The 70,387-nt window shown below is 37.4% G+C and overlaps 7 protein-coding genes, 1 long non-coding RNA gene, 2 other non-coding genes and 1 pseudogene across 11 annotated transcripts; 8 read left to right on the forward strand and 3 right to left on the reverse strand.

Annotated features, from left to right (window-relative positions):
• Nucleotides 1-2,674: 2,674 nt before the first annotated feature.
• Nucleotides 2,675-4,031, forward strand: LOC103985941 (growth-regulating factor 10-like; annotated as a pseudogene).
• Nucleotides 4,032-9,253: 5,222 nt separating this feature from the next.
• Nucleotides 9,254-11,177, forward strand: LOC103985940 (guard cell S-type anion channel SLAC1-like). Its single transcript, XM_009403794.3, has 3 exons — nt 9,254-9,787; nt 9,877-10,682; nt 10,772-11,177. The coding sequence occupies exons 1-3, from the start codon at nt 9,254-9,256 to the stop codon at nt 11,139-11,141; spliced, it is 1,710 nt and encodes a 569-aa protein (XP_009402069.2). The 3' UTR covers nt 11,142-11,177.
• A 334-nt stretch (nt 11,178-11,511) lies between these two features.
• LOC103985694 (uncharacterized) lies at nt 11,512-16,686 on the reverse strand. Its single transcript, XM_009403480.3, has 4 exons — nt 16,120-16,686; nt 15,170-15,406; nt 14,867-15,084; nt 11,512-11,941 (listed from the first exon to the last, which is right to left on the reverse strand). The coding sequence occupies exons 1-4, from the start codon at nt 16,345-16,347 to the stop codon at nt 11,767-11,769; spliced, it is 858 nt and encodes a 285-aa protein (XP_009401755.2). The 5' UTR covers nt 16,348-16,686; the 3' UTR covers nt 11,512-11,766.
• Nucleotides 16,687-17,994: 1,308 nt separating this feature from the next.
• Nucleotides 17,995-22,508, reverse strand: LOC135638493 (bZIP transcription factor 29-like). The gene is made up of 4 exons (XM_065151609.1): nt 21,374-22,508; nt 21,166-21,298; nt 20,954-21,038; nt 17,995-18,435 (listed from the first exon to the last, which is right to left on the reverse strand). The coding sequence occupies exons 1-4, from the start codon at nt 22,426-22,428 to the stop codon at nt 18,221-18,223; spliced, it is 1,488 nt and encodes a 495-aa protein (XP_065007681.1). The 5' UTR covers nt 22,429-22,508; the 3' UTR covers nt 17,995-18,220.
• Nucleotides 22,509-23,179: 671 nt separating this feature from the next.
• LOC103985692 (ribosome production factor 2 homolog) lies at nt 23,180-25,706 on the reverse strand. 2 transcript variants are annotated; one of them, XM_009403476.3, is made up of 7 exons: nt 25,605-25,706; nt 25,385-25,459; nt 25,091-25,294; nt 24,241-24,486; nt 23,921-24,163; nt 23,636-23,701; nt 23,180-23,558 (listed from the first exon to the last, which is right to left on the reverse strand). In XM_009403476.3, the coding sequence occupies exons 2-7, from the start codon at nt 25,451-25,453 to the stop codon at nt 23,439-23,441; spliced, it is 948 nt and encodes a 315-aa protein (XP_009401751.2). In that variant the 5' UTR covers nt 25,454-25,459; nt 25,605-25,706; the 3' UTR covers nt 23,180-23,438. The 2 variants fall into 2 exon arrangements, with proteins under 2 accessions (XP_009401751.2, XP_009401752.2); XM_009403477.3 differs by having other exon boundaries at nt 25,385-25,462; nt 25,605-25,668.
• Nucleotides 25,707-25,915: 209 nt separating this feature from the next.
• On the forward strand, nt 25,916-26,226 carry LOC135638596 (uncharacterized). Its single transcript, XR_010496663.1, has 2 exons — nt 25,916-26,053; nt 26,172-26,226. It is a non-coding gene; the product is annotated as an uncharacterized LOC135638596 (long non-coding RNA).
• On the forward strand, nt 26,175-26,264 carry LOC135639250 (small nucleolar RNA R38). Its single transcript, XR_010496877.1, has one exon. It is a non-coding gene; the product is annotated as a small nucleolar RNA R38 (small nucleolar RNA).
• A 162-nt stretch (nt 26,265-26,426) lies between these two features.
• On the forward strand, nt 26,427-26,512 carry LOC135639259 (small nucleolar RNA snoR20a). The gene has a single exon (XR_010496885.1). It is a non-coding gene; the product is annotated as a small nucleolar RNA snoR20a (small nucleolar RNA).
• A 9,350-nt stretch (nt 26,513-35,862) lies between these two features.
• Nucleotides 35,863-41,708, forward strand: LOC103985691 (rho GTPase-activating protein 3-like). The gene is made up of 5 exons (XM_009403475.3): nt 35,863-36,477; nt 39,208-39,328; nt 39,528-39,647; nt 40,786-41,016; nt 41,102-41,708. Exons 1-5 carry the CDS (start codon nt 36,032-36,034, stop codon nt 41,609-41,611), a joined length of 1,428 nt encoding a protein of 475 aa, XP_009401750.2. The 5' UTR covers nt 35,863-36,031; the 3' UTR covers nt 41,612-41,708.
• Nucleotides 41,709-43,715: 2,007 nt separating this feature from the next.
• Nucleotides 43,716-46,334, forward strand: LOC135638640 (probable lysophospholipase BODYGUARD 1). Its single transcript, XM_065151850.1, has 4 exons — nt 43,716-44,824; nt 44,897-45,231; nt 45,311-45,510; nt 45,815-46,334. The coding sequence occupies exons 1-4, from the start codon at nt 43,918-43,920 to the stop codon at nt 46,140-46,142; spliced, it is 1,770 nt and encodes a 589-aa protein (XP_065007922.1). The 5' UTR covers nt 43,716-43,917; the 3' UTR covers nt 46,143-46,334.
• Nucleotides 46,335-47,062: 728 nt separating this feature from the next.
• On the forward strand, nt 47,063-54,046 carry LOC103985689 (probable protein S-acyltransferase 12). Its single transcript, XM_009403472.3, has 7 exons — nt 47,063-47,700; nt 50,765-51,017; nt 51,440-51,531; nt 53,157-53,283; nt 53,376-53,461; nt 53,652-53,717; nt 53,784-54,046. The coding sequence occupies exons 1-7, from the start codon at nt 47,500-47,502 to the stop codon at nt 53,898-53,900; spliced, it is 942 nt and encodes a 313-aa protein (XP_009401747.2). The 5' UTR covers nt 47,063-47,499; the 3' UTR covers nt 53,901-54,046.
• The last annotated feature ends 16,341 nt before the right edge of the window (nt 54,047-70,387 follow it).

Here is a 70,387-nt window from a genome sequence, read left to right on the forward strand (position 1 = left end):
AAATTATATTGATAAAACTATTTGTAATAGTCATTTTGAACTACATTAGAAAAAACTAATATTATTATGGTACACTGAAGTAAGAATAATATTGATGACATAAAATAGTTATAACTTGCATTGCCAATCAAACTTAATATAGTATTATTATATTTATTAGATTTATCGGCCTATTTTATAAAATTCATACACACTTATAAAATATTTTCTTAAAAAAATTAGAATCTAATTGGGTAAATTATTTTTAAATAAATTTTATTATATTTATTTTTTAGTTTGAAACCTTTTGTATCTTATCAATTAATAGAAGTGAGAGAATATTATGTGGCTCTATCTAATTAAGTAAGATATATTATAGATATAATTAGATTTTGATCATAATTATCGGTCAATAGTAAGGAAGTCTAATTATGGTTGGATTCCTTAGAGGATGACATTGATGTAAGAGACTCTTCTAATTACTTATTATAGACTCTTTGCTCTTACCTATAAATAGATATGACTTTCTAGAGACTAATACACAATAATTAGATACGCGGATACGTGGATATGTGGATACGCGGATGTGTTGACGTGTAATATGATTGAGAGATTATAGATCTTCTCTCATCTCCCTTTAGTCATGTAAACTAGTCATTGAGAGATTACATATCTTCTCTTTTCACCTTTTGTCTTTAAATCCATCGTTTATAATGGTCCTACGAATGATAAGAAGAGAGAAGAAGACGAATTAGTTCTCCTTACAAATCGATATTACTATAAAATTCAAATATGACGACGGTATGCTTACGAAAAGTACGTATCTTAAATTTCAAGATTTATTGTTATTTGATTTTAAAATTTAATATTTTTTTTTTATAAAATAATAACATATTATGGTTCTTTATGCTTATATCAGAACTATGCTATATACTCTTATGACAGAGAAGCCATCACTCGTGAAGCCATTGGAGTTTCTGATCAAGACAACAATGGCTTCGTTGGGAGCTAGTGATGAAACAACATTGTCCTCGAAGAGCTCAATGGGTAGGAGAACGATGTGGATGGTGAGGATGCATGCAATGGTGCTTGTGGAGCACGATGCTCATAATGCAAATGTGGGAGGTGTTCAGACAAATCAAATCAGATAAATCCAGTTTGATTCTTCTTCCACCCATTCCTCTATCGTTCCTTCGCTATCGTCCCCTTGGCGTCATACCTAGAAGATGAGGAGGGAATGAAGTAAGAAGAGCATGGAGTAAGAAGTGAAAAAGAAGATGAGAAGAACAAAAAGAAAAACAAGAGGATGGTTGACATGAATCGGTTAACTGATTCGAACTAATTTAGTGAATCAATTTAAAGTATTTTGAAAAAAGAATCGATCCAAACATAATAGCAAAACTGAGATTTATAGAAAGGGAAACTTTTGAATAATTTTTCACTCGAGGGAGGTAAAAACTAATCAGTAATAACTTTTGTAAGTAAATTTCGTTGGATCAACATTTTAATTTGTTTAGAATTTTAAGTTTGAATAAGAATTAAATTATTGTATATCAAAATTAGCTGTATTTACCTTTATATATAGAGGTAAATTGTAATAACATCTAGAGATAACTTAAATAAAATAGATCAGCTCTTACATTGATATTGACCGATCGATTCATAAATCGGTCAAAATCAGGCAATTCCAACGACAACCCATAATGCAGTAATCAATCTGCTTGATTTCACGATCTTTTTCTGACGTTGATATATCTCATTTTTATAGTTTACTATGTTACACTTAGAATTGATAATGATCAATATTAAATTCACATAATTATAAAACACGGACATTTTTTCGATGGCCATTGATTCAAAGAGGAATATAAGACAACATTGCTAACCATATGATTACAAGCTTTGTTGATGATTTTTTTCGTAAAGATAAGGTCTAAATAATATCTTTACAAGCTTTTAACTTTATGATCAATTATACCAAACCCCACTACTTATCAATTTTAATTCTATATTCTATATATAACATGTAATTAGAGAGAGAGAGAGAGAGAGATTATACAAATGACTAGTTAGCATTAACTAAGATATTGGGGATTCATCCCATGAACTGGTCTTGTTCTAATTCCGAAAAAAGCCCAACCTTTTTCACAATTGAAGTCATACTTAAAATGAATTATGTATTTGACAAACACTAATAAACTATAATTTTTAATTAAAAGTCAGTAAAAAAAAAGTAGGATCAATTAAGGAATTATATATTGTGGGTAAAAGAGTCCATCACACTTAGCTGCGCCTGATGGATCTACGCCGTGCCCCGTTATCGGATTCGGATCCTTTAGGGTCCTCACGTGATAATGGCTTCTGACGCGTCGTTCTGCAGAGGTAACGCGTTAGTAACGCAGTTGGGCGACATGTCATGTCTCCATCTGCCCAAGGCTGACACATGTCAGACGACCCTCCTCTGTCCCATCGCCGTCTTTAACGACCGTCAAATGTCTACCTTTCCTTCCAACGTCCGGAGCATATCGCCGTCAGTTCCGTCACACACGAACAGTTCCTGGGGCCTTTAAACGAGGGGCAAAAGCGGGTTTTCATGACGAAATTGACGGTTCCCGGCCGGTCTTTTCTGACGGCGTCAGTCCGCGGTTCTTCTTATTCCTCTAGTCGCTAACCGGCCGGTCTTCTCATTGTCGTCGATGGGGGAGAGGAGAAGAATGTGTCGCTTGATGTCTCGACGAACACCAACCCGCCCTCTTCCTTCAAATCTCCTCACGCCTGCTCGCTTCGGGTTCTGAAGCCGGACGTGTCGTTCCCCGCGTTCCATGTCCCCAGCGTCGCTTTTCTTCTGTTGCCGGGTTCGGTATGCCGCATGAACCGGAGTCGCCGCCGCTGGAACACGAAGGAGAGGGAGAGTCGCAGAAGCCACAGCTGCCGCGGCAACAGAGCCTGCTGTCACCGCCTCACAAGGTCGCCCGCCTCTCATCGGATGAAGCAGGTACTGCTTCGGTCCTTCTTCACCCTTTACTCTGATGGAGGGGTTGTTTCTGAGATGGTGGATGTCATGGTGTTGTTGGAAGCGATGGTGACCATGGCGGCGCCTTCGCCATTGATGCTGGGTTTGGGGCTCGGGCTGGGAACAGGACCGGGAGCTTCCAAACCGGTCTTCACCTTTATGCAGCTGCAGGAGCTGGAGCACCAGGCCCTCATCTACAAGTACATGGCCGCCGGCCTCCCCGTCCCCGTCCACCTCGTCCTGCCTATCTGGAAGAGCGTCGCCGCTTCCTCCTTCGGCGCCTACCACTATCCATCCTGTTGTGCCCCATTCTGCTCTCCATCCTTTACGTCCGGTGTTTGGGGTTCTGGGTTTAGGCGACTAATCTGTGGTATTGGTTCGAGGCATGCAGTGATGGGCTACGGGAGCTTGTGCTTGGATTATCGCAACAGCATGGAGCCGGAGCCCGGGCGGTGCCGGAGGACCGACGGCAAGAAGTGGCGGTGCTCCAGAGACGTCGTCCCCGACCAGAAGTACTGCGAGCGCCACATGCACCGCGGCCGCAACCGTTCAAGAAAGCCCGTGGAAGCAGCCGCGACCTCCGCCGCCGCCGCTTCGACGCCACCCAGTTGTCCATCTCGATCCCGGCTGGTGGGCGGTTTCTGCCGCCCACCAACGCCGCCAGCGGCAGCAGCGGAACCGTGACGCTTGTCCGCGGACGCCTTTTCTTTTTTCCTTTCTGCGATCTTTAGTGTATTGTGTAGTCTCAGTGAGATTTGGCTGTCGGAGAAGAGAGAGACCTAAGGAGGGTTGACATAGGAAGGCAGGGCCCACGAGCTTTGCTCCGCCGAAAGCTCCCACGAGAGATGCGGTTCAGGTTCAGCCATTCCTTTGCTTCTGAGGTGGTCGAACGTGGCAGAGACAGTGGAGCGAGTGGTAGAACTGCCTCTGTGTCCTCATGGCCACAACGGTCAGTGAGAGACAGGTCAGTGTTTTGGTCTGCCATGGTAAATCGATTCCCAGCTCTGACGCACGTCCAGTGCAGCCTTTGCTTTGTATTTGAATTTGGCCCGTACTGACAGCCTTGGATACGACGGACTCCGCAGAGGGCGCACTGCGTGCATGAGGCACTGTTCTGTGGTTGCTGCGCGTTTCACCAATCCAAAACGGTAGATGCTTCTTTGTGGGCGACGGCACTCACCCATTGTTGACGCTCCTCTCTCTCACTCTCTCTCTTCCGACCGCCGTTTGACGTACAGCATTGAAGAAAGATGCCCCCCATCATCACCTTTTCATGCTCCTCTACGCTCTCCTCCTCACTCAGGAGTATTGAAGAAGCTTGATGGCTCCCATTCATCTTCCCCCAGACGAACCATCTACTTCACTTGATGAGATAAGAAACCTCACGGCAAGTGAGATTTTCTCGAGAGTCACGATTAAAACAAAGAAAGTTGAGGATTTTCTTTTCTTTTTTTGATTCAGTGAAGCTATTTGATCGTAGAAATCAAAGTAACTCATGTTTGAAAGATATGTTTGAGCTTGCTTTTATTTCTTAGTGAACTATATATAAACCATTATCAGAATCAAAATTTTCACGCCAAACTATGAGCCATTATCATCTAAAATTCACGCTTAATCAAGGCAAACCTTGGATTGGTTTAATGTTTCTTTTGGTATCATCTTGCAAAATGAATATTGTTTAAACCTCTGATGTAAAGAACAAAGTGATCAAAATAGAAAACCTCTCTTTGTGGAGGTTTTGTTAGAGCTAGCGCCAGAAAATTTACCACAAGGTAATTTTGGTAACACAACAAAGATAATAAAGCGAAAAGATAAAAGCGACAAGAACACCAGATTTACGTGGTTCGGTTAATTAACTTTGACCTACATCCACGGACGAAAGAGGAGCAAATCACTACTATGAAAAGATACTATTACAAATGCCTTAGGAAGATGTTCATAAGTCATAAAACATCCGAAAATACTAAACAAGAAAAAACCCAAAGTATAAGTCCAAACTAAGAAATGAGTGTGGACTTAAACCAAAGTAAATACTTAGGTTTTCTTGTGGTGTATCTGACTTCAAAGCCCAGACCCTTATTTATAGTTCCAATACGAGATAACAAGCCTGGTTTTCCCGATGTGGGACTATGGGACTTGCCAACCTAATAAATCTCCACATTGGCATGTCCTAACAAAACTTGCTCCACCTTCTTCATAACAACCCCAACGGGCAATCACTAACAATGAACACCAACCAAGTCCAAGCACTGCTTGAACTTGTAAACCGGAAGAGGCTTCGTAAGCATATCAGCTGAATTGTCCTTCGTATGAATTTTCTGAACAAGGACCTTTCCCTCAGCAATAGTATCCCATTTGCATCCAACAATTTTCTTACCCGAAGGCGGCTTCACAAGATCTCAAGTTCTATTCCGATAGAGAGACTCAATTTCTTCATTCATCGCAATCAACCACTTAGCGGAATTATCACAAGAAACTGCATCTGAGTAGGAAGTAGGCTCACCAACTTCACTTGTCTCTTCTGCAATAGACAAAGCATATACAACCAAATTTGCATATCTTTGTGGTGGTCGAATATCTCTTCGTGGTCTATCCTTGGCTATGGAATATTGCTCTTCCTCTGGATCATCTGCGTCAGTAGACTCGGGACCACCTACTGGCATTCTTTGAGTAGAAGAGTTCGACTTAAAAGAATCTGAACTACCAATCTCAAGCTCCACCTGCTTCTGCGCACTATCATTTGCACAACTAGCCTCTTTGGAAGATAACATAGATAATTCATCAAAAGTAACATCTCTACTGATTATAAATTTTGGGGATTTGGGATCAGAACACCATAATCTATATCCTTTCACCCTAGAAGCATATCCAAGGAAAATGCACTTTTTAGCCTGAGGCTCTAATTTTCCTTCATTTACATGCATGTATGTTGGACACCCAAAAATTTTTAAATCAGAGTAATCAGTAGAAGTACCTGACCAAACTTCCTCCGGAGTTTTAAAGTCAAGTGCTGCAGAAGGAGCGCGGTTGACAACGTAACAGGCCATATTAATTGTCTCTGCCCAAAAGTCCTTTGTCAACCCTGCATTTGAGATCATACACCTTGCTCTCTCCAAGAATGTTCTGTTCATATGTTCGGCCACACCATTTTGCTGAGGCGTCATCCTAACAGTGCGATGCCGAACGATTCCTTCATTTTTGCAGAATTCTTCAAAGTCACCTTCACAAAATTTCATGCCATTATCTGTTCGAAGCCGCTTAATATGTTTACCTGTTTGTTTCTCAATCAAAGCCTTCCATTGTTTAAAGGTTAGAAAAACATTATTTTTATGCTTCAAAAAATAAACCCAAACTTTCCTGGAATAATTATCAATGAAAGTCAACATATACCAGGCACCACCCTTAGACTAAACATGAGCTGGACCCCAAAGGTCTGAATGAATATAGTCAAGAGTACCTTTCGTTTTATGAACTACCAGAGAAGTGAAGCTGACTCTTTTCTGCTTTCCAAAAATGTAGTGTTCACAAAAGTCTAGTGGCCTAGTACTCTGTTCGCAAAGTAGACCAATGGCCTAGTACTCTGTCCGCAAAGTAGACCCCTTTTGCTCAATATGCTTAAACCTTTTTCGCTCATATGACCCAAACGCATATGCCATAATTTGGTGATGTCAGAATCAGACATTGATGATGACGAAACTACAACCGAACTTGTGACAGTAGTTCCCTACAGAATATACAAGCTACCAGACCCACAAGCTTTCATAACAACAAGAGCACTTCTAGAAACTTTCATAACTCTACCTTCAGCTGTGTATTTACACCCAAGGGCCTCTAGGGTAACTAAAGAGATGAGATTCTTTTTTAAATCAGGAACATGTCTAACATTAGTGAGCGTCCTCACAATACCATCATGCATTTTAATTCAGATTGTACCTCTACCAACAACATCATATGCGGCATTATTGCCCATCAAAACAATTCCACCATTATAAGATTCATATGTGGAAAACAAACCCTATTGAGACACATGTGATAAGAACAACCTGAATCTAAAATCAATTCATTTTTAGACCTTGTCCTGTCATCAATAGCAGAGAAAATATTTCCAACATTCTCATCAGTTGCTACACTAACTTCAGCGGAATCAATAGTTTTCTCAATAAATTTTTTCTTTTGCTTTAATTTATTTTTAAATTTAAAGCAATCAGATTTAATGTGCCCCATTTTATGACAATATCTGCATTCCAAATTTCTATGTCTGGATTTAGATCTAGATTTAGATCTACTACTGTCAAATTCTCTTTTATCCATTCTCCCCCTAACAACCTAACAAAGTCTTATCCTCATTATCAATTTTTGCATATATATTCTCCAAATCCATAACCAAAGAATCAAACTTATCAAGATGCGAGAGTATAGATGTACATTCAATCATCCGAAGTATATACAGACTCTGCTTCAAGTAGAGACGATTCTCCACTGTCCTCTTCATGTATAAGGCTTTAAACTTGTCCCACATGCTCTTAACCGTAGTATCCGTAGCTACCTCTCGTAAAACCTCGATGCTTGATCGGGCCTTCTTATCCATACCCGCAAGCTCTTCTTTTGACATATCATCTGGAATGCTCTCGAAGTTAACATTTCTGTTGAATTTCTCGACAACAATGTTTGTTATTGTCATCGTTGCCAAAAGATCCCAAAACTAAGCTCTGATACAAGTTTGTTAGAGCTAGCATCAGGAAATTTACCACAAGGTAATTTTGGCAACACAACAAAGACAATAAAGCGAAAAGAACACTAGATTTACGTGGTTCGGTCAAGTAACTTTGATCTACATCCACGGACGAAAGAGGAGCAAATCAGACCCTTATTTATAGTTCCAATACGAGATAACAAGCCTGGTTTTCCGACGTGGGACTTGCCAAACTAACAGGTTTTCATGCAAAATTGAACCGTAAGAAAATATTTACATATTTAAGGGTTGCTATGTTTATATACTTATGACATGCAATGAAGACAGTTTTTGCTGAGTGAAAATTAGATGTCTGAAATCGGAATTCTAGAAAAACAAAAAAGGATGCATTTATCTAGGAAATACTTTATCTTAAATGTTCTAATTCATCAGTTAAATCCATCAAAAATAAATTGAAGACAGTCAAACCCTTCGAATATTGGATTGACCGTCAAACATATTTTTCGCTATAGGTTGGGATGGTCAGTAATAGACCCACCAAAATCATATAGATAGATGTTTGAGAGCATTGAAAGACAGCATAAAGGAATGAGATTAACTCTTCATCATGATTTCTACTATTACTGGCAAGCGAAACTTGTAAATCAAAGGTGTCTTTCGGGTGCCTTTATTCCTGTCATCTTTGTCGATCTCTGTAGCCGTTTCAATGCTCACATTATATTATTTCAAAAAGAAGGGCGAAAAAACGAGACTTCCATTTGTTAATACAATTGGGTATTTTATCGAAAAAAATTATAATATTGATTTTTTACCCATTCGTTTTTTACTTGTGAGCACCTCTTCTTTTTCAATTTGAATGAAAATATCCTCATATTTTTGCCCAAATGACCTGATCATAGATATTATTTTAAAATATTTAATTTTTATAATTAATTGTCATATAAATATAAATAAATAAATATATATATATATATATATATATATATATATATAGCATGGGCAACCCCACAGCACGAGAGAAAGTGAGGTACGTCGACCGCAAATGGTCAACTGACCCGTGAAGGTATGCCAAACTGCGCTCAAAATTCGATCTCGCACTCCTCCCTGTCTCGCTCTTTAGATCCTCACTTTCCTCAGTCTTCCGGTGCGCACTTATCCTCGCGGCAAATCTCTCGCGTCCCCTCTCCCCACCATACGACACACCATCCCCCACCGATTCAACCTCTGTGACGTCTTCTCCTGCAGCTCCCTTCCCCCCTCGAAAAAGTCATGGCCACCATCCATCAGCAGCAGCCATTAACCAACCACCATCCCCGGAACATCGTCACGTTAATTATGAATCTGGTGGCTCTCGTTGCATGCACACGCACAGACATCATCCCATGTTGACATGCATACTATCCATCCCATATATCACTCTCTCCGTAACTCTCTATCCCTTGATCCATCTGTCCATCTATCTATCTATCTATATATAAATGGATGCTCTCTTCTTCTTCTGCAGCGAATCTGTTGCACCAGGCTCTTTTGATGAATCTTCGCCAGGTCTCACAAACCCTGCAACAACAATGGCCTCCACGCCTTCTTCTCCGAAAGAGCACCATTTCGTGGACATCCATCCCGTGCTGAGTGACGACAACGATAACCTGAACAGGCTCAGAGATCGCCAATCTTCCGATGCGACCGTCAATTTCCGAACAGGCGGGGACGGTGAGGGAACGGAAAGGAGGCTACAGCGTAATGTGTGGACGTTTAGCCGGCAGATCCCCCTGGAGAGTGGCATCGGTGTGTTCGACGTGGAGAAGAAGGGATCAGTCGAGGGTGAAAGCAGCGGCAATGCCAGAGGGAAGAGCCTGGGAGGCGTAGGCGCCACCGGCAGCGATGCCGGCCACAGAAAGGGATACTTCGACATGTTCCGGACGAAGTCCGCGCTCGGCGCAAAGCAGAACTCCTCGATACCATCGTGGAAGGAGAATGAACCCGACCCGGACAACGCTGAAGGTGTCGCCGGATCGGCCGGAGCCGACGACAGAGTCAACAAGAGCGTGCCCGCCGGAAGATACTTCGCCGCACTTCGAGGGCCAGAGCTGGACCAAGTCAGGGTGAGCGAGATCGAACCCGAAAATGGTGCAGTTCTAATACCGATCGCCTTACCAGTGCGCGTATTGGAGATGATTTCTATCTCTTGCAGGAGTACGAGGACATCCTCCTCCCGAAGGACGAGGTGTGGCCGTTCCTCCTCCGCTTTCCGGTCGGGTGCTTCGGTATCTGCCTTGGCCTCGGGAGCCAGGCCATCCTATGGGGAGCCCTCTCGTCGAGCCCTGCCATGGCCTTCCTCCGTGTCTCCCCCATCATCAATCTCGCCCTGTGGCTCCTCGCGCTCGCTATCCTCGTCTCCGTCTCCGTCGCCTACACCCTCAAGTGCGTCTTCTACTTCGAGGCCATCCGCCGCGAGTACTTTCATCCGGTCCGGGTGAACTTCTTCTTTGCGCCGTGGATCGCCTGCATGTTTCTGGCCATCGGGGTCCCGCCGAGGTGGGCGCCAAGGCATCTCCACCCGGCCATCTGGTGCGCCTTCATCGCGCCCGTGTTCGTCCTCGAGCTCAAGGTCTACGGGCAATGGCTATCCGGTGGGAAGCGCCGGCTGTGCAAGGTGGCCAACCCGTCGTCCCACCTCTCCGTGGTCGGCAACTTCGTCGGGGCCATCCTGGCGGCCAAGGTGGGGTGGGGGGAGGCCGGCAAGTTCCTGTGGGCGATCGGGCTGGCGCACTACCTCTGCTTGTTCGTGACACTGTACCAGAGGCTGACCACCAGCCAGGCCCTGCCCAAGGAGCTGCACCCCGTGTACTCCATGTTCATAGCGACGCCGTCGGCGGCGAGCATCGGGTGGCACGCCATCTACGGGGAGTTCGACGCCGTATCGAGGACCTTCTACTTCATCGCGCTCTTTCTCTACTGCTCGCTCGTTGTGCGCATCAATTTCTTTAGAGGATTCAAGTAAGGAAGGGCGGAGCAATTCTCGGTCTCTGATCCGCTCAATCATAAGACCATAAGTGGTAATATTGATGGTGGTTTCTGTGTTGAAGGTTCTCGGTGGCATGGTGGTCGTACACGTTTCCGATGACGACGGCTTCGCTGGCCGCCATCAGGTACGCGGAAGAGGTCACTTGCTTCTTCAGCAAAGGCCTGGCACTGAGCCTTTCGCTCATGTCCACCGCCATTGTGTCGCTGATGCTGGTGTCGACACTCCTCCACGCATTTGTCTGGCGCTCCCTGTTCCCCAACGACCTCGCCATTGCCATCACCAAGGATAGGAGCGACGGAGCGAAGACGCCGGACAAGGAGAAGAAGACTTCCAAGAAGAATTACGACCTCAAACGCTGGGCGAAGCAGTCCTCCCTTTCGCTTGTTTCCTCCATCAGGAGAGGCCACTCCGGAGACAAGGATTTGAAATAGCTGTTCATTGCATGCATTTAGGGACAAAAATTGATTCGGTACTCAAATTGATTTTTTTGTCGAATTTGTTTTTTTTTTTTCATTTTTTGTTGTTGTTTTCTTTGGAGGTGAGGGAAGTTTGATAATAAAATTGTGATCCAGAGATGTTCTCCTGAACTTGAAACAACGAGAATGATTACTTAATGTCTACAATATAGCCTGCAAATAAAACAGAGACCACGAACACGTTGCCCCCCTGGTGTTAAACTCGTCATAGCCTACAAGAGACGCAAGCATATTGCAGAGAGCCAAAAGTCTTGTGTGTTTTGCACCTTTAGCTGTAAAATACGACATCTACTAGAAAACCATGGTCCCAATGATACACAGATAATGTTAAATGGTTCTGTGAATCCTCCAACAGATGATGGTGGTCAATGATGTTGACAAGTGTAACAATCGTCTCCTATTTGTTTCCTTTTTCGTGTAATTGTCGTATCGTGTAATAGATCACAAGACACAAGTCCATTTCCCATTGGACACCAGCAACTCGGTCAAAGGGGAGAGGAACAGAGAACCAAAACGAAAGCTCTAAAGATAACAATCAACTTTACATGCTACTGCCAGGAACAGGTTTGAATTTGTTGAGCTAACTGAGCTCATCCTCGGCTTGGAGGTTTTGAAGAGTACTCTTGGCGTAGATAGTAATAGCTGCAGTCGCTGCTGCTGCAATGCAGAAGCCAATTATATCGTAGAGAACCTGCTGCACTGAAAGGAAACCACCAGTGTTGGTTGCATCTGCTAAGCTCCGAAGCACCCTCCCACTGCTCTCGCAGGTACGTCATACAACAACGAGAATGAAATAAGGTTAGCTGTTGCGTTGGAGATACAGTTTTTTTTCTTTTTTACTCTGTGAAATCACATCAATAATCATAAATTTCAAGAACACAGAAACAAAAGCAGCCTAGTAGTTCCAAGACAAGAAAAAAAATAAAAAAAATATGCATGCTGTCTACATTATTTTCAAGTTTTTGTACATTTTTGTTTTTTACAAGATATAAAAAAGAAAAAGGTAACACCATGCATGCTGTCTACATTATTTTCAAGTTTTTGTACATTTTTGTTTTTTACAAGATATAAAAAAGAAAAGGGTAACACCATACATGCATGCCCCATAGGATGTTTGGAATTCACCAAATCATTAAATTATGATAACATTTTTAATCTAAGGAAACTTGCAGACTGTTCTATTTAAAAGTTTCAAGTGGTAACAAATTATAATCACACTTCCCTTTCTGGTGCAAAAGCTACATGGATTCAATCTGTGCCAACAATGTGTAATCAACATGTCAGATTGATTGACATGAGGTAAATGATCCTAATTGCATTAAGACAGGAGTAACTATAGTATTCATTCGACTGAGCCAAGCCGATCTAATTATCAAACAGGTTAAATGGGTCAGATTGGAGTGCCTGTGTCAGGCCAATTCTTTAATTCTTGAGATGATAATTAAAAGAAACTAGTTTGAGTTGACACCTCATTCAAGAACAAGCATCTCAATCTGACACAAAAATGACATGGACAACCAATGTTCTCAAAAGTCGATCAAATTTCCAATATAGCCGTCCAATAAATTGGACCAAACAACCCAGAACTTATTCCAACCTTGTTCGACAGGTTAATTTGACTCGAAACTGGTAACAAACTTGATCCTGCACATATGATTACCCAGCTTCCTTTTAAAAGTTAAATATATTCATTTAACATCCAAATAGGAAAAATAGAGTAAACTAAATCATCAGTAACAAGTAAACCTTGAAACACAAGCTAATCAGCATGAAACAGCTCAAAAGTAATATCTTATACTACAACATCATGAAGAAATATATGTGAACTTGATAAAAGTACCTAGTCTAAAATCAAACTAAAAATATAGACTGCTAAAGACATGCTAAGAACCACAACAATCGCGCTATATAACAGGCACCAAGTGATAAAATAGATCAAACAAGACGGAAGTATATAAAAGTGATTACTAAATGACAACTGAAAATTTTAAGGAAGGATAAAGAACACTTAATGAGAAGGTCTCCACAATGCGAGACAGAAAATTTGCTTTTCTGTCAGGCATGCCTTCAAAGAAGGTAGTAAGAAAGTTTGATTGGCTGCAATGTCAGATGAAAAGAAGAGATGCAGAGAAAATACAGGACATAGGAAGAGACTTGCCATAGATAGGAAACACTGTTGCACGGAAGCAATAACTTCATAGTTGATATGTTTGGCTGTCACAGCCAATTTATTCTGATAACTAGTTCCACGTTAATTAATAGTTAACCCTATCACATGCATATTGCATATTCTTAGAGCATTTGATATTTTAAATTGTGCATTATAACAGCACAAAACTTGTGATGTGTCACCTAGCAGGTAGGACAAGTCTCTGATATTCTGATATCTCACTAACAAATACTTGTTTAACCAAACATATCCAGTCCAACAAGTGATAAGTAACTTCATCATAAGAAAAAGCTCATATAACTAGCAAGGATATTCAAGGATGTTCCTTTATGTACAAGATACAGTAGTATGGAAAGCAAATAATCATATGGCCCCAAAAGAAATATAAACCATAGCAAAGATCTTATAAAATGTAAATATACACCTGCAAAAGCAACAGACTTTGTAGAAAATTTTGCAGGCTCGAAGTTATAAGCATCATGTTAATATTCAACATTTATTTACATAATATGGTTGACCAAAAGTATGCATAACATGACTCGAAAAAACTCAGACTGGGAAAGGAAACCTAGTGTTTTACAAGTGGCATTCATCAGATGTCAGCCATCTCAGTCAAGTGGGCTGATGCTGGCCACTGCAAATTTAGGCAAAGTGTGCAAGTTGGCGGGTAAGAATTCTTTCTTGTTATAATTGCAGGTCCTATAGACTATAGTGATGTTTTGCTCTTAATAAGCTATTATAAAATTTATCTTCATCCAAATATTCCATAAGTGATCTGCTACCAATTTAGCAAGATAGTTTAGATTAAGTTTCCAATCTTCTAATTATAAACTTCAGCTGTCAGTTGTCTCCAAAAATCAACAGATGAAATATACAAATATACTCAGTCTGGTAGTGGATGTTCAGATAAAATTACTATATGCACAATTGTCCGTTTAGCATTTTTAACATAACAAACATTATTTATCAATGGAAGTAACCTTCTGTTTGACATGACTGTGGAACATCAATATATCCAATACCTTATTCTAAATCATAGAGGCAAAATTCTCAAACTGAAGGATTAGTTGTATAAGTAAAAAGAGGACCAAAATTGCTGTTTTCAGATGTTGGCACCAGGATTCGTTTAGCTCATCAAAACAACTAAATTGTACGGTGATAACAGCTTCGAGCAGGTCATACTATGTTGAGTATCTTGAGTAAACAAATTTAAATATATTCATAATAGATCTCCAGCATGCAATGAAAAGAATGGAAATCCAACTGAAATCAAGAAACACCAAACATGTGCCATCATAGAACTATCTTGAAGTATATGAATCTAGTATATATGCATTTAGATGAACCACTGAAAAGAAAGCTATTTGAGTCAACAAAGGGTAACAAAGGCTGGTAAAATGCTGTAGCAATAAAATGAAACTCATCTCTGGTAAATGTAGTCTACAAAAAACAGCTCTTTGAAAATAAAACTTAAAGTAACCCGTAACTTAAACATAAGTACTATACCAACCTGTAAATTGTAATAAAGACCTCGTGTACGGTTCCTATAAGTGAACCTGATATATATGGACCATATTTAACATTTGTTGCAACAGCTGCATAGTTAAAGATAATATATGGAAATGGTGAAATCCTGAGTAAAATAACAGCTCGGAATTGATGAAACCAATCTCCTTCACCAGCTAATCTTACAATAGCTGCTTTCTTGGGCCATTTCTCCAACCATCTCTACAAAATAAGGTATGGAGTTATAAAGAAGAATTTTAAGCTTTATAAGTAGATGGACATAAAAGAACCAGAAGTAGAGACTAACATGTATATTGTCACGAAAGAATGATCCAACAAAAAAGGGCAGCGACATGCCTATACAACTCGCTGATATAATTAACAGAAAGCCATAACCATAGCCAAATGTCATCCCCGCTATCCACATACAAGGTGATGAAGGTAACAACATACTCGGAAACAATGCAATACAAGAAAAAAGTAACAGTCCAAGGACCGATGTGCTGAATGTGGCTCTCTCCCAGTCCAAAATTGGTACAACCACCTGCAAGAAGAATAAATCTATTAATTTAAAACAGAAAGAACTAGAAGAAGAAGGCTAAAAGTTGGAAACATACTCTTCTATGACACAAAAAAAGAGTATTCATCTTATATTTCATTTTGAGAAACATATATTAGCACATATTTAATTGGCAATGCAAGTTAAATTTTGCTATAGGTTCTATGATAAGCATCTTAAAGATGCATAGACTTCTACATCACAGAACAAAATATTATGATTTCGAAAGCAATGTGGTCTGCCAGTAGCCTCATGTGTAGCTTTTCTGTTGCCTTGGGTTTTAGTAGCTTGAAGAAATCTAGGTGTAGAATATATGGAAAGTTTAGAATCAGTAACCAGATTTCTTACTTCAACTGGGTACTTTAGCTGACTTTTGGTTCTTAGTCGAAGTGCAAAGGATTTAATAACAATCAAATAACAGGGGAACTGGTCGAAATGAAACACATTAAAATGAAGTTAGCAATTGAACGAATAATCTAAATTCAATGATCAGTGTAAATTATCATCCTTAACTATCTTAACCACAAGCATCTGCATCATGTCATATTTTTTAGTAATTTTAGCACCTTGAGAATAAAAATTTCTTTTTCACTAAAATCAATCTCTTTTGTCTTTTATTAACTAATCAACATAGGTAATATGAACACAATAAACTATATATCTGATTACCCAAACAGATAGAAAGAAATAGAGGGAACCTTTTTGATGATCAAAGGGCCAGCAAAGATGACGAGAGGCACCGCGGCCGCGCACAATAAAACGCACAAGAGAGCCACCCTGACCCACCACCAAAGAGAACTACGCTTGGTGGAACAGCATTGGGGCTCGCCATCACCCAACCTCACGTAATCCCCATTCACCTCCCCCGCCCCCGACTTCGTCTCCAGATCCACGATGCCCTCGACATCCTGAGCCCGGTAGGTCATCGCGCCGCGAATCGTTCAACCGATCATCCGAGTAACGGAAGAAACCTCGTAACGGACCCGCAGATTGCCCCAAAGAAAGAGGTAGAAACCGATCCAGACGGCTGACTCCCCCGAAAAGAACCGGATGGTGGGGATGGAGACGCTTGAAGGGGAGAAGGGGCCGGCTCCGCTCCTGGATTCCCGCTCGCGGAAGCGTAAAGACTTCAAGTAATCGATCGAAAGCCCTAACAATTTGGGCGAAGAGGAGCGGAGCTCCTTTTCTTTCTATTCTTCACCTTCGGGACGCTCACGAAGCCCAATTGCTAAAGCCGTTGCCCAATACACTATTGATAGGAAAGTATGAAGAGAGAGAGAGAGAGAGAGAGGGGAAGGGGGCGGTGGGGTGCGTTTGGACGGGTAGACGTCCTTCTTGAAGAACGGACAACGACATACCCCAAAAAGAACCACGGACACCAGCAGTGGGGCCCGCGCTTGTGACGCGATCGGGAGTTGGTCGTTGCTGGGACTCGGTGGATTCTTTTGGTGAAGTTCATGAGTCGATGTAGTTTTTAGGGTTAGGGACCCGCAGAGAGGTGACGGAGAGAAAGCTTTGGTGACTCGTTATTGTGCTCGTTGGTCACCCGCGTCAAACACTGGCTGAAAACAATGGACCCCATATCTGGGAAGAGTTCTCATCTTATAATGAAAAAGAAAAAAACAATGAGGGCATTTAGGGAAGATGATAATAAAATTTACATTTATTTTAAAATATTAATTGTTTTTAATAATGGAATATAAAAGAAATTAGTATTGGCAACTCCTTTTGTTATTCATAATCCTATTTTAAGAATTATAATAATCCTAAAATACCCATTTGTAAATGTATATAAATGTCTTTTTCTTTTTTTTCTTCTCTTCCTATCTTATCTACCCATATCCAGAAGTATGATTGAGAAATTAAGCGTGAGATAAAAAATATATTATCAAGAAAAATCTAAAAAATAAAATTATTGAATCGCCGGTGGTGGTGGAGGGCGCGGATGGGTGGGGCGGTGGCGGTGCGACGTGGGACCGCCACGCGTCCGTTGGCAGGAGTTTGTTTAGACTTGTGCAAACGAACGATGGAAGAGTTCTTTTTATTGCCCCCAATAAGAACATTAAGAAACATGCTATCGGCATGTGTCGTGGTGACGGATAATTCTAAACGTCCGCGGCCAGCAAGATCAAAATGGCCTCCGCGTGGCTCACAAGTTTGATGTGGGGGCCACCTGAAATCAGCAACTTCCTGTGAATGAACGGCTGAGGACGCGTGTATCGATTTGGGCCCGGCGCGCTCGTAGTGCAGCGCCCTTGGTTGACAAATGGACTCGCTAAATTTCAAGTTGAATTGGTTGTTCCCACCGTTTCAAAGCTGTAGAAGGTGAGGAATTGTTGGCGTCACTCGAGACGATCTTTTTATCTTTCAAAACAAAATGTCAGTCTTTAGTCGTAGAGATAGAGTTGACAAAGATGATATTACTATTCTCATACAACGTTCTATTTTATGATTTTTCATAAAGGATTCTCTTTTTCTTAAGCTTGATGTGACGAAATTGATTCCAACTATCGCAAAAATGAGACCTCAACATCAATACGTGAAATTTTAACATGATATTTAACAAATAATTCTTAAAGAATAATGAATGCTTCAGATCATACATAAAGTAACCATCCAAAGAATTATTATGTTTGACAAAAAAAACAAAGGTCAATATCAATAAACTTCATATGCCGGGCCTCCACCTCCAACCAAAAGGAACCTCCGGTTTAACGCGTGGTGGAATCTTTTTATCCACATAACTGAGCAACTCACAAAATTCTTCTGTATAATCCAAATCCTTGTTTGCTGGTGAAATTATTGCTGTGACCTGTTACCCATTGCTGTGTCAGTCTGCTGTTTCTGCAGTTGGTAGAGAGGCGTATGTGGAAGTTGCTGCTTCGGCTGAGGTTGAAACATCTGAGAATTAGCTGATGTTTGCCGGTGCAAGTCATTCGAAGGATGAGCATCAGCCAGCCCGGTAGCAGCAAGTTTCAGACGCTGGACTTCACCAGTCAGAGCCTCGTTTAGAGCTGCACAATGGCACAACAACATAATTCACTGCATTATGACTAAGGTAAATTGAATCATATAATAATATCAGCGCTAAGAAGTTAGCAGCAAGCAAACTCATCACATCGGTTTATCAGGACTGGAACGCATATGCATCAGGTAAGTAATGCGGCATTCATAGAATGAGTACTTTGCTAACTAATTAGAAGTTAGCATATATCAGATTCGACATTAATTTAACCTAAAACTAAGATTGTTGAATTGCGAGCCAAATTCAATATATGAATTATTATATCAACTAATTCATTTTTAAAATTTTAGCTTGTTGAATTGTGGGTCAAACCTAATATATATACTTATAATTTTTATATTTTTTATCAATATGAGACTATTCTCTTAATCCTCTTTCAATTTTTACCTTTCTGAATATCTCATAACATCTCCTCTATTTATGTGTGATTCAATTGTTTTGTTTATTGGTAAGGGTAGATCAAAGTTCAAACTATGCTTAGACTTTTCTTTTATTTACTTGGCTGCTATTCTCTCATTCCTTTATCAATCTTCGCTTATCAATCTTTATCTTGTGTTTTTCTAGTTTTAATTTGAAATTTAAATCCAGCAATAACAAAAAAAATGTAATGGCATTAGGAAAACATGTTACATAAACAAAACCTAGAATCTCATGTTAGGAGATGGCATCTGAACAAAGACCCTAAGAGCATTACTGCCCCCTCATAAAAGAAAGCTGGGAATTGCTCCTAGATATATGAACCTTAGTACAACACAATTTCTTTAAAATTAGCCAGAGATAGAGCAATACAGAACAGCAGAAAATAATTTAGGGAGGCTTGATGTGTATTTGGCTTGGTCTTCAATAGTAAGGACAAGTTTTTCTATAACTAATAGATTTAATCTTAGAATATGAATTGACTTCATTGTTTTTCAATTTAATTGGAAGATAATACTTTGAGTGTAAGTCTAATGAGGAACATTGGGTTGGTTGCTCTATTTCACAATTTCACTTCTACCCCACAAACATTCAGTAGACAAGAGAAATAATAATAATAATTTTCTGCTAGTAGACTGCTGATGATGTTGGAAACAGAATCTCAAATATACAAACAAATATATATATTCAAGAACCAATGAGAACACCCAGTCCATTTCTCATAAGCATGGGTTTGGCTATAGACAACTCAAATCAACAATTTTCTTCATCACCCTCCAAATTTGGTCCCGAATCTGCTTCTAGATATCCAATCCTGGTTTATACAAATCAGGAAGGTTTGGAATTATAAAGAACCACACCCACTACTATCCTTAGTTTATACCATGTCAGTGAAGTTACTTGTAAATTTAGATTGGTGTGTAGTCACTGCATACAAGGACATGTACTACACTGTTCCCATGAATTCAGCCTTTCTATTGCAGCACACCTCAGCTATCACATACTACCCCTTCTGGAATCATAACTATCTAGTGATACCACGAGAGCCATCAATCCTTAAACTGGATGTTTTTGACATAGGAACAAGTTACAGTCCTCATGTATCTTCATGTGTGACATGTAGAAACTAATTAAGCAGAAAATATAATAAAAAAAAACTCAAAACCAGCATATTTTGCAGTTCTAAGATGGGGAAATTTTCGAGAATCAATTTATTTAAGAAAAAACACAGGGTCTTATGAATTAGAAATAAAGGTTAGGAAAGAAAGTGACTTGGTTTCTTCTCTATTTGATCAGACATACATGCACAGTGTCCAGAAACTAAAGTTCGGGGAATAGTTTACCTAACTGAGGAAGGCCAAATTATTTTGTAAAAGAATATTTCAGAAAGGTGCCCTCTGTCTATTCTATAGGCCACTTCAATTGGTAATTTCATCTAAATTATGATTGGTTTTATTGCTACTATTTCAAGAACTGCCTATTCTACAATTGGTAAATTCAGATAAATTATCATTGGTTTTATTGCTAGTATTTCAAGAACTGCCTATTCTACAGGTCGCTTGAATTAGCAAGTTCATCTAAATTATCATTGGTTTTATTGCTACTATTTCCAGAATCACTCGGGTGATTCATGAATCTAACAGACAACATAATATCATTACAAGTTACCACAACAGGGACAGGAAAGCCAAAATTATCTTTCTGTAGAAGATATATATCCTTCTTTAGTTAACAAGAGACTTGTGTGGCCTCAGGACCAATGCACTGAATATATAACCCAACATTTTAAAGCATTGTGTTTATACATCTTGGAATTTGATGCATTCATGGGGACCAACATATAAGCCATCATTTGGATGCTCATAACAAGTCACCTACCAGAACAAACACAGTAGCATAAACTTTGTGGGATTGGTCCTAGGAACTGGCTCCAATTAAAAGACCACGGGCTTACATGAACATAAGGAAGTTTCCAACTACATGTTGTCCATTTACAAGATGCAAACTATGGCAGCTCTTTGCTAAAGCAAATATCTATCCAAGTGTAACAACAAATGCCAAAGACAAACTACTCAAGTTATAGCACTTACCATCTCTCAGTTGTGCCTGTTGTTCCATAGCTTGAAGACGAAACATCAACTCATTGTTCTGGTTAGCAAGGCCTGCTGAGTCTCTCTGCAGACAAAAAGAAAGGAACTCTAGAAAATGAATAAATATCTTCAAGATGGGTCGAATCACATTCATGTCAGCTATAGCTCTGTTTCAAGACACTGAGAACTGAGAAACATAATCCATATCTCACTTGCAACAAAGTCAGCTGTGCTGACAATGTGGTAGTCTGTGTCTGCAATGCCTGCACTTTGTGTTCCAACTCTGCGATATACTTCATCCTCCGCTCCTTAGAACGTGCAGCAGACTGCCGGTTGGCTAATATCCTGAGATTAAGAGACCAAGTCAGCCAGATATCACATAAATAGAAGATTTCTTCAATTATGAACACAAACATAAACCTTTTGACACGTTTGGGATCAGTCATTGCCATCTCAATGAGCTTTCCATTCTCCATGATCTTCTTCATCTCAGCCCCAGTAAACTGGCCATTGCCAAACTCTAAGCTGAAGGTGTTTGGAGCCCCGTCCCATGAATTGGCTTTAGAACTCTGCGCTGCTAGTATTCCAGGAGAAGGCAGCAGCTTCGGCGGCGGCGCCTCGTAATTGAGCTTCCCCGTGAAACGGTCCATGGAAAGACTCCTGCAGTGACTGAAGTTCGCCATATCAGGATTGACCTCAGAACTTGGTTTCATCCCTTCCTTCCTCGATGAATCGTTGGCGCACAACACTGTACTACTACCACCGACATGTCTCTTAGAATTGCTATCTGCTTCGTTCTCGCTACTGCCAGCGACACTGGTCTTGGATCCACTCTCTCTGCTGTTCAGATCCTCGTGATTGTCCTCGGAGGAAGTTAGCGCATCGAAGCCTTGCAAATTCATATAAGCGCTGAACAAGTCGCTACCCGTGACGCCATCGGCGCCCAATCCACGGTCCCATTGGCTCTCCCCCTTCGTTCCCGCCGCCGGCGGCCTGGCAGAGATCACGAACCCCGCGGAGTGGGGAGCGGCACCCGCAGCCTGGACGGGCAGTGATGACGGTAAGAAGGCGAACGGGACATCGCTCTGGGAGTGCCGGTGATCCTTGCGAGGTGGAAGGCCATCTCTGGCGGGGGTAACGCCGGCGGGGTCCTTGGGAGGAAGCGGCGGGGAGCGGGAGACGGAGGCGTCGTGGTCATCCACGGAGACGGAGTCGGATAGGGAGCCGGTCGGCGAGGAGTCGGCGCGATAGGACTGTGGCGACAGGGAGCAGAACGCCGGCTGGGAGAGGGAGCGGGAGTGGAGAGAACAGGCAGGGGGCAACCGATGGGCCGTCGTCGGCAGCGAGGGAGACGCCGGAGGGAAGCCGGGGTACGGCCCCTTCGTCATCGAAGGCAGTTGTTTGGAGATGGAGGGGAACGCATTCCCCTGGAATTGCTGCATCGGATCATTCCCAGTTTTCTCCATGCCATTCATCGCAACCGAGCCCAATAAGAAGGGCGAGGAGGAGACACAACACAGTCGTCGATTTGGACAAGAACAGTGGCGATATAAGAGAGAGAGAGAGAGAGAGAAAGGCGCTTTTGGAAGCTCACAAATGCGAGGCTACCCAGTGTGACCGTGTGGGGCCCAGGGGCATCGTGTCATCGTGCGCGCGCTCTAGCAGCGTTGATTACGTTTCCAAGTACGTAAAAGGGCACAAAGGGAAGGTAATGATCGCGCGTGTTTCCATACCGGTGTTCGGGAGGCCCGCGGTCTCCCCCCTTCGTTTGGAGGTCTCCGCCGATCCATAGCGTTGCCTTTGCCCGTGGGGGTGCGTGGAATTATTGCAAGAGGCGCACGAACCAATGGAGATCCGATACGGCGTGGAGTCGCGCTCACGTCGCTCGACGTGCGGCTGCCTCTGGAGTCCGTTCTTGAGAGCATTGTTATCGTCACATCATAGAAGCCTTCTTAAACGGACGCGCCAACCAAAACAACGTGGGGTCGCGTCAACATGCGATACCACGAGGCGGACGAGAGCAGCACTCGTGAAGCCGTATAAGGCTCGTCGTTACAAACATACAGTCTTTGGTATTATACTCTCGATGGTGTCAGCATCTCTTCATTTCTGGTCCCCTGGGAGACACGATGATTCAATTACAGTCACAATCATTTTTCAGAGGATTGATGCCATTGTCATAATCCATTAACTAATGAGTTTTGCTGATAAATAATTTGCAGAAAATTAACAAAAAGAATATTGCATTTGTTCATTGCAATCATGTCCAACTATTTTATCAATTATATCGAGAATCAAAGCGGTTGACATCTGAAAATACTTAAATTCTAATAAACAGGGGATATTTAAAACACACTTCAAAAGGAATGACAACAAGCATTTCAATTGAGCTTGTACATGTTGTTGCTTAAAACAATCAGCACTACCAGCTTTAACTTGGGATCTGAAACACGTTGGTAACTCGTTACAATTGTGGTCTTTCCCATTAATCCGATGCCGTCTTCCTTTTCTTTGTCTCGTTCTCTATTCCAACTTTCCTTTTCTTAGCCTGGCGTCGCTCCCTCTTCAGTCCCTTAACGTCACTTGATAGTGTAATACCACCAACCTTGAGCAACAAAACATAGCCGTTATTGAGGATACTATCTTAAAACCCAATAGAACCAAGAAGGAGAAGACCCTAACCTTTTGGTCTGGAATGTAGATCTTCCCTATCGTACCCTGCAGTACATCACTGCTTACGTTTTTAATCTGCAAGAAGAATATTACAATCAGTCTTGAAAAAGTGAGGTATATGGACAACCAAGAATTTATCAAGAGTTCAAATAGTATATCTAGTCTTATTGGCAACCATTTGATGCCATCTGGACAAGAAAAAAATATATAATATATGAAATTACAGATACAGTATTCACAGCATCACTTGACAACATAATAGCAGCTATGGACTAAATTAGCAGTAGCACATACCTTCTTTTTAGGTTGCTCAGAAGTGGTCTTCATTGCCTCTTTCTTTAAGCTGTCATTAGGAAGCCGATGCCGCCGAACCACCAAGTCCATGGATGGTCCAACTTCAACCAGTTCCATCCTAGGAATTGCCGTGCCGGATCTTTTCAAACGGAGAGCACAGTGGGTTAAAAACACTGTACTTGAAGAGAGAGCCGTGCATACAAATACACGATCTATGCCAGCAAGATTTAAATTTTCCACAACCTGCACTAGCGAGAATGATAAACTCCCTTTAGTGCTTCAGCACAAATACACGATAGACAATGTTTCAGGAAACTAACCTCTCCTCTGAAAAGATCAAGCAAAACTTCCTTCAAGTGCTTCAACTCTTCAACGCTTTCAAAACCTTCTCCTATAAAAGCAAAGAATGGCTTCGATCCAATCCGCGGAGTTAATTTCTTGTCATACTCAAAAGATTCTATTGGTCTGAAGTTCTCCACTCCCACTTCAACAAGATCGTAAATATGATGATCAAACATCCGCCCCAAAACAAGATTGTTTGGTCTTTTCTTGGAATGAGAACCGAACTGCAGAACCAAATGATACAAGCTATCTTCAATGATTGAAATAACAAGATTAACTAAGATGATCCACGTGCAACATGTTACACTCCATTCCTTGATTAGTATTAGTCACTAGGAAACACAAAAAGAGCATCACAAGCAAATTCACACCCTGTACTATTCCTCAAATTGACATTTATCAATGCAAGGAAATGCAGATGAGTTAGATATAATGGGGTAAACTTGATTTGCTAATCTGTGATACAAGAGGTAAAAAAGAGATGACAATATTGGCAAAAAAATTTATAGAATTATGTCATGGATGCTAAACTTGATACTAAAGACATACCAAGTTCTTGAAGAATATATCCAGCAATACTTCACCCAAAATAAGCAAGCACTTCCTTAATAAGACTATCATAACTATGCTCATTTTATTGAGGAATGCAAATTTAAGACATATAACAGGACAATAGAACATGAAACAACCAAACAAACAGTAGAACCACGGCCAAGAGACATGACAGAAAATTTCATGCCGGAGTCTTTGAACATTGAACTACATCTATCAATCATTTACAACCAAATTACAAATAAAACATCAAGGAAGGGTTTTTTTTTTACTCACCACAAAAAGACTGCAGTCAGTTTTAAGGGAGAAAAATTCCAGAGAAGTCTCGCCGCCACTCTCAAAAGGCCTTATGTTTTCATTCTTCTTCGTGTACTTCACAGCGTTATCTCTCTTCAAATGATAAATTTGAGTAAGCACCGTGTTCAACACATCACTCGTCTTTGTGCCATGAAGTATCAGTGTTTTCTTGCCATTCTCAACCTACAGAAACACAAGTAATAACTCCTCACATATCATGTTCTCCGAGTCGACTCACCTGAAAGTTAAACAGTATCTAAATGGCTTGCTCACAAATTTCGGAGCGCGCTTTTCGATCTCACGTTTAGCTCGATGCGTCTTGGGGGTTTTGATTTTTAGCATCGTCGGCTGCTACCAAGAACATGCAAAGATGTAATCAACAAATTGCTAAAGAATAAGACAGAAGTGAGTTAATAGCGCCTATGAATGACCCAATCAAAGCAAAAAACAAAGATCTCAGTCCAAGCAAGCGGAGGAATGGAAAAAACCTTACCAGACAGCGATCGGGAACCTCTGCTATCCGCTGGGGTTGGAAAGGAGAAGAGGTTGCAGAGGAGCGGTCGAGGAATCGGTGAGAAGGGTTATCGAGTTTTAGGGTTTTTTCAAGGGTCCAAATCCGACGGTGGATATCTGTTCGGATGGAATCAGACGGAATTCGATCCGATCCATCAACAACGCATGCTTCAGATATGATGGTAATCCAACGGCCACGATCATGAGGCCCATTAAAACCCTAATTCTCCAAACTATCCGATGGCGTCTCTTTAAATAGCCTCCCCCACATTCAGTTTCGCAATTGTCTCCCACGCCTCCGCCTCCTCCTCCTCCTCCTCCTCCTCCTCTTGAGGTGAGGTCGTCCTCCATTTCTCCACTTATTCTCTCTTGTTGGGGTTCTAAATGATGAGCACTTCTGGGAAGGATGCATCCAATTCGCTAGATTGGGTGCGATGATCTTTACTTTCGATCGAATAGGAAGATCTGATAGATCCCTTCTATGTGCTTTCTTTTTTCTTTCGCTTAATTTTAGTTTATGGATTGCTTAGGCTTTTCTTGGTGACAGCGAAGTTGTGGATGATGAGACCATGAATGCAATACAGTTATCCCTGTCTGATGCATTACTATGGGTGCTGAAAGCAGTCGATCTGATGCATCCTTGCTGTTATCTTATGCTTCAATTTCTATTTCTTCTAGGTTTTGATTTCCGTCTCTGCTCTTTGGTTTCTGGTACAAGAGTCTTCCACAGATTGTTGTGGACGGGATTCAAATCCAGTTCATGTCTTTCTAATGTATCATAGTGATGCATTAGATGCCTGTTGCCGATGATGCCAACCTTCATTACCGAAAGCAAGTTCTTCCACTTGTACTATGTGGAAAATTTTAAGAACTAGGACGGTCTGAGGCATAGGCTTTGAGAATGATTCATATGGCGATCATTTCGTTTTCTTAATTACAATTAGCATAATATTGTAATTAAGAGAACTAAAGCTAAACCTTGTTTTTTTCATAAGATTGAATCGGATTTTTAACGTAATACCAAAAGTTTTGAAGTCATAATACAGTATATATGTATGTACGTATGTATTGAAGAATTGTTTAATTTTATAACATAGTAAAGAATTGGTATCTTGAAATGTTAATACTGTTCGAGTTAGTAGCAACATTTAAGTATTTTGAATGTAACATTTAGGTCAAATACGATTTGACAAAAAAATTATTAAGTAAATTTTTATTTAAGCAAATATACTAAAAATAAAATATACAGAATTAAAATATACTAAAAACAAGAATTTATTTAAGTAATTTCTATTTTAGAATATAGTAAATAGTCGAAATGAATTAGATTTAACTAAATCAACGGTACGATAATGGTATAATATGTTGTCATTGAGCTTTTAGTAGTTTATAATATTCTCAGCATCTAAATAAAAAATCGTAATATTATTAGAAAATCCTGTGATGAACCAAACAAAAATAGGAAAAGTACCATTGGAGTTTGTGAGGAAAAAAGACATGGAAGTGTTTTCAGAGAAATAATCATTCTTTTTTTGCTACGTTTAAATAAAATAGGCATTTTTTAGACCTGGTATTTTAAGTGAAATTATGTATGATATCAAGCTATAATATCTCAAACTGATTAGTTAATTATACCCATGAAGTTTTATATTAGATATTGCTGGTATTCGTTAAATCTATATCATTACAAGACTATTTTTTAATAATATTATTTTCGGAGTTCTACTTCACTTGGATCAGATTCAAAATTATAGATCGTGTATACCAAGCATTTGAGCCTTGTTTACACGGTGCCTGTTCTTGATCCAAGGTAGGCTTGCCCAGTTCTTGATTTTGGCCCGGAAGATATCATTCTTTAGTAACATTATAAAAATTTTGATTCGGTGATCATTAATTGGAGTGGCGATGGGTATCCCCATAGATCTCTTTGGAGAGACGTGTTTGGTTCGATGAACTTCTATGATACGTTAGTCCCCTCATCGAATGAATGATACGTTAGTCCTTCGCCTCGTACTGATACGTTAGTCCCCTCATCGAATGAATGACTGGTGCCAGAAATTTGTCGTAGGTGAACGATGGTTGACATAACTCATCAATAGGATGTTGCAGATGGTGATACTATTTGCACATGCCATGCCACAGCCTTCTTCGGTGGCCAGTTACTTTTGACGCAGTCTTGATACTGGTATCATCTGTCACGATAACATGTCGTGTTTCCAAGGTAAGCAGCGGTTGCTTGCATTATTAACTCGTTCCGACAACAGGCTCAAGTCACCAGTCTTTTCCAACCCACAAAAGAGAAGAATCTGAATTAGGCACTTTGCCACCAGATAATCTACCTTTATTATATGGAGTGGTGAATCTTTCACCGTTCGTCCGACTCAATATCGGAGCCTTGGGGACTTCGATGGGAAGTATTTCTCATGGGGTATACCTCGAACGATGCAGGAGGAAGGAGAGGTATCCTGCAGATCATACATTTACTTAGTTATTTGCTTGTGATTACGGAGCATCACTCACTCTTCTTATTTGTATTTATGTATATGTATTCATGGCTTGCTTTGCGGGGTTTCCGTTGTCATATCGATAGCATGCACATGGGTTCGTTAACTATGATTAACATCTATACTTTAAAAAATAGTAATTTGAAAGTAAAACATTTAATCATAATTCTCTTTTGTTAATTTTGTCGAAAAAAAATCTCGCATGTTTCATATAAAAGGGTATGAATGAAAAAGATAAAAAAATAATTTTACTATATATTAATTTTATATAATTTTTTTTCCTCGCTTGAAGGCTTTCACATGCTTTTCTCCCTGTTCCTGGGTGAAGGAGAGAGCTGGTTCGGTGTTACTTCTGCAGTTGCTAATGGTGGTCATGACTGAGCCTGATGTGTTGATTGTACCCTTCTCATTGTCCTTATCCAAGAGTAACTCTTGCTATAGCTCTTGCAGTCGATCTTGCATTGCGGAGGATGACTTTTTGTTAGACCCCAAGCCAACTGCTGCTACTATAGTTGCTGGCGGAGGCAGCGACGACGATGACGTGAGATGTTGTATCGCATCGCTCCACTCGATTGTGGTCACAATCGAGCCTGACGCGTCGATCGCATCGTCCTTGTCCAAGAGTAGCTATCGCTCCAGCTCCTACAGTCATCTCGAAGGACGTCATGTTGTCAAACCCCAAGCTAGTCGTTGCCATTGTAGTTGTTAGCAGAGGTAATGTCATTGACGTGAGCTGTTGCATCGTGTCGCTCCACTCGGCGATGTTCACGATCGAGCTTGACGTGTTGACTGCATCCTCTTCATCATCCTTCTCCAAGAGTAGTTGTCGCTCCAGCTCGTACAACCGATCCTGCATCACAGAGGATGATATGTTATTGAATCCCAAGCCAGTCGCTGCCACCGTAGCTACTAGAGGAGGCAGTGACGGTGATGTGAGCTGCTACATCGCATTGCTCCACTCGATGGTGGTCATGGTCAAGCTTGACTCGTTGATTGCGTCCTCCTCGTTGTCCTCATCCAAGCTCATCCAAGAATAGCTGTCGCTCCAAGTAGGATTGATGATTATAATCGTTTGTGTTTTGATTGAAGTAGTTTAAGTTTTAATTAAGTTGATTTTGAGTTTAATCATGTCAACTTAATTAAGGATCTATTGGGCCTAAATTCGGATCGAATTGGGCTTATTAGAAGGCTAATTTAGTGACCTGAAATTGCGTCAGACGGTGATACCACCAAACCAAGCGATGGAATCGCTTGTGAGTTGGAAAGTACGGAGTGTACGTCTTCGGAAGACTCAACGATGGTATCGCCAATGTAAGGTGATAGTACCGTCCAGACTGGTAATCGTATCGTTATAACATAATCTTCTAAGTTATGTCAGGTAATTGTATCGCTAGTGCTCAGTGTGGTAGGCGATGGTATTGCCTAGCATTAGCAATAGTACCGCTAGTACCTCAAAAAATCGGGAATGTAAATTTTTGACTTTATTTTTTAAGTCATTTGGGGTCTATAAATACTCCACTCATTTTTTGCTATCTTACTCATTTTTGCTTGAGATAACAAGAAAAGAGTATGAAAATTTTATGATTTTAAGTGTATAAACTCTGTTGACAATGTTGAGTCCCTTTCTCTTTAAATTTCGAAGTAAGTCTAAGAGAGGTGTGAGGATTACTTGTAAAAGAAAGTTATAAAGGTTTTCTCTTAACCTTATGAAAAGGAGAAAAGAGTCGTAACAAGGGTTGACGATCTTCTTTTCAACAGACGAAGATTAATCGGGTGAAAGCTGGTGGCCTCAATGGAGGAGTAATTGAGAGTTGACGTAGGTCACGATGATCGAACCACTATAAATTCGGTATACATTTTCTTTTATGCTCTCCATTGTTATTGCTTATTGATTTAATTGTTTACTACACTAACTCATATTCTAAGTTAAATACATTTTCAATATTGATTTCTTCGAATAAAATTTCATATCATTTCATTTTGAAAGCACTAATTCATCGCCCTCTCTTAGTATCTTTATGATCCTAACAGTTGGTATCAGAGTCAAGTTCTCTTAGTTGATTTAACACCAAAGAGAGATTATATGACTTTCTTTAGTAATCAAGAGGGTTACTTTATCACTTGTACTCCTATGTTTAATAGGACGAACTACACGGGAAGGTATAAATGTAAATTTTTTTTATTTCTATGGATTTTGATTTATAGAATGTCGTTGAATGTGGTTTTCAAAAATCCTCTAAAGGAATGATCTAGAGAAGAAAATATTTTTTTTAAATGCTAAAGTTATGAATGTTTTGTTTTATGCTTTAGACAAAAATGAGTTTAATCGGGTTTCTATATGTGAAACTGCACATGATATTTAGCATACACTTGAAGTTAGTCATGAAGGCACAAGTAGAGCAAAATAATCTAACATTAATCTTTTGATATATAGCTATGAATTATTTAGAATGAAGCGAAGTGAAACCATTGGTGACATGTACACTCGTTTTACGGATGTTGTCAATGGTCTGAAAGCTCTTGGTAAATGTTTTGCTAATCTTAAACTTTTTAACAAAAATTCTAAGATCTCTTCTAAAAAGTTGGAAAGGTAACTATAATTCAAGAAGTAAATAACTTGAATAACTTTTCTCTTAAAGAACTCATAGGATCATTAATGACCTATAAAATAACTTTTAAGACACATGATGAATATGAGAATAATCTTTCAAAGAACATTAAGGATTTTACACTTAGAACCAAAGAAGACCACTCGAGTGAAAGCTCTAAGTGTTGATGATGACTTTAACACTCCTCACATGAAAATTTAAAATTTTCATAAAAAGGAACAAAACAAATCCTGTCAAACAAGACTCTACGAATAAAAATGAACTTAAAAAGGATACAATCATTTGCTATGAATGCAAGAAGCTAGGACACTTCAAAAATGTGTGCCCACAATTGAAGAAGAAGCTGTTAACATAAAAGAAGAAGAAAGCACTTAAAGTGACTTAGGATGAGTCTAGTATATCAAAAGACGAAGAGCAAACAAATGAAAACGAGATGGTGAACTATACTTTGAGAGCTCTCAATGACGAGGTATGTGACTCAACTAAAACCTTTTTATCTTATGATAAATTACTTGATGCATTTCATAATTTCTACGATGAATTTAAATTAGTTAGTAAGAAATATAAATTACTAAAAAATGATCATGTTTCTCTCTCTATTAAATTTGATAAATTAAAAAATAAATATGATAATTGTATGTTAACTTCTTATACTAAATGTGAAGAGTTAGACTCAATAAAAAATGAAAATATGTTATTACAACAAACATTATAAAAAATTAAAATTAGAAACAAATAATTAAACATGATTCTTGCTAAGAAAGGTCATGTACATAAAAAAGAAGGAATCGACTTTGTGAGTAGTAACACTCAACAAAAGCCAACTATATTTGTTAAAGGACTTGTACTACATGTTTTTCCTAAAATTAAATATAATTTTTATAGTAGATATGGTCATTATACTTAAAAATATTTATTTAAACAAATAATTAAACATGATTCTTGCTAAGAAAGGTCATGTACACAAATAAGAAGGAATCGACTTTGTGAGTAGTAAGACTCAACAAAAGCCAACTATATTTGTTAAAGGACTCATACTACATGTTTTTCCTAAAATTAAATATAATTTTTATGGTAGATATGGTCATTATACTTAAAAATATTTATTTAAAAAATATAGCTCGTATAAATTAGATTGGGTTCCTAAAGGAATCATAAATGAGTTAATGTCAAAAGTTAAGATAGGTAGATCTAATCACGAGGGATTCAAAATTAAATAGGTACTTAAATTAAACTCTTTTTTTTTTAATATGTCTACAATTGAAATATAAGAACGAGAGATAATATCTTGATAGTGGATGTTCAAAGCATATGACTGAAGATCCAATACATTTCTCTAAGTTCACTAGCCAAAATGAAGGATATGTCACTTTCGGAGATAATAATAAAGGAAAAAATATTAAAAATGAAATATAGGTAACAAATCAAACCTCTTGATTGAAGATGTTTTATTAGTAGATAATTTAAAATATAATTTACTAAGTATTTATCAATTGTATGATAAGAGATATAACATTAAATTCGAATCTAATGTTTGCATTATATAGATACTACATAAAAATGAATCTATGATTGTCGAGTAATAATATGTATGCTATTGATTTTAATGATTTTTATGATAAAACTTGTTTTTCAGTTTTAAACAATGATATATAGCTTTGACATACGAGATTAGGTTATGCAAGTATGAAATTAATTTTATAAATTATAATTAAAGGACTTGTAAGAGGTATACTTAGAATTAAATTTGTCAAAGATAAAGTTTGTAATACATGCCAACTAGGTAACCAAATAAAGAATAACTTTAATCTAAAAATCAAGTAAATATCTCTAGACTGCTACAATTAATTTATATGGATTTATTTGGATCAATTGATATCACAAGTCGTAGCAAATATGCTTTTGTGATTGTTGATGATTATAGTAGATATACTTGGGCATACTTCTTGACACATAAAAGTGATTATTTTAAATTTTTTATGAAGTCTTGCAAACAAGTTCAAAACGAAAAATGTTTTATGATTTCTTCTATTCGTAGTGATCATGGTGGTAAATTTTAAAACTATGATTTTTAAAAATTTTATGATTCAACTAGATATGACCATAATTTTTCTTCTCCAAGAAATCCGCAACAAAATAGAGTTATTAAGAGAAAAAAATAGGAGTTTATAAGAGATGACAAGAACCATGCTTAATGAACATAACCTACCTAAATATTTTTGGGTTAAAGCCGTTAACACGATATGCTATATCATGAATATGGATCTTATAAGACCACTACTATCTAAAACTCATTATGAATCGTGAAATAATAAAAGACATAATATTTTATATTTTAATTTTTTTATTATAAATATTTTATTTTAAATAAAAAAGATGCCTTAGGAAAATTTGATGCAAAATCCGATGAAGATATTTTTCTTAGATATTCCTATGTTTTTAAAGCTTATCGAGTTTTTAATAAAAAAACTTTAGTTATTGAGGAATCTATCCATCTTGTTTTTAATGAGTCTCCCGAATTTAAGAAAACAATTTTGATGATGATTTTGATTTTAATACATTGAATTTGAATAAGAATTCTCCTTTCCCAAGAAACTTAGATGCATATAATTTTAAAGAATCCTTACTCAAGGAATAAAAGTATATAAATGCATATCTTAAGGAGCTAATCATTGGAGATACATCAAATAAAAAGGTATTTAAAATTATTTTTTATTTAAATTTTTTTATGCAAATACTATCTTTTTTGTCTCAAATTGAACCTAAATATATTGATGATGCTCTTAAATATTACTCATCGATTTTTACAATGCATAAAGAATTAAATCAATTTGAGAGAAATAAGGTTTGGAAACTTATTCTTAGACCTAGTGATCATATTATAATTGACATCAAATGGGTCTTTAGGAATAAGCAAGATAAACTTGGTATCGTGGTTAAAAACAAGGCTAGATTAGTGACTAAATATTTCAACTAAGAAGAAGATATAAATTATGAAGAAACGTTCACTCTTGTGACAAGACTTGAAGCCATAAGGATACTCCTTTCATATGTATATTTTAATAATTTTAAGTTATTTCAAATGAATGTCAAAAGTAATTTTTTTAATGGTTTTATTTTTGAAAAAAATTATATTGAGAAACCATCCGAATTTGAGAATGTTTATTTTTCAACCATGTTTTAAAGTTATATAAAGCTCTTTATGAGTTGAAATAAGTCTCAAGGGCTTGGTATGAGATACTTAGCTCATTTCTTATTAAGAATAATTTTTTTGAAAGACAAGATCGATACCACATTATTTATTAAATATTTTAAAAATAAATTTTTATTATTCAAATTTATGTTGATGATATTATTTTTGATTTTATAAATTTATATTGATGATATTATTTTTGATTCTACAAATGAATTTTTGTGTGAGTCATTTGCGAGCCAAGAATTCAAAATGAGTTTAATGGAAGAATTAATATTTTTTTTAGGATTGTAAATTAAGTAACTAAGTGATAAAACTTTTGTTAATCAAACTAAGTATATTTTAGATTTACTAAAATGATTTCACTTGAATAATGCTAAAGTTATTAACATACCAATAAAAGCCTCATTAGTTATCTTATTGAGTGAGTCCAAGGAAAGCCTTATTAGTTATAATGACCTAAGTCAGATTCTCTCACAATTGAGTGATATTAGGAATTACAGGTTACACTTGGTTGGATCATTAAACTCTATATTATATTATAAGAGAAGAGGGATGATAGTCGACATCATATCGATCAGAGTTATCTTATTGAGTGAGTCTAAGGAAAACCTCGTCATAATGACTTGAGTTAGATTCTCTCGTATAGAAGAAAAGTGTGATCATTGAAGGGTCATCTATGATATTTTGGTTCTAGGGTAACTCGAATGATCATATAAATAAGAATGTATATGCTCCCGATTCGAACCTAATTGTATAATGGTAAAGAATGAGAGAGAAGTATTCTTGATGATCAATCTATTTATATCAATTTAGATAATTAATTTAAAATGATAAAATTAATTTGATGTAGTTCGAATATGTCATATTTAGAATTAGAAAAAAAGTGTGTTTTGAGATAAAAATATGATATGAAAATCCAAAGATAGAACTAACACGTTCAATGATTTGGTTGGAGGTGGATCCTTCTGAATTCAAAATCAATGTAGTTCATAACTTGCTACTTGTATGAATATTATAAAATTTACATCAAAGGCATGTTGGATAATGTTCTTGTATAGTGTTCAAGTGAGCATTTGTTCATTGGATAACAAAGACGAAAGGAGGAGGATTTGAACAAATTATAAGAGTCCAAATAATATAAAAAAAGTATGTTTTTAATATGTAGTATTCATTCTTAAATGGTTCAGCTCTAAAAAATTGAAGTGAACAAATATTTTTCTTTAATGTTATACACATCTCTAGTTGGTGTGTAACTATTTCTTAAGTGATTATAGTAAAATAACACAAAAGTTTCTCTATGTAGTATCAAGTAATATAATCAACGAGCATCAAATGTATGGACAAACAAAGGAACGATGGGTGTCCGTGTTTACATCACTCGTCCTCCTCACTTGAAAACGGATACAAATGTTGGCTGCTTCACGTTGAACTGTTGTCCGTAGTACGCCATTTTGTTTGCCGAGAGACTCCGAGACAACTCCTGAGAGCATCCTATGATCTTATCAACGACACGTTACAGTGTAAGGATTGCATACGACGATCTCCTCGAATTGCTTGAAATCTCGAGCAATAATTGATCACAAGAGGAGGAGGGGAGAGGAAACGGCATGACTGACGTGATGCTGATATAGCATATCACGTGATGTCCATGTCGTGGTTGTCAGATTTTATGTGCCCAGGAAATGCCACGTAGCCGCCTCGTCATCGAGAGTTCCCCTCGCATTAGAATCCTTAGCAGCGAGTGCCGTCACATGGCTCATCGTATGATCCATAAATGAGGGTCCGTTTACCTGCCACTTGATTGGAGACTGTGACGGGCCCCTCGAGGGCCAGAAACATTTCTCACGGGGTTTAACGTCATAAAATAATGACCCGAATTTATCTCCCAGTACTCGAGGACGACTCCCTTCCTCGTTCATGGAAACAAATAGATTCGAGAACCAAATTGGACTGCGGTGGCACATTTAGGGAGCACGGTGTCCTCATCTTCTTCCTACCACTTCACCACCCCATCCCCATCCCCATCCCCATCCTCATCCGTGCTTAATGCAACGTCGCCGACCTCCTAATTGATTGACCCTACTACTCCTCCGTCCTCATGGCCCGATTCCAGCGCCACTTTGGTGGCTTCCGCTCCTCGCTCCCCTCGCAGCAGCATTGCTCCTTCGCTTCCTCCTCCTCCTCCTCCTCTGAAGAAGAAGATGATGATGATGATGAAGAGGAAGAGGAAGTGGATGAGCAAGAGGAGGAGTGCCCGATTTCTTCGCCTTTGATCGTGCCGGGACCGAAAGCAAAAGAGGGGGAGAGAAGGGAAAACCAGCGGCAGCACCAAATAGTGACGGTGCTGGTGGCGGCGCTGAGGAAGTCGCTAGTGATGTGCAGCGTAGCGTGCGGCCAGCGCGGCGCCTCCCCTGCTTCCATGGAGATCGGATGGCCCACCGACGTGCGCCACCTCGCGCACGTGACCTTCGACCGGTTCGATGGCTTCCTCGGCCTGCCTGCCGAGTTGGAGCCCGAGGTTCCCCCGAGGGTTCCCAGTGCCAGGTCTATCTCCTATCTCTTTCTTTGCCTTTTCCTCTTCTTTTGCTGTCGATCGTCTCCCTTTTTCATTCGGTTTGTTAATTGTCAATCATGATGTGGTTTGTATACGCGGTAATCGTTTAAGATTGTGGCATCACCATCTGTGTCTCTCACGAACACATCTTCGTTACTTGTTTGCTTGATTCAGTAGCTAAATCTGTTGGAATCGTGGTAAAATGGGACTCAAATGGATTACAATGCCAGACACTCAAACAGGATTCATGTACCAGTAATTATTCCTCGCCATCACTATGCAGCTCTATTTGTTGCCGATTAATTCCTAAATGGTATCTTCTTCAATTTCCGTGCTTGACTCTGATGCCTATCCCAGTCAGCCACCATTTCATCTCAGTTTACTTTATCTCATGTAAGGAGATAGGGGTGTACTTTCTTGTATTTATATAAGGTGCTCGAGACAATGCGACACACCTGAATGCCTGAGGAGAGACTTAATTATTTGGAGGAATGGTTGGAGCTACTGAGAGCTCCTGTTTGATGACAAGAAGAGCTATAGATTAATTGAGTGAATCCCTTCCCTTTTTCACTTGTCTAATATTTCGACTGATTTCACTTTTTTGAATTATCATGTAGCGTTTGAGCCATTAAGGACTCAAAACATTCATTCATCTAGGTGGTCTTTTTTATATAAAAGAGCTTTTAGTCCTCTTTGGGATAGCAGTATCATTTGAATCCTTCCTCTAGAAATTTGCACATAGTTTTTCCGATTGTATCTTGGGATAAATTTATCTGTATCTTGTATGAGAACCTGATTTTTATCCTGGGATAAATTTATCCTCCACTAGATAATTCACTTTTATGAATTATCGTGTAGCGTTTGAGCCATTAAGGACCCAAAAAATTCATTCATCTAGGTCGGTTTTATATAAAAGAGCTTTTAGTCCTCTTTGGAATAGCAGTATCATTTGAATCCTTCCTCCACTAGAAATTTGCACATAGTTTTTTCGATCGTATCTTGGGATAAATTTATCCCTATCTTGTATGAGAACCAGATTTTATCCTTGGAAAGCATCCAATATGCTTCCAGATTCTATATTTATAACTTTCTCTTCATGTTTCAATATATATATTTTTTATATTTCTTAATTAAATTTGATCTAGTTTAATGTAGGCTCTAACAATCTAATGAAAAATCTTGCATACCAAACTTTTAATTAAGAATATAACGAGGAGCTAACCTTCTTTAAAACAAATTAATCATAAAAACTGTTGTTATGTCCAATTGATTAATTGATTAATGTATTATTTAAAAAAATGAGGTTAGGTTTTGATCAAATTCTGCATGACACTTTGATAATTGTTCGTGCATTTAGTTAAACAAATTAAATTACTTTTATTGATAAATTAATATTGTTTCCACTAGATTTCTTCTTAAACAGAACCTGATATTTTTACTGTCTTTACTATTTTTTATAATAATCCTGAATTTTTTTGGGTAATATTGGTTCAAACTTTGTTTCAATAGTCAAATCTGAGAGATTTTGTTTTAATGAACTTTTTCTGTACTATGTTAACATTTTAATTAATTTTTAAAATTTTAAATTTCTAGATCTGAAGACTCCTAATACAAGTTTTGAAGATCTTTGATCTTTGGACAACTTCAAATTCGTAAACTATTTTAACAAAACTTCCTACAATCAAATTCCTAAACAAAACCATGCCATATTTCTATTTTCATTAAAAAAAATCAAACTTTTCTATTTCTAGAATAACCAATTTAAATATATCTAAGCTTGATAAAGTGAAACAAGAAAGCTTAAAATCCAATTTTGACCTTTTTCTTTAATGATACACATAAAAAAGAAATTTGAATAGAAAATTTATTCTATAAAGAAACTTCTTTACTAACAAATTAATTACTACCTGTTTTATAGAAGTCTGTTCTGAAAAAGGATATCTAATTTTGAACTATCATAAATATTTTTTAAAAAATAGTTTAATAATTTTATGTTTAAAAATATTAAGAAGTTTTAAAATTTTTGAAATTTAAAGTCAGAAAATTCTAGACATCCATTTAATAATAATAATTCTGATTTTTCTTTTCCTTTAATTTTATTTTTTTTGAAAAATATTAAATATTTAAATAAGTTTTAATTGATATAAGAAAGAAATTATTTTTGATATATTGTGTAATCTCTAATTCTAAAATAAATTTTTGCTTAAAGGAAAATTATTTTCGGATTTAGTTTCCTATTTTTTGAATTTAAAATTTAACGATTTCATAACATTTAAAATTCAAAATTTTATAATTCTTGTATTAAAAATATTATCGTCTGTTTTCATTTTTTAAAAAATATCTTCTGTTAGAGACTTGTTTTGCTAACTTATATAATAATTTTATAAATTAATTTTGGTTTCTTGTCAAACAAACAATCTTGTACATGTTGTTTCATGTTCTAAATTGGACGTTTGATTCGATACTGTTCAAATTGATTAAGGTGATGTTTATTGTATAGTGGAAGTCATTAATGATATATTTCATTGCTCTTGTTGTTTGTATTATTTCCTTTATCTCAATTTTTAGTTCTACCGTGCACATTGTTTTTATCTTTGAGCAGTAGCAATAGAACCAATCATGCCTTTCCTGATTGAATAGCCATCATTTATTTGATTTTAACTGTAGAGATCATAATTAATCTAATAAGTCATCTCATCAAATGTTTTTTTTTTTCATAGTACGAGTATATTTGGAGTTTCTGTCGAATCTATGCAGTGCTCCTATGATAAAAGAGGAAACAGCGTTCCAACGATTCTACTGTCAATGCAAAGGCATTTGTATTTACAAGGAGGTCTACAGGTTAGCTCATTCTTGCATATATATATATATATATATATATATATATATATATATATATATATATATGTATATGTACATGTACATGTACATGTATATATAAATATATATATGTATGTATGTATGTATGTATGTATGTATGTATGTTAGTATGTATATATTGGATACATATTCATCCATAGAATTCCTTATTTTCTTGAAGGTGGAAGGAATTTTCAGAATTAATGCTGAGAATAGCCAAGAAGTGTTTCTCAGAGAACAACTGAATAGAGGAATTGTACTACATGGAACTGATCTGCATTGTCTAGCAGGATTGATAAAGGTGTTATAAACATCCAACTTTATTAAAGAATTGAGTTTTTAGTTAAGCTATCTTTGATTTGCTAAGCATCTCCTGATTTAAGATCATTCATTTTGTGAACACAAATATACATTCTTTTGTACTGGGGGTGTTCTGAAGTAGAGTTAAGCGTTAAGATCGATTTCTTGCACTTTCTCAAAATAAAGAATATAGATTGATTCAAAAGAAGTGAATTTCCTGTTTCAGAAACTTTTTCAATTTCTAGAATGTTCTTGTTCTCCTTGAGTCAAGGTTCACAATTTCATGTATCAAGACTATACCAATCAGGGTTTGGACTAGTACCTATAAGTCCGTGGCAATGTACCAACACTCGATATGCTGGTATCTACCAAGTTTCAAAGACAACCTAAAAAGGTTGAAAAAAGAAACTATATAGGTATCGAGTGGTCTTGTACCAACCATATACTAGGCATACCATGTGGTATAGGTCTGGTACCAGACATACCACTCTGTTTACCATGGTCCGTACACCAGTAACATGTCAGACCGGGAAATACCATTTGTACTATTGGTGGTATTGCAAACATTACTTTGAACAACTCTTCTTATTGCAAATACTTATGCCAATGATTATATATTAATATTCCATGAGCCTACAAATTTCTGTTTGTTCCATTCAAACCCAGTGATAGTACTCTTCTGCATCAAGTCTAAAAATGTTCAATTTTATTATATTTATTTATCTAAAAGTTAGTCTAACATAAATTTTTTTCAACTACCTATTTCAAACCTTGAAGGAGACTCCAATATGTACATGATAGTATTTGTGTATTTTTCTACTGTTGCATGGATGTTTAAGAAGTTGCTATATCTCTATTTTCTTACTCTTTGCTTGATTTCTAATAACCTCCTTACACATCAGAATTTGGCACTAAACATGATCAAAAGACTTCAATTCTTATAGTAAATGAGGAATAAGAGACAATCAATGCATAGAGCCATTGGATCTACCAATCTTAGATTACAGAATTAAGAAAACAAAAATGTTGTGCAGATGAAATTTAATTCTGTTTGCGATTGAAAAATTCAAATGTATTTTGGTTCTTTTTGAACAATTCATTTAGTATTTAGCTGATCAGAAGTTCTTTTGCTGCTGTAGGCATGGTTTAGAGAGTTACCCAGAGGAGTACTCGACTCACTGACACCAGATCAGGTGATGCACTGCAACACTGAAGAAGTGTGCTCTGAAATTGCAAGGATGCTACCACCAACTGAAGCAGCATTGCTTGACTGGGCCATTAATTTGATGGCAGATGTTGTGGAGCATGAACACTACAATAAGATGAATGCTCGAAATATTGCAATGGTTTTTGCACCTAACATGATTCAGGTTACCAGAGAATGTTAGATCTTAGCTGAGTACTGTTCACGCAGAGTGAATCTATACTAAGGACTTTTTCATGTCTATTTTTCAGATGGCTGATCCATTAACTGAACTGATCCATGCTGTCCAAGTGATGAACTTCCTCAAGACATTGATCATAAAGACGCTGCGAGAAAGAGAAGAGGCATCTTTTGCGGCCATCGCATTCAGTTCGTACTCTGAATCTCCAAGTGACAAGGATGAAGCAACATTATCTAAACCTTCAGAAAAATATGCTCTGTGCACCAATGAGAAAATTCTAGGCATCTACGCCCTTGATAAAGTCGCTATAGGCAAACTCTTGTTCAATGGCGAACCATCATTGGGTAGCAGTGAAGGCAGCTTTGAGCCTAAAATTGAAATGATAAATGAATTAGATGCTACGAGAGATGAGTGTCAGTGTGGATATGTATATGGGGATGTGGAAAGTATGATGGATAGGGTGAGTTTTAGGAAGGTAGTGAGGAAGTTTTGCAGTCGCCCTATTTTTCAACTAAGTAGGTGCCCTAAGAAGCAGGCAAAGCTTGTAAATTTAGATGAAGGAAGAGAAGCTTGGACATGATCTGCTTTGTATGACATGCAGAATATATATCTTTGGGCCATTTATGTACTTCAATGTGTATTCAAAAATTTAGGAGATGGTAGCTTCTTCTTGTTCATAGCTTCAGCTTGGTAATAAGCAGAGTAAAAGTAATGCAGCAGGAAATGCTCAGCATCAACATAGTAGTAGCTACAAACAGGTTGGTTTCATGCTTCTGATTTAGTGGGATCACACCTGATTACATTCGACAACATTCGATAAAATAAAGACAAATAATTAAAGATACAAGCCTGAAATATTTTATATCCAATTCAACTAATTTGAAGGTGATGTATAGTGCAGCATTACCTACACTGAACTGGTTCTGACAGGAGACAACATCTCAGTGATATAAATGGAGCTAAGGTTTGACCTTCCTGGCGAAGCAGAGAGATCAGAGCAGAGAAATGCTAGTAAATGGATTGATGGAGAATGGGTTACATGAATCCAGAGAACGGACTCTTGCCTGGGCCATGCTTCATCACTCTCCGTCCCCTCCCTCTACCTGAGAAGACGGGAGAATAGAATCACAAAGTACATCTCACACAAATATTGTTTCTTCAGCCGTTCATATGCTTTTATCTCACACAAAGTACATCTCTAATGCAATTCATCTTCATTCAAACTTATAAGGGCTTAATCCCTGTACTTTTTTTTTATCAATTTATTTCATTCAAATCAAATCTTGCCTGCTCATATCTCATCTTAAAATTTTAAAAAGATATAATGAGATTCGATAAACTTTAGAGATAGAATTACATTAATAATCAAACACTTGTATCTCAACCTCTTTTGCCTCTATCCTATCTCACTCTTTTTCTTTTGATTTTGAGCATTAAATTGCCCCTTATTCATAAAGGGCTTAAGATTCAACAAAACAAATGACTAATAAAAGCCTTAGGGCTATAACTAAAACTAAAGACTCTTAGGTCAATGATATATATGTAAACATGAAGTCCAATTAGATCTACTTTAACACTTTAAAGTATTTATTCTTCTCCCCAATATAACATGTATATATCTTCAGATCAAGCCATTCTATAGCGTAGCTCATAGATGTTGAGTCATATGATCATGAATTATGGATCCATAAATAGCATAGTTTATGGATGGATCTCTATATCAATAAAGATTCATATAACATCTCAAATAGTTCAAATTTTACGATTTTATTAGTGTGGATTTACAAATCCTTCATACACGAAGCAGCCCGGTAACTCTACGATTTAATGAACATCGAGTAATTATAATGCTAACAACAACAACATGTCGCAATTGAATGCACACATTCAATGAACTGCATCACAATAGGAAATCTTAGCTACTCGTAGATAACTGATGTGGACTTGAGCTTTTACTTCTTCCTCTACATTTCAGTAGTGCCCCTTTGTCCTTGTTACTGCAATAATGTCCACTTCTTATCCATTGTCTCTTAGTAAGCAATTCAATAGAGGGGGAAATAATTCACAGCCTCTTTTTTTTACCTGTGACAACCTCTCGTTATTGATAATTTCTTAAAGAATAATAAAATATTATTTTAATATTTATAGCTCTAAATTTTATTTTACTTTTCTTTTCTTCTTCACGTCCCTTATTTCATCTTCATTGTCGATGTCCCTATGCTCCATTTGCGGGTCACAAAATGAGATTACAAATAGTAATTATCAAAAAAGGATAATAGAGAAGAAAGAACAAGTCGACATTTGTGGCAATTTAAGTATCCTAGAATTATTCTGTAATTATTCATTCCCGAATAAGGCAAAACTAAGATAATTCCTCACGGTTTAAAGTGGTCGGGCTAGTAAAGACTACTGATTAACCTTAGGAGATGACATCCACTGTGGTGGGCTAAAGAGGACTTGATGATGTTTGGTCTTGTATTAGTTGAAGAGCGTCGAGTCAAGGCTTCTTTGAGCCGATAGCGATTTCAGTGATCTTGCCTTTTTTAGGTACATCCCCATAAGAAGGTTAAGAGAGTTTGTACTGGTAAAGATTAGTGACCAACTTTATGAGATGACACCTATCCTAGTGCTCAAAATGGGGATTCTAATAAGATTACATTCAGCATTCAGAGCGACATATGCATCCATCTCGGCGCTCGAACTGACGTTGATTCCCAAAGTATGAGACTACGGTAAGATCACATTTAGTTATATTGGTTGAAGAATTGGAGTCATGACTTACTGCAATCACGACGGGCCGTCGTTTTCTTTGTATCTTCTTCCCAATCACGTGGCTTGCAGGAGGTTCCAATCCACAGTCTGCACAAAACACGGCAAAGCACAAGAATGGAAGTGTTCAGCTTGGGAGTTCAACCACCACCTACCCAGTTTCCTTGTTCGACGATGGACTTTAATGAAAGACATCGTCTCATGAATCTCCCTCTCACTCTCCACATACGTCCATTTACTTCCCAAATCATTGATATCCATATTCTCCGTCAATCCCCACCCCATTCTCTGCGTGGTTTGGCCCGTTGGAATGGTTGCGATCGCCCATTTCCGAGGACATCAAGCAGGCTTCTTTTGCTGCAGTTCTTCTCTGTCTCCTACCCTTTGCTGAGAGTTGCCATCATCAAGGAGTATAGTGCTCTGTTTTGGACGGCCGAGCTCATCGCTGTAATTGGAAGATTAGCAGCTCTTGATTCGGTCATGGGCAGCGGAGCCGTGAGGACGGCGTTGGTGGTGGCGGGGCGGGTGGCCAACGACGTGCTCAGCTTCGTTGTCTTTACTCTGCTGGACGTGGTGGACGTGCTCCTCTGCTTCTTCTACAAGCTGGCGGATTATGCGCTGGAGGCGCAGTGGAAGCCCTGCTACTGCTCCTCCTCGCCGGGTGGAATCATCTCTGGCAGTAGCAAGATCTTCGTCGTCTCCATGATCTCCTCCACCAAGCTCCATCTCGAGGACATCTCCGATACTCTCTACTCCCGCCCTTCCTTCCTCTCCGAAACCTCCAAGACTGTCCTCGACGAGCTCCGCAGGCGAAAACTCATCCGGTGGCGGCGCAGCACGTCGCCGTCCTCTGTAACCGCCGCCACCACTGTCACCGTCAACTCCACCATAATCCAGATGCTACAGGGGAAGATGGGCAGCAAGAAGTCGCACCCCGTCCGCTCCTGGTCCGACTGTCCATGCGACAGCTGCTCCCCGTCCGGCTCGCGCGACACTCTCTTCGTCCATGCCGAATGCCCCAAAGGTTAGCCTTGAACCAGAGTTCCACAGTAGGTAAATCTAACGTGACGGTCATATGATAAGCAATGCGGCTTAGATGGAAGCATGGCAGAGGAGGACGTGCTGTTCATCCATGGATTCATATCCTCATCAGCATTCTGGACGGAGACGGTGTTCCCCAACTTCGGCGACGAGGCCCGGGCGAGGTATCGCCTGCTCGCGGTGGATCTGCTGGGGTTCGGCAAGAGCCCCAAGCCGGTGGACTCGCTGTACACGTTAAGAGAGCACGTCGAGACCATCGAGAAGTCCGTCCTGGAGTGCTACAACGTCAAGTCCTTCCACCTCGTAGCACATTCTCTGGGCTCTCTCCTCGCGCTCGCCCTCGCCGTCAAGCACCCCGGCGCGGTCAAATCCCTCACCATCCTCGCGCCGGTAACCCAGCCGACGTCTCTGCTAGCTATATTTCATCTCGTTCTTTGGTGTTCTCTTGTTGATCATCGAGCATCGGCAGCCGTACTTCCCGGTGCCGAAGGGGGAGCAGGGGACGCAATACGTCCTGCGGCGAGTGGCGCCGCGACGGGTGTGGCCACCGATCACATTCGGCTCGTCGGTGATCTGCTGGTACGAGCACATCAGCCGCACGGTGTGCCTCATCCTGTGCAAGCACCACCGCCTGTGGGAGCGTATCTTCAAGTTCGCAACACGTAACAGGTAGTTGACTATACACCAAGTTGCTCGATCCCATAATAATACTCGTGAGATGTAGAGAGGATGTCCACCGAAAACATGTTTGGCGTCGTCCCATGGACTGAATCATACAATAATACACGAAGACTTGGATGAGGATGACCTAAGAATGCCGCTAACTTAAGGGAACCACCATGGTTTCCTACGACGCCCCTGTTGGTATGAGTAGTTCACCGTCTCACCAGACACCGGTGAAGCGGCTGGTCCACCCACATCCACGAGTAAATGTGATGTACTGATCAGTAAATGTGGTGTGTTTAACTGGCAGGGTTAGGACGTACCTAATGGACGGCTTCTTCTGCCACGCTCACCACGCTTCGTGGCACACTCTCCACAACATCATCTGCGGCAGCGCCGGCAAGATGGAGGGGTACCTCGACGAGGTGAGGGACCGGCTAAGCTGCGACGTCGCGGTGTTCCATGGGAGAGACGACGAGCTCCTCCCGCTGGAGTGCAGCTACGCCGTCAAGTCCAAGATCCCGCGAGCTCGCGTTACGGTCGTCGACGACAAGGATCACATTACCATCGTTGTGGGCCGGCAGAAGGCCTTCGCCAGAGAGCTTGAGGAGATCTGGAGGAATGCCAAATCAAATTAAGAGCGTTACTCTCAAAGAAGAAAAAATTAGGGAGAAAAAAGAAACTCCTAAAACCGACCCCCAAAAAAAAGGAAAAGGGAAACAGTTTGTATCCCTCAGGAGATATTTCCTCAGAGGAAAGGTGGGAAAAGTCTTCTATGCGTGTTTTTAAGGATTTGATATTATTTCCTTTATCAATAAAATTCATACAATTACCCACGCAGCCTTTTGTTCTTCAAAATTATTGGTGTAATTTTATATGGTGATACGAAATTTATATTGGATTTGAGACACGAATAAAGCACGGACTCGAGAGTGTGCATGGGTTTGCGAGCGTTGTCAGTGCCAAACTGGAGTTCCATAAAGTAGTCACCACGTCACGTGAATGGATTGTACTTCGTGTCAGACACAGTAACATCGCTGTAATAAATATAATAAATATTTTTATATATTTATAATTATTATGAAACAATAAATCACACGTCCGTATACAGTAGTATCACATGACCGTAGTACCTCTTCCAATGGAGCGATTCAGCATCTCCCGACGCCAAAGCACTCGATAGGATCGAGTTGGATGATGATATTGATACATCCGAGAAGAATATGAATCCATACGAACAAGAATATGGAATCGAGAAATTATGGGCAGTTTCATTCTGGTCTGTTGCCAATGTCTCACCACCTTCTGTGAAGAAGAACCCATCACTGTTCTCACCAACTAACACCCCAAATCCTTTTCTTGGAAAATAAAATAAGATTCATCTTATTAAGTAAGCACATGCAACTGCATAATATCCTTAATTACAAGCTTAAAACAGCACGGAATCACAATAATACCCTTAATTACAAAATATATTAACTATCCTGTTCTTCCTAACCCTTTCTATTTGCCCTCTTCAAGATATAACCATTTACTTATTCGGGTTATACTCATTAACATATGCCACTATCCTCCATACTAACTAACACCCAAATCCTATCAAACTTCATCAAATATGAGGCCCACTTCGGTGTCTGTCGGTACAGGCCCATATAAGCCCATGGCCAGGAGACAGACCGAACACGAACCCAAAACCAAAGCCCAATGATCATCAATGGTTGCATGATGCGTAATCGGGGATTTAGGGGCTCGCACGTAAATATGGCCGTCGGCTTCCGACCATTTTACCTTTAGTGGAATTCCTTTTCGACCTTTTCGTCTTCCCCCTTAGTTCTTCTTTCTTCCACCGTCCTGCGGGCCGAGTGGGGGAAGCTGGCTGCGCAGATCTGGAAGCGGCTGTTCCCGTCGGGAAGCGGCACGAGGAGGCTGCTGTTTTACGCCTCGGGGTCGGTGAGCCGCAGTTCGCCGCGGCGGGCGGCGGATCGCTTCGCCCGCATGGACTGCTGCCGCTCTGCCAACCCCTTCCGCCTCTGCTCGGCCCTCCGGGTGCTCGGCTCCTTCATGGTGTTTCTGGTGCTCGCCATCGTCACCCTCTCTTACTACGCGGTAGTCGTCGTCGCCTGGGGCCCGCGCCTCTCTCACGGCTTCCCCGTCTCTGTCCTTGCCTCTGTCATCATTGTCGTCTTCCATCTACTGGTACGCGGAATCCAAACTATACTCAATGTCCAATACCCTTGTAACCAATGTTGGGAGGAATTCTCTTACTTGTCATAACTCCTAATTGAAATTTTATCTGCCCAACGAACCAAAAGAAGAAATAGTAATTGTTGCAGGCGTGGATATTTGTGAAGCCGCCTCAAGATCAGATATTTCGAACAGAAAGGTAAAACTAATGGTGACTTTTTTGTAAGGCCCAACAATAGGCATAATCGATTGGGTTATTAGGTAAGGGCCTGAGAAAAGGACACAATGTAGATATGTTGCAGCTTAATAGTGCTCCTGCCTATGCTGTGCTAGTGAAGGTTTCCCCTTTTTGGTTTTCTTTGCAGAGGGGTCAAACGAGTCGATTCCTTTTCTCCTCACCTCCTCTTTATATGTCTAGTCCAGGTTGTTATTGAGCAGCAAAATGAGATGTGATGCTCTAACAGGATGCAGATTGAGGTGGTCTGACATTCAATTGTCTCTATGCAGATGACTGGCTTGTTTTAATGGAAGCTAATAACAAGAATACAGAGTGTTGTACCTGGTGAGATAGAATGGCTGGACTTTTGGGAGTTCAGAGACTGGAAGATTTTAAATTTTACACTTTGCTTTCAGTAGATTCCATTCCCCCAGTACAACCAATTGTTGAAATCAATTCTGATGGGGATGGTGAGCCTGTCTTATAAGTATGGAGCTGGATTTCTTATTAGAAATGAGCAGGGTCATATTGTTTGAGTTGGATATCATCACTTGGTTGTTCATTCTGTTAAATGTTAATAATATTAAATAATTCGGAGGTGCTTGGAGAGGGTAAGAAACAGCTATCTTTTTCATATTATGCTAGAGTAATTTGGATTGGACAAGTTTCAGAAACTATAATCTAGATGTCATGATGCTTAATCTCTAAATGTTGTCATGTGTTATACCGAGTATTGGTTAATCTGTGCTGAATTAATTGTATTTTGCTTGCTTTTGAAAGAGTTATGAAGACACAATGTGCTTTTGTAGAGAAGGTTTATGCCTCCAGTCAGGGATGTTGCAAGGGAATTAGTGATTAATGGGTACTTGGGGACCTCAGACATGCTTTTACTGAGAGGCTCTTCCTAAAGAAAAAGTAATTCAAGTATAAGTAGGAAATTGTAGAAATGCATAAGTGAGGTTATTTTATTGTAGGATTCGGCATTCTTAGCTAAAAGTTGCAGAATCAAGGGGTTACTGATGGATACTGTAGGTTCCATGTCTTGGAAGTTATATTATGATGTTATGCTGCATGTTCAATATTAAGGTTTCAGAAGGGAAGAGGTAGGCAGGTGGACATTTTCTTGTTATTATATGAACACGGTTTCCTCTAGACAAGCTTCATATTGTTGCATTAGAGTTCACTGATATGCTTCTAGATTTTTCAGAATTTATCTTTTTCTTTTTGCAAAAAGAAACATTAGTTAAGATTTAACAATTCTACCAAATGACCTATTGAGGTCGTTTTGGATAGTTACATACAGATCATGAGAGAAAAGGTCTTCCCATATGACAGAAAGCTTATCAGATCTGGAGTTTTTGGCAGCCCAGTGTGCTGCTAAATTACATTCTCTAAAGCCATGTAAAATGGCATGGGAATTAAGCTGTAACAATTGATGTTTGATGCCATTAACTGAATGCTTGATTAGCCATGGGGGTTGCTAGTTTGATTTGAGCAGGTTTACTAATGTGATGGAGTCTGTCTTAATTTGTAAATTGACGTAACTATTGTTGAGTGCATATTGGAGTCCCAATTCTACAGCTTTTGCTTCACACTGTAGTGCTGAGCTGCTGCATATATACTGAAGTCCAGCTGCTTTGCATCTTCCACGAGGGTCCCGGAGAATGAAGCCAGTTCCTCCATCTTGCAAAGAACAAGATCCATCAGTGTTTAATTTAAACTAGCCTACAGGAGATTTTTGCCATTGAAGATGTAGAGTTTTGGTTAGTATCGAGTCTTTAGACAGATGATCTGGCATAATAGCCAGTGTGAGCCAGAGCCTGAACCCCAACACACTTAATGGAAGGTGTTGAGTTATTAAAGAGGGCATTATTCCTTGATTTCCAAATGAACCATAGTTGGTTTGCAATGACTGCCTGTATTAACTTTCCCCATCCTGTGATTGTCCCTTCTTTCAGTCAATCACCCTGAAACCAGATAAGTTTATATTCAAAAGTGTATTGGAGATTGTTTTGCCACCAATACCATAATTGGTTGGAAAAGGAACAGGTAAAAAACAGATGTTCAATAGTATGAAAGGTCATATTGAAGTGGCGAAGTCTATCAGTAGTAGGTAGTCTTTGGTGAAGAAGTTTCCAATAGAAGAGGTGAATTCTAGGAATAACGGCCTAAGGGGAAGGCTACACAGATCACGCCAGCCATACCAACATTCTGAAGTATTTGTATTTAGGTTCTTTAGATGAATAAATGCACCCCTTGAAGTAGCTTTCCCAGAAGGGTGACCCTTCCATATCCAGGTGTCATCACTAGGAAACTTAGCAATCTCTACAGCTTTTATAGCATCCAAATCAGACATGCACATATCCAATAACAACTGGTATTTCTAGCTCCCAGATTGGATTAGCACATCAATCTTAGCATCTGTAGGCAGCACACTACAATTAATAAATGAAGGTTTGTATTGGAAATGTATATTATAAAGCCAAGGGTCTTGAGACAAAGATGTACTTGATCAACCTTAGCAGAATTTATCTTTTGCAACTGTGTGAATCTCTGTAAAATAAACATTGTCGAATGTGGTTGTTTCTACTGTCCTTTCACCTTGTGAATATTTAAAGTGTTTTTCTATTTACATGTTTACTTACACAAGTAACATTAAATGTTTCCTGTCATGTGCAAGATCATGATGGTGTTTTGTGTAGGATGACTTATTTTGAGTAATAGATAAATCTACTTGTCTTTGCTTAAACTTTGTTAAATTCAACTTATAATTGCTCATCTAGCTGTCATCATTATTGTGGATGCTATAACTGAAAAGGTTTGTTTGCAAATTATTCAAGACCGTGTTTTTCTCTGCAGCTTGCATTGTTAATATGGAGTTATTTTATGGTAGTTTTTCATGATCCTGGTGCTGTTCCTGCTAACTGGAGGCCTTTACTTGATGAAGAGGGTTTGGAAAGAACTGCTTCTGCAACACTGTCTGATTATATTGCTCCTGAAACAAGAGCTTCTACATCTTCCACTCCAGAGGGAATAGAAAGAAGACCACATACAGGATATTGCGCTCGTTGTCAAAATGGCAAACCTCCTCGTTGCCATCACTGTTCTGTTTGTATGTTAGTCTTGTTCTTGCTATTTGATTGTTCGTAGAACTAATTAGTTTTTGTTTTCCCAGCATTGTTTATCTTTGCGAGTACTTGCTTGAACTTTTTCTCAAAGTCCTCTTTTTATGCTATAAAAGATGAACTGCCAGTAAGAATTTGTCATTGCACTATATCAATCATTAATTATTTTTTCTTAATGTATAATTTAACAAATTATACTTAATATGCAGATTTTATATAACTTAATATCAGGTAGTTTGTTGGATATTAGTGATTGAGTAATAAAAAAATGTTCAGTAATTGCTAGGAATTGCGGTTTCTGAATTTGGTCATAACATCTTCTTCAATGATGGACGGTTCTTCACTCATATTTTAAAACAGGCCTCTTGACTTCTGTGGTTGTTCATTTTCAGTCATCTGATTCTTGTAGGTCAAAGATGCGTGCTTAAGATGGATCATCATTGCGTATGGGTTGTTAATTGTGTAGGGGCTCGCAATTACAAATTCTTTCTCCTATTTCTGGTATGTCTAGTATTTTTCAATATGCATGTTCTACTACACATCAGGTCGTTAGATTTTGGATGATAAGTTCTGTCCATGCATTGCTTGAATTTTGAAGTTCAGTTTGTAAACAATGAATATGATTTAATGCATGACCAAGAACAACTCTACAAGATGGCATTTGAAAAGAATTTATGGTTTTGGGAAACTGAATATTATTATAGGATACGATGGAGTTGATACTTTGTGAAATAGAGATCTTTGAAAATTGCAATAATTTTTTAAGTCAAATGAAAAATAAATGATTGGTAAAATTTCATTTGTTATCATATTATGGGTTTTTATTAATAGATCTAAAAAATATTAGTATTTTTTACTTCATATTGTTTTGTGAGCTCTTTAATCTTTTTACTTAAAATTTTTTGTCTCAAATTAATGATTTTTTATTTTTATGAATTTAATAATTCTAGTTCCTTTTTATCCTAACCTGGACCTTGGATCCATATTGCTTGATCCAGTGATCTCATTTCTGATCTCAAATTATTTTGGATCACAAAATTTCAGTTTTAAGAGCTTGTATGCCTATAGACTTCAAAATGGAGCTTTCTACTGCCATAATGAGCCACGTGAGGTTGAAACAAGGATGCAAATGTTTCCAGCCTTTTTTGTACAATGCCAATAAGGCATGAAACAGGTAAAAAGACCTTCAACCTGAGATTTTGTAGGACAACGGCTGGAAACATTTGCATCCTTGTTTAAATTTGTACTAGTTGATATCGTTGAAAATTTTGTGGTGAATAGAAAACCTTGATTTGTCGCAGAGTAAGAACCAAAAATTAAAGTTTCTTTAGATTTGTCTAAAAATGCTGCTGCTGATTCATGAATCATTGGTTCGCTTGAGTAGGATGTCGTAATGTGCTAGCTTTTACTTTATGTGAAAGCTAATTACTGTTCAATTTTGTAAATTCTGATCTTCAATCCAGAATACAAATCGATCATACCATTCTGTCTTTCTACTTCAAAAAATTGTCCTAGAGATTAATTTAGTCATCTCCTTACCTATTCTGTGTAATTCTGTATTTGTATCTGTAAAATTTTAGTTTAGACATTTCTATTATGGAAATTTAGGTAGAATGTGTAGGAAGATGGAGACTGAATAACCAAATATGTGCACAGAGCTAACAGTTAAATCACTTGTCTGATGGACATTCACCAAAGACTTGATTTCCATGCTCAAGTATGAGGTTTCTAGGTGGAAGTGAAGCTAAATTGGTGACTTGATTTTTATCCAATAATTAGTTCAATTACATGGTATGATCCTGGAATTACAATTTGTTTAGACCTATCAGTTAATCCTTGATGATTTTCATTAACAACAAATGTGGGCACATACACATGCACAGAGGATCACATCTTCTGCTGCGCAAAAGGATGGAAGTCATATATGTGGTCATTCTTTGCAGTTTGTTTTATAGTCATTGTTCATTTTACAACTGGTTTACATGATTTCACTTGCTAATGATTATCTGCAACATTCAGTCAAGTAGCAAGCTTCTTCATTGTTGTAAATGTTTGCTGATGTTTATAAAAATGGTTATATGAATTTTTGTCCCTCAAAATGCACTTCTCTAAATTTTTAATCTCAGATATATACTTTCCTGGAGACGATTTTGGATACCTTTGTCTTGCTTCCAAATTTTGTCAAGTTCTTTGGTGATGCGAGGAAACATTCTAGTTCACCTGGCAATCTTGCGGTTACATTTCTAGCTTTTGGTAAGCTTTATTCCTACATCCAAAAAATAAGAGCTTACCTTTTATTCCAAGTTTTCCAGTGGTATATTTATTATGGCTGTTCTTTATTGCAGTTCTTAATTTAGCTTTTGCATTAAGCCTTCTCTGTTTCGTGGGCATGCACACATCTCTTGTCTTGAGCAATACTACCACGATAGAGGTAATATATGACTTTTGAGAGTGTATTTTGTTTCTCATTAGACTCTGAAATTGCTTATTACGCAAACTGGAATTTGCCTTTTGTTAGAAAAACACATTCAAACAGCTATTTTTAGGTGTTTAGGTGGTTATGAGTGTGGAAGCATATAGACTCATTTTCTTTTTATCCAAATACAATATGCATGCTTTAGGTTTATGAGAAGAAGAAGGCAGTTATCTGGAAGTATGACTTAGGAAAGAGGAAGAACTTCGAACAGGTACTTAATCATTTACCCTGACAGAGCATTTTTCTCATGATCTCATTTCTTTACTATATAATTTAGGTTTTCGGAACAAAGAAGTTGTTGTGGTTCCTCCCATTATTCTCAGCAGAAGATTTAGAAAAGATACCTGCACTAAAAGGCCTAGATTTTCCAACACGCTCAGATGTTGAGCTGTGAAGTATGGTGGATCTATGCAGTTTCTCCACCAGTCACGCAGCTATCTTATGTCATTTGTGCCTTACAATGTAGATGTGTATGTTATGTATATTACTCGATTAACTTCGTTTTTTGGTTGATAAAAAGACATAGTGATCAATAGGCAACCATCTGTCCATTTATAACCTGGAATATATATATATATATATATATATATATATATATATATATATATATATATATATATATATATATATATATATATATATATATATATATATATATATATATATATATATATATATATATATATATATATATAATATGAGAGTTAGAAAATTATATACTGAATTTTACAGATCCAATGAGAACCAATACTAGTATGTGGAGTTTGGTTTAGGTATGTATTTATGTTTTATTATTATTTTTTAATAAAACCAAATGAGTGTGAATACCAAATTGAGATTTTATTAATTTAGGAAGATGTCACATGTCGTATCTTGAATGCTGATAGCAAGGATTTGAGATCAAATCCTATCTTGCTTATCCTAGCAGAAAAAGCCATACATCAAGACTTAACTGATAATTTAAAATTCATAATTGAATACGAAAATTAGATTATGGTTGTTTAGGAAGCAGTAGTGTTTCACATATACATGCAAACAGTTCTCGTGAGATATGAAGTTGTTTTATCCATTGGTCGTGACGGATGCTATGCTTGCAACACCACGACTAGCTGTCACGAACGGTCATCGCGCACTCGTAATAACTTCGTTCCACGAATCGTTCGTTGCTCACATCTACATGTATAGTTGCTTGACAACATGTTTTCTCTTGATTTTGGGTCATTTTGATTGTAAAAATGTAAGTTCGAACAAGCTGCAGCGTTACAAAGTGATCGCTCACCAAACCGAGCAAAACAGCTCAAACAGCTTCGTTTTCGCGTGTCGCGGGTTGATTTATGGAATTTGCCTCCGCTCACTAAAACGTCAGCCATCTCAGCCCCTTTGAACCCCCGGGTGGCATGGGGCTTCGAATATATATCGGGCGTTGAACACTCTTTTGCAAATTCGCACGTTGCCTTGACGGGAACTTGTTGTCGCACCCAGGACCAGGTGAGCGGCTGTTTGTGGGCTTGCAGTTGTTCGTTCAACCTTCTAAAGCCCTTGTTTTCCCCCTCTCCCGTTTTTCTCTTGTGCACGCAAGGTGCTCGTTAAATTGCTTGTAAAGCTTCCCCTTTTCGCGAGACTTCGAGACTTGTCCGTTGCTCGTTTTTTCGAACTAATCAACTTTCTCTTTTACAGGTCCTTCGGGACCTACGAGAGGTTACAAGTGGGTTGATCTTTGCGGAGCAATATCGTAAGGGCGAAGCGTGACTTAGGCAACGCAAGCTAAGTTCGCGTCTTGGCCGCAAGGATGCCTCACGCCTTAGGTAATTATTCCAACTAAGACCGTGACATAGCGTCGGCCACAAACGAAGTCGCAGACTATCGCATAAGCACAACAAATCGGTAAACTGTACACCAAGACAGTTCAAAGGAACCGCATGGAGAATAGAGAAAGATGTGATGATCTCCATAGTATTCGCAAAATTTGTTTTTTAGGGATCTTAACCTTTTCTATTCCTGTTTTTAGACAAAGTTGGACTAATCACAGAGGGCACAACAAGTTGGGGACTGAAATGTAACTTAGGATTGTAAAGGTACGTTTTTCTCTCCCCAAAATAATTCAAATTGATCTGTCAACTAGGTGAGATTTGCATCATACCCATACGTACTAGAGTAACAAAAGGATGATACATTCTAAATTGTAATATTTACTATTGAGTATCCAACATATACTCTCTCCCTCTACATTTGTTAGTTGTTAGGATCTAACATTTTGGGTGTGATAGATAGTTGATATGCATCCTGCATTACTTATTTTATGAATGCTTCGATTTGGGATGGGTACCACCATTGATGTGAAGTTTTCTTGACGAGAGATTTTACTTATTTAACACATTGTATAACTACAGCCCACGCAAGAATACAGGATCTGTGAAAATTTTGACCTTTTTCTTTATTGTTAATAAGTTGTTCTTTTACACAACTGTCATCACAATTTTTGTCCAACTTCAATTTGGTTTCAATTCATATGATATAGGAAAGCTATTGACGTAAAGCACTAAAAGCGGTTAATAAATTGATTTTGTCCTACTATCAAGTTGGATAATGTTATTGGTGTGGTGGTTGTAATTACCAAAGAAAAAGAGGCTATAGAGTCTAAAACAATCTGATATTATGTTTAGACACTTTCTGCAGTTCTGCCCATAAAACATTATTTAACTACTTTGATAACTTTGGTTCTAACACAGCTTTTTCTTTTCCTTTATGAATTTATTTAAATTTATTTATTTTACCTGTTTCTCTGAATCTATCTGTCGGATTTCTTGCTCATGAATCCTGCATGAAAATGAAATTAGGAATTGTATTAATTACATTTACCTCCTAATCTAGCGATTAGGAACCTGTTACATGATTGAATCAAAAATTTGTACCCTTGCCTGTTGATATTGAAAATATTTTATAGTATAAAATAATATTTGAATATTAATTATTATTTAATATTCCTTTAAAGTTTTATTTTCTTGATAGTAAATAATCAAAATAAGGGACATATTTTTCATAAAGCTTCAATATTAAAAATTTAAATAATTTTTAAAATATTTAATGTCACTGATAAAAAAAAATATTAATTTAAAATTTAAAATTTAAAATTAATACTTTATATTTATAACCACTTCATAGGTGAGATATCTAAATGAGAAGAGTCTTCAAAGGTGAGGAACCCTAACTTGATATGCCTAAGTGAAGAGAAAGCTTTCAAGAGTCACATATCATATTTTTCCATTCCTTGACTAGATTTGTCAATTTATTACTCAAACTAATTAAAAAATTAATCTAAGTTATGGTTTAGAAAATAGAGTTAGCATCCTCATTACTATCTTTTTATTTTTTTAATTGCTTTATCTAACATTATATATTATTTTTGCTCATCACATATTAATTTTATTTTTTTAGTTACTTGCATTGCTCATTTATTTTTTGAATAGTTCATTTACATTTATGAGTTTTTAGTTTTTATTATCAATTTTGTTTATTCATTTATGATATCTAAATATTTTAGTTATGCCCAAATTTGATATTCAGGAATGTGTGTCAAAAGCATCGCATGTAGCCTCATCAGTTGCCCTGAAACTTCTGTATTATTTTGATAATTTAGATATCTATTTATAGTGGTTTAATGTACCATCCCGAACCCCATAATGTTATACAAACTATGGAGGATCTAGATTAGGTTTTGTAATTGTGTTGGCTTACATAAATGTTAAACATGAAGCAAAACAAATCGCTTTTGAAGCCACTTGATTGCCACGTAGGTGGTGGTATAACTTCATCTTACGTGGGGATATATCGATCCAACATTTAGGTTCAACCTAGGTGGAGATATATATAACTTTGAAGAATTTTTGTCTTGGCTCAATCTATTGATGTGGTTGATGATTTATCTTGGCTCAATCCATTGATGTGGTTAATGATTTATCTTGGCTCAATCCATTGATGTGGTTTACGGTTTATCTTGGCTTAATCTAAGTTATATGTGAATTGGTATTGTATGAGCATATTTCATTCGTACATTAAGTATAATTTTTATAATTATAATATTATGATAGATAGGATAAGTATTCCGAATTCTCCTAATTAAATTTGGACTCAAATCTGAATCACGTTTATAATCTTACAATTGTTACAATTACCTACAAATGTATTAATTACAAAATTAATACCTACTACCTTGAACAAAATGAGAAAAAGATTAAGTTGGTCTCAACACTAAATACTTTTATGGAAAGAAGATTAATAAGAATGTTATATATCTTTCCCTTAAACTAATAACTTTAAGGGATAGTCTCAAACACTTACACCTACATCTAAGCCTTTGCATATTTTAAGATGTAGCCTTTTTCTTGTTGAACTCAAAGGCTCAGACTATTGCTTTTTGCCCTTGTAGTTAGAGAGGTTTGCCTCGAATCCTAGATCTAGTTATTCCACTTACCCTTTGCTTTGACCCAACACTTCAGATTAATTTGACGAACAGGGGTCTAAAGCTTGTTATACAAACACCTCAACTTGGATATATTTATTATCATTCAGTCCTATATAATGGCATCCTGTAACTCTAAACTGCTGAAAGCATTGTAGGTTCTAGAGTAAACGGTATCAACGTCCTAAAGTGTTTCAATTCAATTTCCATCTAGATAGAATACCCATTAGGCAGCTTAAGTTATCAGTGTATCTATGTGTCATATATAGCAAAACCTTCCTCTAATCTGCTAGCCAAGTTGGAGCCTTCTTGCCTAGAGGGCTATTGCTCCGACGACGTTGCCACCCTCACCTCCTCTTTTAGAAGGAGTCATCATCGGGTGTTTAATGGGATATTTATAGATCTTATGACCTACACATCCATAAGCAAAACAAACAAACAAACAGATACTTTTTATATGATAGTACTTGAAAAATATTCTTTTTGGATTTTCTGATCCAAACACCCATCCTAATGAATTATCCTCTCTTAAATGTCATGGAGTAATCATGTATCCTAAGAAATTGGTCAATTAACAAAGCAATATGACAAATCTTGACGTCGATGGGTGTAAGTGGGAGTGGGCGGCACGAGTATTGAAGTTTCATCTGTTCTGTATGACCAGGATAGATAATTTCGAAACTAGAAATAAAATCGACTGTTCCAAAATCATAACCACAGTAAAGCCTACTCATTACGCTGCGAACCACAGTAAGTAACTCGTCCAATAACATTCGTCTAAACATTAACACATAGGTTTGCTCGGAATACTTTTAAGAGTAATTACCGGGTTAATATTTTATTGAACGTTATAGAGAAATCTTAGATGATGCTTGCCCGTGAATTATTTGGAAGCAAAATATAGTAGTGCAAGTTGGCAGTCAGCATGCATGGCCAAGATTTTTCTGTTATACGTACATTCTTTTCGAATAAGGTCATCATCTTGTAAAGTTGATGTCAGTGTTGTCAGTTTCAATCGATTATTTCAAACCCCACCCCACCTGTCATATTTCTAATCTTTTGCATTATCATGTTTTTACATATATATATATATATATATATATATATATATATATATATATATATATATATATATATATATATATATATATATATACATATAATAACTACGTGAAAATATATCAAAATTAGGAAACGTCAGCAGCAGCAAAAGACGCTGAGAACCCAACGTGTTAATATGACTCTCCAATTAGCATCAGTGGCAGCAGCACCACCTAGCCTCACGACCGTCGTTTACTGTGGCCGATGGCGTCCACCTCCGCCAACCGAACCAAGACGACGACGCAGACGTGCTCCGCCTCCGCGGACGAGCCGGCGCACGAGGCAAAAGAACAGGCCAAGTCCTGGGCGGCACTGGCCGCCAGCTGCTGCCTTCTCATCGTCGGCATCGGCGGCGGCGCGCTGTTGACGTGGTGGGCTGTATCCTTCCACCACTCCAACGAGCGGCTGTGGATGGTGCCCGTCGGCCTGGTGTTGTTGGGCACGCCCCTCCTCGCGTGGCTATCCATCTTCGCCTCCGTCATCTGCAGGAGCTTCAAGCTTCCGTGGACGGAGCCGGCGGCGCCACCGTCGGACTTGGATCCAGAAAGATGATCAAGGGCAAAGAGGTGCAAGAAACTTCTTCATTCTCGCATGCTCTGTTTTCTGTTGTTGGCATACTTCCAACTTCTTAATGGTGAAGCATCTCAATCCTCAATCCCCATCATCTGAGAGATCAAAGTAGTCTGACAATAATGTCAAACACAAGCTATAGACTCCTTTTATGAGAACCACAAGAAACCACAAGCTATAATCCAAAAAATTTAATTGTCAAGAAACCACAAGAAAAGTAAAATAACAACTGATGATTGATAAGAAAAATAATATACAATAGGGAAGGTAATCTTTAGAACTAGGAAGAATGCAATGTCGAACATTTGAAAGAAAACAAAGATTTTACAAATAACTTTGACTAGCCATGTGTTTGAGTAATGCTTTAGCTAACCGTAGGGTTTTATCTTAGAAGAGGAGGGAGAAAATAGATGATTACTTCGAGAGGATCGGTCACCTAAGGTTTATCAAAAAAACTAGAATAATATTTCATTGATAGATAAAAAAAGAACAAATATATCCATATTTATATAATTCCATCCCTAAGTCCATTAAGATTTGAACTCTTGATAAATAAATAAATAAATAAATATCAAATAAACCTCTATCCAACTGTACAAACTTAATAAAACATATTATTCAAAGCTCAGAAAATAAAATGATCATAACAATTCCTCCCTCTTCAAATCAGTCTTGTCCTCAAAGTTGAGCAACATTAAACTTTAGAAACTTCTCTTTCAGCACTTCAGTTAGAGGATATCTACTGTGCATCACAACCCATTGATCAAGTACGGTCTCCACTTCTTGATAGTGTAAGAAATAGGTCGGCCTTTCGGTATAATAATTATTGCAATCTTCTGAAAAACCCTCTCCATCTGATGGCTAGTGGTAGTTGTGACCTTACTTCCATGTCTTCCCTTATCACATATTTTTCATTAATAAACAACTTCATAATTAATTTAGAAAAATTTCAAAAAACATCACATAGGGTTTATAGCCATTCAATTCCAAGTACCACTTCGAAGTCTTCCAAGGGTAGCAAAAAGAAATTGACAAGCAACTCTTGGCCTTATATAATCAATTTTATCTTCGAACATTTGCTATTATAAGTTAAAATCTATCTATTAGAGACATTTACTATGAATTTGTTACGATCTTCAATATGGTAGGCCAATCGATCAACAACCTTACTATTAATAAAATTGTTAGTGCTATCAATATCAATCAAAACTATAATATATTGATATTCCAAAGTTTCTCCAACTTTCATAGTTTGCGAGATAGAATTGCCAGTTAATGCATGCACTATATATATGATAAGTCCAACATTTTTATCAGAATCCTTACCTTTATGATCAGAGTCTACATTGTCAACTTCTGGTTCCTCTCCAATTAGTTCAATCATCAGAAGTTACCATATTTATATCGGTGCTCCCTACTTCACATTTCATCATAGTGCCAACACAAACCCTTCGTTGATCTTTCCTTGTGTTTTTCTCAGGTTAGTCTTCGAATGTTAGGGTTTCGGTTGGGTGGCTTGCTGATCATCAGTTTGTTGTCACTTCTGTTTCGACGATTTTTCCTATTAATTTTTTTCTCATGCAAACGTGCAAATGAGATTGCAATTGTTATAGTGTGGAGTCGGTGAGCTTTGACTTCATACTGAACATCTGAATTAAGTCCTTCAATAAATGTTCCCACCAATTATCGTTCAGACCAATCTTTCGCTTGATTTAACTATCATTCAAATTTGCTATGATATTCTAGCACCATAGAAATCTAACAAATTTTAATGAACTATCCATCAACATTCTCATATTCAGATGGTCCAAAGTGAATTAGAAGCCCTCACTTGAATTGCTCCTAAGAGGGGATCTCATGGTAAGTTTCATATTAATCATATCAATGTATTGTATCTTTATCTAGTTGGATTGAAGCTATTTCCACCTTAGATTCTTTTGGAGTTATGTGAAAATGAAAAAAAATTTCTATCATAGAGATCCAACTGGTCAGATCTCCATCTTCCCATCTTAGGAATTCTACCTTTATGTGTGGGTAGCTTGTGTCCTATTCTTGGTTCTTTTTTCTTGTGTCTCTAATCGGTTCAAGGTAAGACTTAGACTTTCATCTTATTGAAACTTACCGAAACTCTCCAATAGACTCTTTTTAAAATCATTAAGGGTTTCTTACAATCGGTTCTCAATTCTAATTTCTAATGCTTCGATTTGGGCTTTCACTAAGTTGTCAATAGCTATTGCATAAGGCTGCAGATCTATAATCCTCATTTCTTATTTATGATATCTAGTCAAGGGCATCGACACTGCCTATTTAGTGTAACTTTTAGTGATGTCGGCTCGAGGCAGTGTTGAGGGTGTGGCTAGGAGGCAATGATGGTGACACGATTGGGAGTAGTTGCTGAGGTTGCTGCCGAGGCTACTACCAAGGCTAGGAGGTTGCTGCTATCATGGGATGAGATGCCGGGAGCAATGTTGCTAAGGGCTGGGAGCAGTAATGGCCAATGCTCTATTTCTATTGCACCACAGAAGGAGGCATTGGTGACGCGGAGGGATCACGAGTGGTTGAGGACAAGGTTGCAACGGTTACTGTCGATGCCAATAGTGAAGAGGGGAGGAAACAATGGCGACCGACGGTTGCGGCAGAAGGTGCAGAGGTTGCTCTGTTTCTATCACACCATGGAAGGAGACTTTAGTGATGCCGAGGGATCACGAGCAGTTAAGGACAAGGCTGCGGTGGTTGCTATCGATGCCAGTAGCGAAGAGGGGAGGAAAGAGCGACGATCGATAGTTGCAACAGAAGGTGTGAGGAGGTGTTGGGGGGTTTGCCTTTCAGTCACTGCAAGGAGGGAAGGTTGCTGTCTTGTTTTTGGCACTGTATAGGGTGAGAGTGTTAAGGGAGGTGGTCCGCTGGCTAAGAAATAACAGTGGCGACCCTTTCTCACTAAAGTGGGATGGGGCATGGCTAATTAGGCATGGTTGTCGGCTTCACTTTTTTTTTTTTTTTTGAGATGATGATGGCTTATAGCTGTGACGATGAAGTGATGTGAGAAATTATATCGAGAACGTCGAGAATCTGCTTTGATACCAAATGATAAGACCCATAAGATTTTATCATAGAAGAAGAGGAAGAAAATGGATGATCACTTCGAGGGTCGACCTTCTTATCACTTCGAGGAGATCGACCTCCTAGGATTTGTCAAAAAAATTAGAATAATATTTGATTGATAAGTGAAAAAAAAAGATATATCCATATTTATAGAGTTGCTTGAGTATATTAGGATTTGAACTCTTAATAAATAAATAAATAAATATTAAATAAATTTATATTTAATTTTTAACTAGATAAACTTAATAAAATATTATTTAAAATTTAAAAAAATAAAAAAATCCTAACAATAACACTAAAGCATTTAAACGTACAAATCGACACCGTGAAGTGACACTTATTGAGAGAGAGAGATCTTCCTTGAAAGAATTATTAGACACCGGCAACCCCATGAAAGTAAACGATAAGTACTGGAAACTAAGTTAAAACCTAAGTCATGATTTCGAGGAGGTTCCCAAAGGCACGCACGCAATCGATAGAAATTGGTTTTTCTTTGGCAAGCCGAGGTTGTTGGCGGAAACAATTAATGAACCTAAAAGAAAGAGGAAGCTTAATTAATAATAAGTGCACTGAAAGGGCAAAAAATACGTCACTCAAGTAACAGGTGTGACTTCAACAAACAAACAAGACCGCGAAATGAAAAACATAAAATAAGTAATCTTTTAACAATTGTAAAAGGCATCACCAAAATCAAATCATTTTGCCATGTGTACTACCTTTATCGAGACCAATCCGTGTGTTTTCAAGCATAAGCCTGTATTGGTGCATAAACCAATCAACCTATGAGATATTAGTTACTGGACAAGAGAGAGAGAGAGGCATAATCGTTGGCTAAAGAATTAATTATATACTATCTTTTGTCATTAGTTATTTTTAGTATCCTTATCCCAACATCTCAAATGTTACGTTATGATTTTTATATTTACGAAATTAAAACATTAAGATCTTTATATAAAGTCAAAAAGATAAATTTATAAGGTTAAAAATCAAGAAAGAGAGAGGAGTTTTATTAGAATAATAAGGTTAAATATTTTATTTTCATAAATATAAGAACCTCGATGTAACTTTTGAAAATACAGAGATCGAGATACTAAAAATAATTAATTATAAAAAATAATCTATAGTTAGTCCTTTGGATATAAAAGGTTAATAGTGATTTAATGAATACAATTTTATCATTTGGGGAAGGTTTAAGAGAGCTACCCATAAATAAATATTCAAATATTAAGATGAAGATGAAAAAAATCTAAAAGAATTATTCTACATTGTCAAGATTAAAATAGGCATGTTAGAGATTCTGGATTTAGCCTATAACCTAGCGAATTTAAGGTTTTCAGTTAAATTGATATTAAAATTAACATATATTAAGGTTCATCATTTATGTTAAGTCAAAATTTAAAAAATAAAAAAGAAAAAAAATAGAGCTAAAAGTTGGCAGTCGGATGCATAAAACAAAGGTCCAAACCACTTATGGCTCGAGTTTGTAAGTTTGAGAAATGGAGAAAATTATAATAATAATAGCGTCAACTGATATGGCTTAAAACACTTGCTTACACTTTATGATATATCTCATATTCTACTTATATATAAAATTTAATATTATCATAATATCTATGAAGGACTTATATATAAAAAGGAATTACTAATAGAAAAAGAATTTTTATATAGGGTGGAATCTAGATAATTGTTTGACGTCATAAAGTTTTCATTAATCATCAAGGCATGTTGATCATGGATCTATCATCAAATTTTGGTTTTAAAAATAAACAAGTTGATTAATTATTCTTTTTTTGACTTGATGGATATTTTGGATCCCGATTATTCATACATATTAATATTTATCGAAAGTTAAATATAAATTTTAGATTATACAATAAAGATGTAAGTTTATTCTTGTTTAGTGACTTGCTATAGATTTGATCATCGAGTATATTATATATATATATATATATAAACCCAAGATGTATGTACTGTGGCTTATTGTTGACGTCCCAAAAATAACATATGTTGTGCTGCAACTCATGATCACCATGCTACGGAAATATACGAAACGATTAAAAGAAATGAATAGAATATGTTGGTGTAGCCGAAGTCACGGCTTGCATCTATATAGCACGGTAGAAGAGTCACTGCAGAAAGAGAAGAAAGTGCAAAGATGAGAAAAACAGAAGTGAAAGATTGAAAAAAAGATAAAAGAAGGGACTCGAGAGATGTAGAGAACAAGAAAGAAAGAAATCGTGTAGCAAGTGGGATCGCGTACCAATAATAAAAAGGAAAGAAAAAGAAAAAGAAAAGATAAAAAGAAGAAGAAGAAGAGAATATTCATGATTTGCTATACTATAGGTTTTGCTGTAGCGTATAAGAATTGTTCAAGGTTAAGATTTATTATAGTGCTTATGATTTTGATCATGAACCTCCTAAACCCTTATGATTTATTTATATATAAAATAATAAATTTATTTTAAAAATCATAGCATATAAGTTCATCCCGTCAAGTCCGAGTTAATAAATATTATAATCTATTTACTTGATATATCGATTTATAATAAATTATTAATATAATGATATATGTAATTTAAGTTTTTTTGGGAAAAAATGAGACTACTATCAATGGCGAAAGAGGCATAGTGGTGAAAGCGACCACCAACAGTAGTATTAAGCCACTACTATCTAGCAGAGCGTCGTACGCACATAGCCTCTCCTGCGCTGACGATGAGCTCAGATGCTTCCGGTTCTATCTCAAGTGGATGTGCATCGATCAGCCCGACGCTAGGCATGGAGTGATCTTTTTGTCTCTCTTCCTCCTCCTAGGTGTCTTTGTCTCCATCGCCTCCCACTTCATCCTTTCTTGTGTTCCCACCCATCACACTTATGATGTGGTGGTCTAGCTCTCCCTCACCTCTACCTCCGGCCTCTTCTACGTTTGTCTCTTCGCGGGGAGGTGGCTTACAAGGTATGGTGGTACTCGTTAGGATCAGAGCGGGTGCCATTCGTGGTGGTGGGTAGCGTCGTGGTGGGCGACATGGTGACATGTGCCCTAGAGCAAGTGAGTGGCATCCGATAGATATAGCTCGCCAGCTCCAGGGTGCATGCCACAATGTCACCCACCATGGCATTACTTGCCACTATGAACGACACTCGCTCTGATCCCGATGAGTACCATTATACATTGTAAGCCATCTCCTTTATGAAACACAAAATCATGAAAACGGAGAGCAAGTGAAAGGAGCAGTTAAGCTCGTCCATATAACCCTCCCACACTAGCTCGCTCTCCTTGACTAACTTATCAAGGAAGAGGAAGCAGTAAAGGGTATAGCGACAAACAAAAGCGGAGAGGTAGAGGTGAGGGAGAGCTAGACCACCACGTCATAAACATAATGGGTGGGAGAATAGGAGAGGACGAAGTGAGATGCGATAAGGACGAAGGCGCCCAAGAGGAGGAAGAGGGACTAGGAGACCATTGCGTGTTTAGCGTCGGACTAGTCGACGCGCATCCACTTGAGGTAGGACTAGAAACTCCTAAGCTCATCATCAGTGCGGGAGAGGTTACATGTGTATGATGTCCTGTTAGGCAATAGTGGCTCAGTGCTGTTGCTAGTGGTCACTTTCACGACGACGTCTTCTCCCACCATCGATGGATGTCTCATTTTTTATAAACTTAAATTACACTTATCATTATATTAATATTTTATTATAAGTCAACATACCACGTAATCAGATTATAACGTCTATTAACTTAGATTTGACGGAAGGGGTTTATATACTATGATTTTTGAAAATATAAGGATTATTTTAGATATGAGTAAACCATAAGGGCTTAAGAGGTTCATGACCAAAACTACATAGACTAAAATGGACCTTAACCCAATTGTTGGCCACTAATATAAAAATAAAATAAAATATATCCATAGAATATTTGAAGGAATAATAATAATAAAATAAATGAGTATCAAAGTTTAAATCTAAATGGCATTTTTCATATTGGTATTTTAAGTTTTATAATATTAATTTAGACTCCTTATATTATTTAGAAAAAAATGATCTTTTGAATATATATGATTAAAGTAAGTTTCAAATGATTCTGTCTAATTTATTTTTCAAGTAAAAAAAATATGTGTTATCGGAATGGTTACTAGTGGATTTTTTGAAGAATTATTATTTTAAAAATATTGCAATAAATTATGTAAGTTTGCAATCATTGAAAAAGTATAAGTTTTGTAAATATTATGTGAAATATTTATTAGCTTGAAAAATATTTTATGGTTCAAGAATGTTACAAAAACTAATTTTGATGATTTTGTCTTGAAATGTTTCATAATGAACTTTTAAATATTTCACATGTAAGAAATTTTACATTATCTTAATATATGATATGTCAAACGAGTCATAAAGTCCATCTTACCTTAAACATTGGTAATCTATTTATAAATGGGCAAATTATTGAAAAAAATCATAACTTTAAGAAAAATTTCAAAGCGTTACAACTTTGAGATCATTTTGCTCTCATAACTTTAAAATTTTTGTATGTAATGCTTGCTACCTAGCTTATTGGCACTTGTAGTGGTCGATTGTGTCCCTCGCACAAGGTAGGAGAGGATACAAGGGTCATAACTGCCTCCACAAACCTTGTCGGCTCTTGTTGGATTCGTCATCACCTTCTCCCTCTTCGGACTCTTCTCTCTCCCCCTCATTGATGATCACCAATGTGAGGCCTACAATCGACCATGACAAGGACCAATAGATAACCCCTCCTTTCTCGCGTGGAGGTCACAATTGACCAAGACGAGAGCTGATAGGCCACACAGCTATATGCGAGGTGGAAGGGGGCAATTGGCGAGGGAAGGTGCGGCCAAGCCAAGCAGAGGTGAGATGAAGAGTGGTGATCGATAAGGGCACAATACATGAAACTCAATTTTGATTTGCAAATTATATGAAATTTATGTTATAATTTTGTATAAGAAAAAAGAAATATCTATATTCCTATGTATTTAAAAGCAAATTCCGATTGTAAAATGATTTTTTAAGCTTTAGTAAAAAGAGTTTTTTGGTATTAGTGAGTTGGTAGTAATAATTGAGCTTCCCTATTTTTAAACTTTTTTTCAAAGGCCGAGGAGTTTTGTAGAGTGTATGGATGTGCCTAAAGGAATAATTAAAATATTTTATTTTTTCTTAAACTTCAATTCTGTTCGAATTTGGATACTATGAATCTTAATGAGGTAACTAAATATGCATATGGATCTTTTATATAATTGATTGACTTCTAATCAAGTATATGAAATTTGGATTGTAAGTTATTTATATAAATTCCAGTCTTGAATTTCTCGTAAGTTAAATGAAAAGGGATAATGGTGTTGTGTAATATCCTAATTTTATCTATTGAATTGTTTATGACTAGAGAAATTATCAAGCACGAATTGTAAAAGTAAAAAATAATAGTTTTAGAATCTAATTTTAATTTTTCTAAACTACCACTATTTAAATGGATATAATTTTTTTTTTTTCTTCTTCCTCTCCCTCCTCTTCTTATTCTTTGGAGGATGACATCGAACGTGCGGTGAGCAGTGTTGGTTGGCAATTGTGATGAGGATAAAACAAAGGGTTGTGAAAAAAAATTGATAATATTAAGGTTATAAATTATAAAATAATATTTCATTATTTTTAAAGGATTGTCAATAATAAAAATATTATCAATAGTAAAATGGGGTAATGAATAATAAGCTTAAAAAAAAATTACACACCTCGTCGTGCAACAACTCAATCTCTTTGGCAAATTAAGAGAAAAGGAAAAGGAAAACGAAACACGAGAGAAGGGGAGGAGGGAAGGATGAGAAGAAGAGAAGAAGAGAGAGAGAGAGGGGAAAGGGAAAGAAAAAAATTCGTGCAAGCAGACGAGGGAGAAAGAAAGAAGGAAATAAAATGAGGCTTAAAAAAAAGGAAAATGGAAAGAGAGAGGAATTGGTCTTTTGCGTACTGCGAATAGAAAAGGGAGAAAGAGAGAAAAAAGAAGAGAAGAAAATGAGAGGAAAATAAAAATAAGAGTGAAAATTTATTAGAACTCATTTTGATATCAAATGGATTCAGATGAAGTTTGAAAAATTATATTAGGTATGATTTAAAGTTCTCTTATATTCCTATTAATAAGATTAGTGTCTATATTATATATTGATTGATTTTGATAATCCTAGTTAATTTGATATTTATCTCGTGAAGAGAATAAAAGAAGAAATAATAGTTATTTTAGAAGAAAAAAAGCATCAAAATTGTATGATTCCATCGAGGACATACAATTCGGATAAGTATCTAATGATTCTTTCTAGTTTATTTTTAAAGGCATTAATGTATATTTTATGTAATTTAGAAGTCATATTATTATTTAAAAGTATTATAAAAAAAATAAATATTGATAATAAAAAAATATATTTTGAACCGTTATTGTTTTATAAGTATTTATTGATCGATATTCTTTGCATTTATATGAAAATGTTCATCTAACGTTATACTTGAAAAAGAATTTTAAAAAATCTGATTATTTTTTTTTAAATGAAGTATAATTTCATTAGATTTGATATGATATAAAAAAAGGTTGAAACTCTTAGTTTGATAAAAAAAAATATATATATATTATTTTTTATGATAATTGTCTATTAAGTATGACTATAATTTAGAGTCTATCAATGAGGGTTATATACTAGTTATTTATTCAGAAATTAATTTTTTTATCTTAACACAATAGATATGTGTTAACTATATGGAGGTTAAAAAACATAGTTGTGGGTCTTGTTATAGGATATGACATAACCGTAGTTGTCAATATTTCTATTATTTATATTTTGACATATACAACTTAGTTATATTTATATTTTTGTGAATCCTTAACTATAATTATACTTTTATATGAATAGTTAATTATATTCCATTGCCTTTGCATATATGATATTAGTTATAAGTATACTTTCATTATGAAAATATATTTAAATATGTATTATTCTAAAAGTATAAAAATATTTTTATGTTAACAAGTTATGATAAACATATCAAGTTGAAGTATTTGGTAAATTATACAAGCATGAAGAAAGATTTCATATTTATGTATATTTTGAAAGTATATATTGAATGCATAAAAAAATTTATATATTCTAAATAAAATTTTTATTTATGATAAATCATGTGAGTGACGGTGGCTATGGAGCAATGGTTTGCTCATATAATTATTTTTTTTACTTTTTTAGATTTGAGAAGTAACTCATTTTTTGATATAAATAAAAAATAATTTAAGTTTTAAACACCATCGTACATTCAAATTATTCAATGTATATGTTAAATGGATTTGAATATTATGAATTCCTAAGAAGCTATTGAATTTATTAAAATATATTATGAGTAAATTGATCATGGATTGGATTATATAATAAAGGTTATGTAAAGGTTATTTGTTTATGTTTTGACATCACATTTGTATAAAAAATCTATGATGTTGTACATGATACAGATAAAGATTTCCTCAACTGCATGAGGAAATATCGTCAGATAGTTAAGAAAAATCTTTATCTATTATCAGTATAGTCTCTCGTCTTATTGGGTTGGAGGTGTTGCATGTTGTATTGTCCCTACATTGTATTAAGCTGAGAGCATTTGAATTTAGTTGTGTC

Source organism: Musa acuminata, chromosome BXJ3-5, assembly GCF_036884655.1.
Source record: "Musa acuminata AAA Group cultivar baxijiao chromosome BXJ3-5, Cavendish_Baxijiao_AAA, whole genome shotgun sequence".
Classification (NCBI taxonomy): Eukaryota; Viridiplantae; Streptophyta; class Magnoliopsida; order Zingiberales; family Musaceae; genus Musa; species Musa acuminata.

Coding starts and splice junctions, on each gene's coding strand:
- LOC103985691 (XM_009403475.3), top strand. CDS start 36,032: ATGGCCCGATTCCAGCGCCACTTTGGTGGCTTCCGCTCCTCGCTCCCC. Junction 39,648..40,785: donor GTCTAGCAGGATTGATAAAG/GTGTTATAAACA, acceptor TTGCTGCTGTAG/GCATGGTTTAGAGAGTTACC. Junction 41,017..41,101: donor TTGCACCTAACATGATTCAG/GTTACCAGAGAA, acceptor TCTATTTTTCAG/ATGGCTGATCCATTAACTGA.
- LOC103985694 (XM_009403480.3), bottom strand. CDS start 16,347: ATGACCTACCGGGCTCAGGATGTCGAGGGCATCGTGGATCTGGAGACG. Junction 15,407..16,119: donor GCCCTTTGATCATCAAAAAG/GTTCCCTCTATT, acceptor TTCTTCTTGCAG/GTGGTTGTACCAATTTTGGA. Junction 15,085..15,169: donor TCTTTCGTGACAATATACAT/GTTAGTCTCTAC, acceptor CTTATTTTGTAG/AGATGGTTGGAGAAATGGCC.
- LOC103985940 (XM_009403794.3), top strand. CDS start 9,254: ATGGCCTCCACGCCTTCTTCTCCGAAAGAGCACCATTTCGTGGACATC. Junction 9,788..9,876: donor CAGAGCTGGACCAAGTCAGG/GTGAGCGAGATC, acceptor TATCTCTTGCAG/GAGTACGAGGACATCCTCCT. Junction 10,683..10,771: donor AATTTCTTTAGAGGATTCAA/GTAAGGAAGGGC, acceptor TCTGTGTTGAAG/GTTCTCGGTGGCATGGTGGT.
- LOC135638640 (XM_065151850.1), top strand. CDS start 43,918: ATGGAAGTGTTCAGCTTGGGAGTTCAACCACCACCTACCCAGTTTCCT. Junction 44,825..44,896: donor CCATGCCGAATGCCCCAAAG/GTTAGCCTTGAA, acceptor AATGCGGCTTAG/ATGGAAGCATGGCAGAGGAG. Junction 45,232..45,310: donor CCCTCACCATCCTCGCGCCG/GTAACCCAGCCG, acceptor GAGCATCGGCAG/CCGTACTTCCCGGTGCCGAA.
- LOC103985689 (XM_009403472.3), top strand. CDS start 47,500: ATGGACTGCTGCCGCTCTGCCAACCCCTTCCGCCTCTGCTCGGCCCTC. Junction 47,701..50,764: donor TTGTCGTCTTCCATCTACTG/GTACGCGGAATC, acceptor TTTTCTCTGCAG/CTTGCATTGTTAATATGGAG. Junction 53,718..53,783: donor AGAGGAAGAACTTCGAACAG/GTACTTAATCAT, acceptor TATATAATTTAG/GTTTTCGGAACAAAGAAGTT.
- LOC103985692 (XM_009403476.3), bottom strand. CDS start 25,453: ATGCTAAAAATCAAAACCCCCAAGACGCATCGAGCTAAACGTGAGATC. Junction 25,295..25,384: donor AAAAGCGCGCTCCGAAATTT/GTGAGCAAGCCA, acceptor GTGTTTCTGTAG/GTTGAGAATGGCAAGAAAAC. Junction 23,702..23,920: donor CTGAGCAACCTAAAAAGAAG/GTATGTGCTACT, acceptor TTCTTCTTGCAG/ATTAAAAACGTAAGCAGTGA.
- LOC135638493 (XM_065151609.1), bottom strand. CDS start 22,428: ATGAATGGCATGGAGAAAACTGGGAATGATCCGATGCAGCAATTCCAG. Junction 21,299..21,373: donor GATCCCAAACGTGTCAAAAG/GTTTATGTTTGT, acceptor TCTTAATCTCAG/GATATTAGCCAACCGGCAGT. Junction 18,436..20,953: donor ACAGGCACAACTGAGAGATG/GTAAGTGCTATA, acceptor GCCATTGTGCAG/CTCTAAACGAGGCTCTGACT.